This window comes from Mus caroli, unplaced genomic scaffold (genome assembly GCF_978045245.1).
Source record: "Mus caroli unplaced genomic scaffold, Mus_caroli_1 scaffold_7, whole genome shotgun sequence".
Taxonomy (NCBI): domain Eukaryota; kingdom Metazoa; phylum Chordata; class Mammalia; order Rodentia; family Muridae; genus Mus; species Mus caroli.
In genome coordinates, this window is record NW_028227262.1 from 20,527,966 (window position 1) to 20,588,913 (window position 60,948).

At 42.1% G+C, this 60,948-nt stretch overlaps 1 protein-coding gene and 1 long non-coding RNA gene across 2 annotated transcripts; both read left to right on the forward strand.

Moving 5' to 3' along the window:
• Window positions 1–4,661: 4,661 nt before the first annotated feature.
• On the forward strand, window positions 4,662–13,198 carry LOC147003793 (uncharacterized). Its single transcript, XR_015047491.1, has 4 exons — window positions 4,662–4,712; window positions 5,905–6,133; window positions 8,400–8,493; window positions 12,359–13,198. It is a non-coding gene; the product is annotated as an uncharacterized LOC147003793 (long non-coding RNA).
• A 5,228-nt stretch (window positions 13,199–18,426) lies between these two features.
• On the forward strand, window positions 18,427–60,035 carry LOC110295811 (alpha-2-macroglobulin-like protein 1). The gene is made up of 36 exons (XM_085839860.1): window positions 18,427–18,597; window positions 18,933–19,116; window positions 19,581–19,737; window positions 21,250–21,302; window positions 21,881–21,901; window positions 23,930–24,098; window positions 24,729–24,813; window positions 27,783–27,900; window positions 28,933–29,044; window positions 29,313–29,422; window positions 29,760–29,918; window positions 30,946–31,173; window positions 32,008–32,062; window positions 32,826–32,971; window positions 33,502–33,651; window positions 37,920–38,090; window positions 38,795–38,942; window positions 40,400–40,502; window positions 41,182–41,410; window positions 42,069–42,198; window positions 44,610–44,728; window positions 45,421–45,472; window positions 46,620–46,703; window positions 47,611–47,787; window positions 49,143–49,224; window positions 50,010–50,166; window positions 51,281–51,361; window positions 52,634–52,799; window positions 53,496–53,707; window positions 54,831–55,040; window positions 55,923–56,047; window positions 56,639–56,729; window positions 57,067–57,135; window positions 58,738–58,837; window positions 59,494–59,582; window positions 59,914–60,035. Exons 1-35 carry the CDS (start codon window positions 18,533–18,535, stop codon window positions 59,544–59,546), a joined length of 4,371 nt encoding a protein of 1,456 aa, XP_085695986.1. The 5' UTR covers window positions 18,427–18,532; the 3' UTR covers window positions 59,547–59,582; window positions 59,914–60,035.
• Window positions 60,036–60,948: the final 913 nt, after the last annotated feature.

Below are 60,948 nucleotides of genomic sequence, written 5' to 3' on the forward strand. Positions count from 1 at the left end.
AGAGAGAAGAAAGAAGGTCTTTGCCTGTTGGCCCTCACCTTGCTAGCATGTCCATTCCTTCACTGGCATGAGAGCCAGCATCTACTTGAGATTCCAGCATCTACTGAAGACCAGCTGAGACACCCAGCTTTGAGGACTGAACAACTACTGGATTCTTGGACTTTTCATTCACGGCCAGCCATTGTTTGATTAGCTGGATTGCAGCCTGTAAGTCATACCAATAAATCCCCTTATCATATTAGAAAAAGATTCAGTATAAATGCTGTTACTTTAGAGAATCCTAATGTGTAAATCCAATCCCAGGGGATCTGACGCCCTCTTCTGACCTACAAGGGAACTGCATGCATGTGGTTCACAGGCAAAGCATTGGCACACATAAAAAATAAAATTAAAATTAATCTAAAGGCTATTTTTACAGAAGAACTAAAGTGGTTATTTGAGAAATAAACTTAGCTAATAGCTAGTAGTTGAATAATTCATATTGGATCAGTTCCTTCATAATATTAATATAAGTAGCCATCCGTGTAAAAATACATACTGCGCAATTGCCCCGTGCTTTGAAACAGAAAGCCGAAGAAAGACAGGTTTTGTTTTCTGCTATTTAAGTAGAAGAGACAGAATATCAGAAGCAATGTAGATGAAAAATTGTAAGTGCTGCCAGGGAGAATAAAAGCAGTCACGGTGAGGGAAGGAATTCTCCCGTTTGGGCATCTTGTTCAACGATGTTGTCTTACACATCGGCTCCAAATGTACAGGCTTCCTGAGAACGGAGAAATTAAAGCATTTTATGCACATATCTTAGTGTGGGCAAAATCTCTTGATAACGAAGACCTTTGTATTTGAAGAAGTGTCTGAGGAAGTCCCTGGGTCTGAAGTAGGAAACACATTTTTAAATATTTGCTTTGTTTTAGGAAGCTGTTGAGTTTTGTGACTGTGAAACAGGATGAAAGAAAGAAAGAAAGAAAGAAAGAAAGAAAGAAAGAAAGAAAGAAAGAAAGAAAGAAAGAGAGAGAGAGAGAGAGAGAGAGAGGGAGGGAGGGAGGGAGGGAGGGAGGGAGGGAGGGAGGGAGGGAGGGAGGAAGGAAGGAAGGAAGGAAGGAAGGAAGGAAGGAAGGAAGGAAGGAAGGAAGGAAGAGAGAGAGAGAGAGAGAGAAAGGAAAGTTGGGTATTACTCTAAAGCCGTGTGAACAGAGTCTGTGTAAGGCAGAACACCAGCTCTTCATGGCCTCCAGGAGGCCACCTTCTGCTTGTTTTCCAGCAGAATTTCCATAAACTCCACAGGCCTCACAAGGACGCACCTTCTGCCCTGTGTGCCCTGCTCAATTCAGAACTGACACTGGTGGTATCACTTTAAGTACTAAATCAAATAGCCCAGCATACTGTAAGTCAGAGGAGTGTATATGGGATTCCAACTTAACTTAATGAAAATAAAGATTTGTTGTTTATTATTGTTGTTGGTGGTGGTGGTTTTCTTGAGACACGTTCTCTCTATGTAACTGGCTGTCCTGGAACTCACTATGTAGACCAGCCTAGTTTCAACTCACAGAGATCCTCCTGCCTCTGCCTTTCAAGTACTAAGACTAAAGGAGTACATCACCATGCTTGGATTGCTTATTCTTATTTTTATGTTGGAGCTGGCGCTACAGACAGTTGTGAGCTGTCGCGTGGGTGCAGGGAATTGAACTCTGGTCCTCTGGAAAAGCAATCAATGCTCTTAACCACTGAGCCGTCTATCCAGCCCAAGATTCTACTTAATCCTAAGGCCAAGTGTCAGCTGAGCCCCCTTATAAGAAGCATGCAAACTCGTGAATCTCATAGAAAAGAAAGTAAAACGGAACTAAGGGGGAGTATAGAGTTTCCACCATACAGGATAGTAATTTCTGGAAATCTGCTATGTGACACTGTGCTTTTTAAACGGTATTAAATTCTGCTCTTAAAACTTGCTAAGATGGCAGGTTTCATGTCAAATGTTTACACCATAAGAAATAGTTCAAGAAAAATTAGTTTCAAATAGAAAATGGTTAGATGAATTTATCGGATGTACAGAAAACTTGTTCCTGATCTGACTGGTGGAGTGGGGGGACTTTGGGGCAGTAAACAGAATCACACATATCTGAATACCCAAAGGTCTTGTTCTATGAGGTATGAGTTTGTGTGGCTGCATAATTTCTTCAAAACTAAAATTGCATGTTTCAATATACATTTTTTTTGGTCAGGGCTACAGGGCTATCTTTTGTGATAATCATTTTACCTAAAAATTAAAAGCTCCATGTTTTATTTTGTTTTTACTGTTTCCCTTTGATATGGGACAATGGCATCCACAGAGCCCCCCTGTTCCTCTTTCTAATACTTAAAGGTATCACAGGTCAGTGAACAAAGAGAAACTGGACACAGTTCAGATCATAAAAGGCTTAACAGAGACATTAGTGTTCTGTGGACTCTCAAATATTTTCTAATCTCAAATAAGAACTTCCTTATTTATACTAAAAGAAAATGCCCGGCCTTTGAAAGATCTGAGTAACACTTAGATTTTTGTTTGGGGTTGTTATAGTTAGGTGTTTTTTTTGTTTTGTTTTTGTTTTGTTTTGTTTTCATTGCCCCACCTTTCCCCTCCCGAGCTTTGGGTCCTGAAAGAAGGCGGAAGCACAGACTCAAAGTCTCTGTGCCTGGGCTAAACTGAATTAACCAAACATTGTTGTAATTATTTGCGCAGTGACAGATCAATTAGGCAGAGTTCAAGGCACAGCAAAATATTTATGGTCCTCCTCCTTCCTGGAACAAAGCAAATGGCCTGGCAGCTGGGCTGCAAGTGAGCGCTTGCTGTCCTATGTAAACTGAGCTTTTCTTTGGCTTGGGGTATCAGTTAAGCTAGGCATAGATGAGGCTGTATAAACAGGCACGGAACCATAGAGACGGAACTCTGTACAGTGGCCACATTCCACAACAGCACAGAGACCATCACCAAGGTTGGCTTAGGCCCAGATTCTCTACTGATTGAGTGGCCTCGATAGTTATTGAGTTTGTTCTAAATATTCTGTCATTAATGATTCATCTGATCTTTATTTAAAACCTGTGTCGTGGATGCTGCAGCTTTCCTCATGTGACAGACAAGGACACTGATTTTTCAAGAGATTTCAGCTTTCCTAACGACACTCAGTTTTGCCCCAAAATGAACAACAAATATTTCTTTACAAATTTCATACTGTAACATTATATCGTCTTTTCTGGTGAATAAATAGAAAACAAAAAAAAAATCTTAATTTGTAATCATTAATGCCCCCTCCCCCTTTGAGACAGTTATAGCACTCCAGCTTCTGTCTTAGTTGAATTTTTGTTTGTTTGTTTGTTTCTTTGGTTTTGGTTTTGTTTTCATTTTTCAAGTCATGGTTTCTCTGTGTAGCCCTGGCTGTCCTGGAATTAACTCTGTAGACCAGGCTGGCTTTGAACTCAGAGGTCCGCCTCCTGAGGGCTGAGATTAAAGACTGTGTGTCACTGGCCCCTGGCCTTATTTGAATCTTGCAGATGACCTCCCCCATTGCTGGCACAGGAGGCACTCAGTCGGTATGGATGACTAACGGATCCGTGGGAAAGGAAGATGCACGCAGTTATCTGAGTCAGAGTTGCCTCTTGTGAGGTTATAATCTGGAAATATAATTCCTCACAGAGAAACGGAAATGACAGATCAGAAACGGTTGCTGTTTAAGACACGGGTACAACATTATATCCCTGGAAAACTCAAAATGCTTTCTTTTTTTCTTACATAATTTTTATTAAATTATTTGATTTATTTACATTCCAAATGTTGTCCCCCTTGCCGGTCGCTCCTACCAGAGTTCTTCACCCATATTAAATTAGCACTGCTAATTCAATAATGACTCAGTGTCTTCTTTTACTTTTTCTTATTTTTTATTTATTCTTTAATCTTTTTTACAGTCCGGTCATTATCCCCCTCCCGGTCCACCCTCTGACTGTTCCTCATCCCATCATACCTCCTCCCCCTATCTCTTAAGAGGATGTCCCTACCCCCACAACTACCATCCCACCAGACCTCTCCACTCCCTGGGGCCTCAAGTCTCTCAAGGGTTAAGTGTATCTTCTCTCACTGAGGCCAGACTAGGCAGACCTCTGCTGTGTATGCATGGGGGGTGGGGGAGATTTGCTCATATCAGCTAGTGTATGCTGCCTGGTTGGTGCCTCAGTGTCTGAGAGATCTCAGGGGTTCAAGTTAGTTGAGACTGCTGGTCTTCCTATGGGGTCACCCTCCTCCTCAGCTTCTTTCCCTAATTCAACCACAGGGGTCCCATCTTCTTTCCATTGGTTGGGTATAAGCATCTGCATCTGACTCTTTCAGTTGCTTGTTGGTCAAAATACTTTCAAATGCTTCTACACAGCATAGCAGTAAATCGTTCAGAAATTGGGTGGACGAGTAGAACCAAAGCAAAGTGCAATCCCTCCGTCCTTTGTCTCTATCCCCTGGAGTCCATGTCTTCTGTGCTAGAACTCATAGACCAGGCAGATGAATTCATGCTTGCATGAAGGATAAAAATCCAATCACTCATAGTTCTAAGGTCTATGGACCTTTGTTTTCTTCCCTTCTCATGTTTCCTTTTTATCTCTTCCTGTTTCCCTGTCTTTCTTTCTTTCCCTTCCAGTATGAGAGGCATCAGAGTCCATCTGTACAGAGGGGACCCAGCGAGTTGTGCTGGGAGCAGGTAAGGGGCTGAGGCAGGGAAGGACAGCCAGGCAGGAAGAAGCACAGTCAAGGGAGGAGGGGGATTTGCAGATGGAGAGATGTGTTGAGGAAGTTTGAAGATATAATAGACCGCAAATAATTAAATTGGTTGAGTAAATAAATAAAGGCATTGTTGATAATGAGTGCCAAGTTTCACTGTAATGGACAATGAATGTACTTGTAAACATGTCAAGTCAGAAGTCCAGACTAATCCTAAAGCCTTAGATTAGAATCTAATGAATCATTGTGGATTGGAGATCCAGCTAGGTATGTTTTCCTTACTTTGTCTTGTTAGCCTCTGTTTTTAGAGACAGGCTGGCCTAGAACTCACCAGGGATTCCAGGCTGACTTCAAACTCATGGCAATCCTCCTACCCAAACCTTTCGAGTGCTAAGATGTCTGGGGTGAGCCCCCACTCGCATCAGTGTCTCCTTTCCCCACCTCCCATTCTTTCTTTGTTTCTTCCCCTCTTCCTTTTGTCTTTTCCTTTCCTCCTTGCTCTCACTAATGAGTCATCTAGTGGCCCAAACCAAACGGCATTGCATTAGTCATAATAACATAATTCACCCAAAACCTGTTGCCCAATTACTGTCATCTAATGGCACTGTACGCTGAGCTGGAGGGCTGCCTCGGTGGTTAAGAACACATCACTGGCTGCTCTTCCAGAGGATCCACCCGACAGCTCACAAGGGTCTGTACTTCCATCCTCTTCTAGTCTCTGAGACACACAGACAGACCAACAAAACACCCATACACATAATCTTTTTTAAGTTCACAAGGAGGAAAGCATGAACATCAGGGCATGAATGAAAAATGTCCCCGACCGAGGGGCCTTCATCCTTTGAGAAACACTCTCAAGCCATAAAACTTACATTTACTTATTACTTCAACTAACATACAATAATCCCAGTCTTACTGTGGTTGAAGTTCTGTGTCCTTGCCTAGCACAAAGACCTGGCGATGAATTGTTAAAACACGACACAGTGAGTAGGTACTAAATGAATGAATTCCAGTGTAGAAATCTAGTGTTTTCTAGAACAAATTATGCTCCTTGTAATATATACATTGATGATAAGATACTGATAGGAGTTTGAAATGTCTCAGCTATACAAGATGGGTCCAAGCTCAGAGTCCCTGCCATACTATGGGCCAAGTGTTCTTCTTACTTGCAGATCCAAATGTACTGCATGGAGAGCTGATGAAACCCTCCGGGAATGTGTATGGTTGACATGGACACAGCCATGACAAGGACCACAATGCCTCAGACACGTGGGAACGGCAAGGACTTCCCCTGGCCCATATGCCAGTGTTGACAGTGTATACAGAAACTGTGGCTGACTGTTCTCTTTTCCAGAACTTTTACAGTCTGAGTCTGCTCCCCTACAGAGACCTCCTACAAAGGTTAGTTAAACCCACTCCTCCTTCAGCTGTAGACAGTAAGTCCACTTCCTCCTCCACTCTGTGTGTGTCTGCATATGTCTCTGTATGTGTGTCTGTGTGTTTGTGCGTGTGTATCTGTGTGTCTGTGTCTATGTGTGTATTGTGTGTATGTCTGTGTGTGTCTGCATGTGTCTCTGTATGTGTGTATGTGTGTTTGTGTCTGTGTATATATCTGTGTGTCTGTGTCTATGTGTGTATGTGTGTATGTCTGTGTATCTGTGTGTTTGTGTGTGTGTATCTGTGTGTGTGTCTATCCTGTCCCGCAGGACTCAGTTATTCATGGGTGGGAGGGGGACCGCAAACCTGGAAGGAAATGAGAGGAAGAGAAAAAGGAGCTGGAGACCAAGTAGAGGGTCCTATCAAGGTCTCCGTTTATTAGGCTGAGGAGCCTGGTTTTAAAGCATACATCACGGGGAATAGGGAGGGATTGAGGGGGAATTTAACAAAGAACAAAAAAGTGGGCATCTCCAAAGTCAGGCTCCAGGCGGCGGGCACTCTGTATCTTATCTCCGGAACATAGATCCTCCTTGACAGCCTTGGGGTGTCAGGCCGGGCTCAGGAGTAACTCATGTCCTTGGAAGTCATGGGAGTTCAGGAAGAGATAGGGAAGAGGGGACTATATATATTTTGCAGCCTCAGGTGCCAGGAAGGGAACAGGGAGGAGGGAGTGACAACCGGTTCCTAGCACGAGGCCATTTGGCCTGTCAGGGTGGGAGATTGTGAAAAGCTCCCTTTCTCACGGTATGGTCTCTGACAGAGAAGCATGCGGTGATGTGTAGTAACATAAAGAAAAGCTTCTTCTGGTGTGTCTGAAGAGAGACAGTACACTCACATACATAAAATAAATAAATCTTTTTTAAAAATCTAAAAGGAAAACAAAAGCCAACTGAAGTAGAAAACTGCACCTGGGTTAAGTAGTTAGTAAATCATTTCATACGGAAATCATTTTGAACTTTTCCACACTTGTGTTCCTTCTTCCAAATAGTCAAATTCTTAAATTGCTGCTTGAATTTTTTTGAAATTCTTATTTAATTTTAACATGTATGGGTGTTTCACCTGCATGTGGGTGCCTGGTACCCTGAGAGGCCAGAAAAGGCCATTGAATCCCCTGGGACTGTACCAACAGACAATTGTATGCCACCATGTAGGTGCTGGGACTTGGAAGTGGACAATCAGGACTCCTAACCCATCTCTCAAAGAACAGAACACCTAAGGTGACTTGAAATTTATGCTGTAGAAGCTAATTTACTGTGGCAATGATTTTTTTTTTTTTTTAGGACTCAAATTAGAAATCACCTTGTCTAACACAGAATCAAAGGCTAGAAGCTTTAGTAGTTTGGTTACTCAGTGATGAGCACAGTGAATAGAATTTAAATGGCCTTAGTTGCCTATCCAGTCCTTTCTTCTGGGCACACACATGCCCTGAGGCTCTTGGCAAACACTGACTTCAAAGCTTTGAAGAGGCCTGAGGCCTGAGGCAGCCAGCTTCTCACACAGTCCAAACTGCAGGACTGGGAACTACAATTTTAATAGAGAGTCTACAGCCCATTCAACTAGTATAAACTAAATAATACAGGGGCAAATGGCTCTGACTTTTAGTCTTCAATACTGATCTGTGGAATTAAGTCAAATAACTGATTTCACTGTTGTTGGCTTTGAAATGTGGACAATTCCGTGAACAGGAGACAGTTACAATCTCAGAGGCTGCCTGATTGATGCTCTGTGGTGCTTGAGGAGGGACTCAGGCCTTTTACATGCTAGGCAAGCACTGTGACTCTGACCTGCAACCTCAGCCTCTGGATTTCTTGTGACAGAGTCTTGCTGTGTAGCTCAGGCTACGCTGGAACTAATAGTGACCCTCACTCAGCCTTGCATATACTGCTGTCTTGGAGTGAGCCACCGTGGCCAGCTAGAAATGTTTACAAATCATCTGTTATAGCACAAATAAATGAAATAAATAAATTAGAGCATAAAAGACCTGAAAAGGAAACTATCTTCTTGCATTGAGAAACTTGGGTAGTAAATAATAAATAGCAATACTAAATGCTACATTAAGAAACACTGAATTTGTGTGCAGGCATTTGTGTGTGTGTGTGTGTGTGTGTGTGTGTGTGTGTGTGTGTGTGTGTGTGTGTGTGTAGGTGGTACGCTGGGACTCTAATGGGCCTTGGGTGTGCAAGACAAACCTTCCACTGAGTTATACCTCCATTCTGGCTTGTTAAAACAGTGTCTAACTATGAAACAGAGGCTGGTCTCAAATGCCTGTGGCTTCTGGCTTTGCCTTCCACTGGGGATGGAACTTGAGGCTTCTCACATGCAAGGTAAGCATCCACCACTTGGCTTCATCCCCAGCCCTTGGCGGGATTGTAGGTGCATATACCTATGCCTGGTCTTAAGCAATGTTTCAGTTACAGAAAATGTGGACATTAAAATCAGTGCTGGGGCATAAAACCAGAGACACTGAAATTTATAGAGGAGATAGTGGGGAAAAGCCTCGAAGATATGAGCACAGAGGGGAAATTCCTAAACAGAACAGCAATGGCTTGTGCTGTAAGATCAAGAATTGACAAATGGGACCTCATAAATTGCAAAGCTTCTGTATGGCAAAAGACACTGTCAATAAGACAAAAAGGCCACCAACAGATTGAAAAAGGATTTTTACCAATCCTAAATATGATAGGGGACTAATATCCAATATATACAAAGAGCTCAAGAAGCTGGACTCCAGAAATTCAAATAACCTCATTAAAAAATGGGGTACGGAGCTAAATAAAGAATTATCAACTGAGGAATAACGAATGGCTGAGAAGCACCTGAAAAAATGTTCAACATCCTTAATCATCAGGGAAATGCAAATCAAAACAATCTTGAGATTCCACCTCACACCAGTCAAAATGACTAAGATCAAAAATTCAGGTGACAGCAGATGCTGGCAAGAATGTGGAGAAAGAGGAACACTCCTCCATTGCTGGTAGGATTGCAAGCTTGTACAACCATTCTGGAAGTCAGTCTGGCTTCAGAAAATTGGACATAGTACTACCGGAGGATCCAGCAATACCTCTCCTGGGCATATACCCAGAAGATGTTCCAACTGGTAATAAGGACACATGCTCCACTATGTTCATAGCGACCTTATTTATAATAACCAGAAGCTGGAAAGAACCCAGATGTCCCTCAACAGAGGAATAAATACAGAAAATGTGGTACAATTACACAATGGAGTACTACTCAGCTATTAAAAACAATGAATTTATGAAATTCTTGGGCAAATGGATGTATCTGGAGGATATCATTCTTAGTGAGGCAACCCAATCACAAAAGAAGTCACTAGATATGCACTCACTGATAAGTGGATATTAGCCCAGAAACTTCGAATACCCAAGATACAGTTTGCAAAACACAAGAAAATCAAGAAGAAGGAAGACAAACATGTGGATACTTCATTCCTCCTTAGAATAGAGAACAAAATACCCATGGAAGGAGTTACAGAGACAAAGTTTGGAGCTAAGACAAAAGGATGGACCATCCAGAGACTACCCCACCCGGGAATCCATTCCATAATCAGCCACCAAACCCAGACACTATTGCATATGCCAGCAAGATTTTGCTGAAGGGACCCTGATATAGCTGTGTCATATGAGGCTATGCCAGTGCCTGGAAAATACAGAAGTGAATGCTCACAGTCATCTATAGAATGGAACACAGGGCCCCAATGGAGGAGCTAGAGAAATTACCCAAGGAGCTGAAGGGGTCTGCAACCCCATAGGTGGAACAACAATATGAACTAACCAGTACCCTCAGAGCTCATGACTCTAGCTGCATATGTAGCAGAAAATGCCCTAGTCGGACATCATTGGGAGGAGAGGCCCCTAGGTCTTGCAAACTTTATATGCCCCAGTACAGGGAAATGCCAGGGCCAAGAAGTGGGAGTGGGTGGGTAGGGGAGCAGGGCGGGGGGAGGGTATAGGGAACTTTCGGGATAGCATTTGAAATGTAAATAAAGAAAATATCTAATAAATTTTTAAAAAAATTCAGTGCTGGGGGGGCATTTAAAACATCAAGAAGAGAAAAGTAAATGTGCACTTATTAGTAAATAAAATAAATTGGCCCAAAGGCCCAGAAACTAACACACACACACACACACACACACACACACACACACACACACATGTCCCTGCTTCCCTGAACAGGCATTAAAGTCCCTGGAAAAAAAAGACTCTTTTCTTCACAAGAAGATCAGCAGCAGCCTTGGCTTCAGGAACCTCCCAAAGGGAGCTCCCTGGGCATGTGATAGTCACATTTACAACTTGGCTATGTTATTAGAACAAAGAGCCCTTCTTCCCAGCCAAAGTCCCCATTCTTGCCTGCGTGTTGAGTAGTCACTGTGCTTTGGAAGCCTCTTTTGAGCTGTCTAATGAAACCACTCTTGACTCTGAGGGATCGTCAAGAGGCCTCAGAACAAGTGTCTCCTCCCTGAGCAAACAACTGCTTTCCCAAGGTGTCAATCGGAGGAATAAGCCGAGCTTTGTACGGTGAAGAGACTGGAACGAGAAAGTAAGCACGTGAGTGAGCAGAAGACTTGGGACAATGAAGATATGGCTCTGACAGCCAGGCCAAGAACAGTGCTCCCATGCTTTCTCCGGGTTCCACAATAGCATATGTGTGGCAGGTTGACACTGGCCAGACTCCATCCAACATGTCTGAGCCCTGTTGTCCCCATTCTATAGTGCGTTGGAACACTCTGGCTGATTAAAGAAGTGGTATGTTCTGTGAACTTTGTTTCACATTATATTGGAAGCTATTAGAGGCTGCTACTCTAATAGAAACAAAAACAAAAACAAAAAACAAAAACAAAAAAAAAATTTTGAAGAGTATGAGCCCAGCCATGGTGGTGCACACCTTCAATCTCAGCAATCAGGAGTCAGAGCAGACAGATTTCTATGAGTCTGAGGCCAGCCTGGTCTGTAGAGTGAATCCTGAACAGCCAGGGCTACATGGGGAGAGAGAGAGAGAGAGAGAGAGAGAGAGAGAGAGAGAGAGAGAGAGAGAGAGAGAATGAATGAGAACCAGAACCACAAGGTTTTCATTTACTGATCAGGTGTACTAAATTTTCTTTTTTAAGTTTTAACAGAAATTATATCACTCTGTAGCTCTCTCTTTAAAAGAAAGTTAGCGTAATTCAGTGTTGTTCTCCCGACATGAAATAACCCCACAATTTACTGTACCTAAAACCCTACTGCTAGAAATTTTTACTTCCAAGTCTGTTCAATATTTACTTATTTTATGTTAAAATGCATTTAACTATCAAATAGCTGACACCTTGGCTATTACAATTATGTTCATTAATTTACAAATGACAGAATAAGGTTCTTTCTGTGAGAATGGAATCCATGAGATCCCAGGTCCAACACTGCTATGTCTCACTTCGCCAGAATTAGCCAGGTATTTCTTTGAACATGTAAGGGTATTTCTCTTTTGGAGAGAGAGCTGTGAAATTATCTCCAAAATGATTACACAATACAATAATATGACATGAAAACTGGGAAATCGACAAAAGATGTCTAACTTGTAATTTTTCTAAGTTAAGAAAAACATCTTTTAAAGAAAAGGCAGGGAGAGGACTGAGTGGATAAAGGGCTTGCCGGTGGGACACAGGGAGAGAAGATGGCGCTTCCCCGTAGGAAATGTGAGTTCTGCCCCATTCTAAATGGGCCAATTCCAGTCAGCTGGAGACCACAGAGAGCAAAAGGGCCAAGTTCTGCCTGGCTTTGGAGCTAAGCCTCAGGTTTTGTCAGCCTTGCACTTGAATTGCTAGCTTTGGATCTGAGCTGTCGGAACGGGACCGGAAATTACATCATCAGTCATCACGCTTCCTCCTCAGGCCACTGAGCCCGGACTGGGATGGAGTACCAACCCCGCTGAGACTCCAGCTCTCCACTGAAGATCTTGAGGTTATCCCTTCTCTTCTTTCAAATAAGTCACCAACCAAGCAAACAAATATAATCACACCAACAGTGCGGATGTGGCTGTTACTCATACCTCAAATGACTTCAGTGGAGTCAAGTTGCTACTGATAAAAAGAGAAAACAAAGTAGAGCCATCGAGACTGACTGTAAGTGATGTTATATCTTGTACCACAACTGTCATGACGGTATGACTAAGCATGCTTTATCTTTACTTTCACAGAAAGAATGTCAGAATCAGGTGGAAATTAGAATGGGCCTGAGGCAAACCGGATGTAAGAAAACACCTTGGAAATCCATCTCGGGCTGAACAGTAAAGCTTGCCTCCCTTAAACACATCATCGCTGTGGCACTGGGATAGAACAGAGTGGTGGAAAGATTGCCGTGTACAGCACAAGTCACAGTTAAATGTAACCTTTCAGATAGATCACACTGAACTCAGCACCCGGGCCAAAGGAGTTGCTTAGCTAATTTGACATTGCCCAGAGGAGAGTAGGCCAGACCTACCCAGCTAAAGATATTCCAATTTATTTTAGGGTTTTTTTTTTCATGTTGCAAGAAAGAGAAAAGATATACAGAAAATAGGACACTTCTCAGTACCTCTCTTGTTCTTCAAAGAATTAAAAGTTAGTTTTATAATCTGGGAGTTGATCGTAGACATAGGAAGAGTCTAATTCAGGGGAACCCCTTTCATCTTCTATCACAGAGACCAAGAGGAAAGTCAACACCTTCTCCTTCGAATTTAACACAGAGGCTCTGAGTTCAACTTGTTTGTGACCTATCAGCTTCGTTACATTATTTTCCTTATTTCCACCCAACCTCAATTCCTGGAATTCATATCTCTAAATAGTTTTGAGCCGACAAATAAGTCCACACTCTGTGGGTGGCTGAGGCTCAGTCTGTGTTTCTTCCAGTGTGTAGCTTCTTGCAGAGGTGGTTTTGGAGATAAACTGCACGTTATGTTTTTATGACTCACCCACTCACCCACATCATTTCTCCAGCTTGTGTATCCATCACTCCAAGCACTTGGTATTTTCTCTAGCATAAAAGCCAAAAGTTAAAATGTCTCCACTGGCAGTGGGGTGTGTGTGGGGGGGGTCCCCCTTCTCAGAGGAGAAGGGGAAGGGGGTAGAGAGGAGCTGTGTGTGAGGGGGGAACTGGGATGTAAAGTGAATAAATAAATAATAGAAAAAAATGTCTCCACTGATGGATTGTTGGTCATCTTCAATAAGAGTCCATTCCACACTTATTTGTCTGCCTGGGTGGAGTGACATTTAAGATTAGTGGACCCTTGGCAAATAGAAGGATTATAGACGAGCTTTTGTGTATGGAAGCTGGCACGTACGTGGCTCTGCAGAGTAGCCAGGTGGATGTATTGACTTGACCTTCTTAGGAACACCTGTTTCTCCCCCCAGTTACCTCTTTTCAATCACTCCTCCACAGTTGCACATCGTACCTGGAAAATTCTTGGCCAACAAAGATGAAGTGACGCAAGGATTAAGTGTCTGAGAATGGAGGGGCACCTCGACTTGTAAAACAACCTATTGTTCAAGGAGGAAACGACAAGCTCCCTTTCAAAGGGTTGCCACATTGGGAGCTGAGTCTAGTTTGAGGCATAATTAGCTGAATATAGGTTACTGATCTTCAGTAATCCTTGAGTTATATTGACTTTACCATTTCCTAAAGGTGAACTTGAAGTTCAAGATGTGCTCAGAAATGCCAGAATAAACTTCACATCTATTCTCCCTCTTAAAATGGACCGTGATTAATTATGGCCTTAAAGCAGGTCATGCCAGGACCACCTGTGGTGCCCTGCTCAGTTCACAGTGGCCAGGGAAACGAGCACAGGCTGCCCCAGGCCTGTGCTCTCACCAGCCAGCTGGCAGCACAGACTTCCCCGTTCAGTTTCTGAATGGCTGCACCGTGCAATTATATCGATGCCCACAATGCTAATATCGCCCACATGTTATAACAAGTTCTGAACCTTTGTCTAACTGTTCTCACAGCATGTCTTGTTGTTCAAGAGGCCTACTGGCAATAATGCCACCTCCTACTTCCTCTACACCGACCCTCAATCCTGCCTGTCTGTTTCGGTGACTGTCTTGCTTCGCTGACTGCAGCAGTATCCACCACAGTACCAGCCAGACTTTCTTCCCTCTTCAAATCCACATCAGAGCAGCTTCAAGTCGAAGATCCAGGATAAGAACCAGCATCACGGCCTAGGCCCTTCTCCTTGTAACTGTTGTTGGGCAGTTTCTGTGGGTTTGGGGTTCCCCCTCCCCCACCATGCTAAGTCCACCTTCCTGGTCTGTGTGGAATGTAAGAGTTGTTATACTCATGGCTTTCTTTCCTTTCCTTTCCTTTCCTTTCCTTCTCTTTGTAACAAGGCCTCACAGTGTGCCCTGAATTGGCTTTGATTTTCTTTCCTACCTTCAGAATCCCCAATCCTGTTATCATTTCCAACCCCCTCAGCACCTCCTCATTGGGCTCCTTTGTATTCTCGTTCACAGTGCTAACGTGATTCCACAGAACGCTGATCGTGGCTCCAAAATAAACTGCTCATTATGTCCACTGCCGTTGGCATCTGTATTTGCGCCTTCCTCTGAGTAACTGTGAGCTGTTCTGATACTGTTCATTGGGTTGTCACCATACCACGGCACAGCCCCGAGACCCTTACAACCTGCGTTCTCCTCACCCTGTACTCATTTCTCTGCTGCATCGCTTATGCCGGTCGCAATAGTAATCCGTCTGATTGGCCACTAAATCTTGGTCTTTCTGGTAAGATGATTGCTTCAGCCACTTAGATTTACCCCTCCCTGTCCTCCACATACCATAACACTAGTAGATTAGTATGCATTCAATTAAAAGTACCCCGAGTAAGTATACTGGTGACCACCAATGGTCTGCATGGTATTGAATCTGTCAGGGGACAGAAATTTGTGTTACTGATTATAGACTCACAGTCAATACTTCTAAAACAAACAAACAAACAAAGACAGGCTGGGAAGAGGCACACATAACAGACTTACTGAATAGAAGTTTTAGGTCGCATGAAAGATCTCAGAAATGGGGACACAAAGGTCCTGAACTATCCATTTTAGTGCTTAGGAAAGATGAACACTAAACTCAGAAATGTGATTGGTCCAAATGTATGTGACCTTGTGATAACAGAGAAGAGGATGCCAGCAAAGCCTGTCTGCTGTGGTCCTTCTTTGTCTCTTTGTGTGGTGTTCCTGGCTCCTGTGGATGAACCAGGACTCTTAGAATGAAATCAGTAGATTTACTATCAGCTGAGGATCAGGGAACTTTTTAAAAAAAAAAAATAACCAATGATTAGTCCGATTTTCATTGCTAACAAAATATCTGGAGCAGCTAATTTTCTAAAGAGAAAGGGTTTATTTAGTTCTGAACTTAAGAGTCTCAAAGTCCATTGGTTTGACCTTTGGTGATGGCACTAGATATTCAGCACACAAAGGCTCAAGTGCTTGTGTGTGGAAAATCTTAGATCTCCAAACAGGAAATCGAAGAGAGAAATTGGTATTTCACAATCCCTTCCGAGGGGCAGCTTCAAAAAAAAACGCAAAGGGTCCTCCATCTCCCAATAGCACCCTCTTGTGGATCAAGCACTCATTACAACGGACCCTTGTGGGGGGAGTCTGCTCTCTTTCAAGCCAGCTCTGAGGGAATGTCTCAGGCTGTAGGGTGGCCTTTGGGGAAGTTGGGCTCTTATTTCTATGACTCCCCTCGAGAGACAGGAATCCTTAGTTTTTATGGCCCTCCTTGGTGAGAAAATGGAAGGCAGGAGACAGTTCTTCAAGAAGACGTCTTAGGGCATGCGATGTCCAGAGGGCAATCCTTCCGGACATGGATTGCTGAGACTCAACATGACCACTCATATCTGATTTTGTTCCTTTTCTTGCTCATTTTTCTGCTCAATAGAACCCACTGAGAATGCAAGCACGTGTCGTGTTGGCCTTGCCTAGGTTTATTTTAGGGAGTATAAAGGCCAGATGGAAATACCTCTCTCCCTCTCCTTTCTCTCCTTACTTCCTTATGCCCTGTCTTGTTCCTTTCCAGCTTCTCTTCCTTTCTCTACTCTTTCCTTCTTTCTATCTTTATTTCTTTCTTAGCATTTTATTTATTATGCCCTTAAGTAAAAAAAATTGAACCCTATTTATAAGTGACTTTCTTCTATAATGGCTGCTTCCACAATGTGTGCCTGTTATGGCTTTAGAACTTATTTCCATTTAAGTATTATATTTAATTAACATAGTTCTGATACTTATTTAATATTATACTTTGATACATATGTATATTATATATTATTCAATCAAGATGATTAATATTATCATCTCTGTTACTGAATAATATCACATTATATGTCAATATATAGACATATAATCAGTCTATAATCAGTAACACAAATTTCTGTCCCCTGACAGATTCAATGTAGACAGACCAATGTTACATTTTTCAATCTACTCAAACATCAATGGATTCTTTGGCTGATGACGTGTCTTGACCTCTGAGTAAAGGGTTGCAATAAATGCAAGGTATAAGTGTCTCTTTGACATAGCCTCTTCATTCCCTTTAGATAGATGCCCAGTATTAGAGTTGTTAGATTATGTGATAATTCTATTTTCATATTCCCAAGGAAATGTAAGGATATTTTCCATAATGACGATGTCATTTTGCATATACCTCTAATAATGGAAGGCTTTCTCCCTTTCTCCTCATCTTTGGCCAGTATTTATTATTATTCTCTCTTTCTCTCTCTCTCTCTCTCTCTCTCTCTCTCTCTCTCTCTCTCTCTGTGTGTGTGTGTGTGTGTGTGTGTGTGCGTGTGTGTGTGTGTGTGTGTGTGTGTGTGTGTGTGTTGATAGTAGCTGCTGTGGCTGGAGCAGATATCTCATCGTATGTGTATAGGTGTTTTTTTCTGCATACATATTTGTGCACTACATGAGTCCCTGATGCCTTCAGAGATAGGAAGAAGGCATTGTACCTTCTGATGGTTGTCAGCCTCCATGTGGGTGCTGGAATCAAACCTGGTTCTCTGGAAGAGCTCCTGTTTTCATACTATTAGTGGTTTTGAGCATTTCCATAGACTTATTCACAATTTTCACATGTACCCTTGGGGAATGCTGTTCAGAGAACTTGCCCATTTTAAAATCCAATTGTCATTTTTACTACTCAATAAAGTTCCTGTATGTTTTCAATATTAACTCCCCATCAGGTAAGTATTTTCTACAGATTAAAGCCAGTTTCTGTCTTTCCTACCCATTCTAGCATTCCTCAGTGCCCACGAACTCACTTTTTCACCACTTGAAGTAAAAGGAATGTTTAAAAAACAAGACAAAACAAAAAAACAAAGGAAAGTTATTGAAAATGGGAGACTTAGCATATTGGAGACTCCAGAGACGTTTCCCAGATTCAACTGGGTGTGGTGGCTCGTGTCAGCAACTCAGCACTGAGAGGATCACTATGAGTTCAAGGCTAGCCTGTGCTTCACAGGGAGTTCCAGGCTATCAGCATGTGCTACAGAGTGAGACCCTGTCAATAATAATGATGATGATGATGGTGGTGGTGGTGGTGGTGGTGGTGATGGTGATGATGATAATAATAATAACAGCAACAATAATAGGAAGAAAACTGATTTCAGCATTTCCTAGCATGAACTTACAATTAGACTGTAATACTTTCGGTTGATATTTAGTTTTTGTCAGTGGTGCTTGTGTTTTTACATTTTCTCTAAATTTTTCATGATATTGGAAGATGCAGTAAATGTGGTATATAAACCTTACTAAGAAAGTCATGCTAAATATTGACTACAAACCAACATTTGAACCCTGAATTCTATATTATAAAATTGTAAAAGAATAACAACACGTTCAACTATACAATGAGTCTGTACTGCAAGGTGTGATTCCCTGAACACAGTTTATTTTTGAGACTCGGTATCAAGAGAAGGTTTGACAGAGATAGTCTCTTCCAAGTGTTACTCCCTCCGTAGGCTGCACTGCTGCTGCCGTCAGCCCTGTGTGGAGAATCAAAATCATAGGAACTCCTACGTGTCACCCAACTACTTTCTTTGTTTTTCTCTTCTTCCTGTCCGACTTGCACTGCCGACTCCAGCCAGGCCAGCATCCAGCGAACTTTAGCAGGAAGTTACACATAAACCGATACCCCCTGGCGAGGTAACCTGAGCGGTGATCTGAAGTGATCGCTCTCAGGATCCTTGCTCCAAAAGGTAATTGATCTTCCACTCTGTGAGACTATAAAAGCAACGACAGACTTAGAGCGGAAGGAGGGAAAGAAAGTGGGACGCCTAGGAAACTGGCCAGTGAGAGGAGGGAAAAGACAACTTCTTCTAAAGTCACCCTCCAGGCGCTGGGACAACATGGTGCCTACCATCTTGCTCAGTGCCCTCCTGCTCCATTTCTCTGATGTTGTGGCTTCAGAACCGTAAGGGAATTCTAATCTCTCCGTATCCAAGTACTGACAATATCATTTTGCTAAATGGATTCCATGTTAAAATCTAGCTGGTTCATTATTCTATTTCAACTACAGCAAGTGAGTGCTGGTCTGCCCTCTAAGGGTTGAGCAAATGCCAAATGGATACTATATTTTTAAGACACCACTGTGTGCATCCGGTTTATCATTATGCTGCCTCTTTAAAAAAAAAAAAAAAAAAAAAAAAAGCACAGTTTGGGGAAACCTTGAATACTCAAGTTGCTGTGTGTGGATGCAAACAAGTCTCTAGACTTGTTTGCCAAGTGTTGGCTGTTCTCTTTGTGCAGGCGATACATCCTGTGGGTTTCTTCCGTGGTACAGCGATTTTCCTCAGAAAAAGCCTGTCTTCATCTTTTAAACCTCAACGAATCTGTGTCCTTGAGCGTCACCCTAGAATATGATGGATCCAGAACTACTATTTTTGACCAGCGCGTGGACGAAGGGAACTTCTATGCTTGTGCAGATTTCAAAGTGAGGCATGCTTTCTTAAAGTTTCTTTTCAATAATAAATCTTAATTTTTGAGTGATTTGCAAAAGTCACTAGGGGGCGTATATGAAAATTTCAAGAGAAGCAAGAAACAAAGACAAAATTTTTAATGTGCAGCATATCTTGCCACTGTTGTTGGCAATTTTCTATGATAGGAAATGAGGCGATTGCTGTTTTACAGGGTGAACAAGTTTCACAGAGCCTAAAAGGGAAAGGAGGGCTAAAGGGTGGAGGGCTTTGGCTCAGGAAGACATGAAAAAAATAGACATCAGGAAGATATGAACCTGAGTCTATTAGAAAAGACTCTTCTACTGAGCTAAGCAATTGCAACAGGCGATCAGGGAGTCAGGGAGTCTTTGCTGGGAAGTGATGGGTTTGCAAGGCTTTGTCTGTCCCCCATCTAAGGAAGACACACAGCCTTCCCGTCTCTGCTCTTCTTCACAAACAGGTGTCTCAGATGTCCTCAGAGCAGTTGGCCTTTGTGGCATTACTTGTTCAGGGAAACACTCTTAAAATCTCTGAGACAAGATCTGTGGCCATCGCTACTGAGGAGAACGCCACTTTTGTGCAGACAGACATACCAGTCCATAAACCTGGAGACACAGGTAAGTTACTTTAAAAAAAAAAAAAAAAACACTTTCTCCAAGTTAATGTGTAAAATTGAGTAAAACTTGTCTTTAACATCACTGAGTGCTACATTCCCATAGTTCCTATAGCTATGAGACGGTGCTGTTAGAGCCGGGAGCTTGGGCATGGCTTCATAAGATTTTGTGTGTTCTTTGGTTGCACACAAATCCTACTGACAAGGCTGCATAGTACAGTGGTTACCAGAATGCAAAGTTATAATTGTTTGATCTAAACCAATGATCCATTACATACCCATTGGACAAGCTCATTAATTCTCCTTTTCAAGCCAATTATTCCATTCTTAAGGTAGAGATAATGAAAGTTTCTTTGAACTTTCAGAGAAGAAATGAGAGCCATTGTAAAAAAAGAAAAGAAAAGAAAATAGTGCCAATAACAGCAAAGACCTCACCAGCAACATTTATGAATTCTACTGTTCCATTTTTATGTCAATTGGTATAGCATGAGAAAGTCAGCCAAAGCCTTCTGCTTTCTTAACTATTGTTCTAAGCAGAATGTGTCATAAAGAATACCAAGCCATAATTCAAAGCCTCTTGCTTCAAAGCTTAGCTATGTTGACCAGTGATTGACTTTGGCAAGTAAATTCTGGTCCTTGAGATATAATTTCTTCATCTGTAAAATGAAAGGGCTAGAGATGAAAACACCTGTGCATTGTATCCTGATTCATATTGCATATGTATATCACTTTAAAAAAAAAGAAACAAAAGACTGAAATTAGAATTTATTTTGGCTTAAACAATAGACACATACTTCTGGCAGCTGAAGAAACTGCCGATATGAAAGTGCCGGGGATTGTTTCCTCCAAGGATTCTCTGCTGTACTCTGACTGATATGACTGTGTCTGGGGCAGGGGAATTCCTCCAAGGAGTCTGTACTGTACTCTAAACGGCCAGCTTATGTAGGCTTCTTTCCTTTTTCTTTTATAATTAACTTTAAGTCCGCTCACAAAGCAGTGCATTTCATTATTATGGTTTCACATTTAACATTGCAAAGATAATTTTTAAAGGGAGATTTTTACTTCCTGATATTCCCTTTTCTGCTCTTATTAAAATATTAGAATAAATTGTATATTTGAAAGAACCGATATCTTTTGTAGTTCTGCTAAAATAGCTTAATTTTGCTAGCATTGTTCTCAAGGAAAATTATACTTGTTCATTTCCATAAATGTCTGACATTTATGCTTCTATGGATAAGTCTGTCACTAATTCTGTTCCAAGCTATCTCAGTCTATGTCTGATAGGGTAAAAGCTTCTAAGGGCAGCATTGGGGACAACAAGAATCATTAAGAGAGGAATAATAAATACAAATTGAGATCCCCCAATGGACTCCTAACCTGAAAAGCTGAAATCAGAGCTAGAGGAAAAGGAGTGTGATGGGCGAGCAATTACTTATGTCTATATCTTAAAGCAATCATCGCCATAAGGTGGGGATCACAAGAAACCCACTTTACAGCAGTGTCCCCTTTTCCTTAGTTCACTTTCGCGTTGTGACACTGAACATCTGGCTGAAGCCTGTCGATGACTTGGTGAGTTCATAACTGCTAAAGGTACAGTGAGATCAAACATGTTCATCAAGTCCATTGCTGTACAGAGCACCTTCCAGGAACGCAAGTCAGCAAACCTCAGACACTGGCATACCCAGGCTTATTCCTGTACCATTCACGATAGCCAAGGCGTGAAACCAGCCTAGGTGTCCATCGGCAGATAGATGGATAAGGCAGCTGTGGTGTATAGGCGTGTGGGGTTCTATTTGACTATAAAGAATGAAATCATGGCAGTTGCAGAAAAATGAATGGAACTAGAGGTCGTAGTAATTAGATCAATTTAGCCAAAATCAAAAGATAAATGTCATGTATTCTTTCATATTCAGGATTACAACACACACACACACAAGGACAGGTGGGGTGGACAGCAGAGGGTAATGTGAAGTGAACCCGATCGTGATACAATGATATATATGTATGAAAATATGATAACAAAGACTATTGTTTTATACACTAGCTAAAAGAATTGATTAAAAAATAAATCTTGGAACTGATACTATTTGGCAAAAAAAAAAGTTTCACTAAAGTATTTATCTGCTTTTTTTCTTTCTTTCTTTCAGTATCCCTTGATCACCGTTCAGGTAAGACATCTACTTCCATATCCAGTTAAAAAACATTCAGATTGGGGTGTTTCCAATTTTCAGTTTTATATAGCTGAAAATTAAGATGATTAAAACAAACAGAAAAGAAATCTGCATCTGAAGATGGTTAGAAGTATGATTAAAATGTAATTTTGAAAACTCCGAAGATACCTAGGAATGCTGATTTCTAAGAAGAATGTGCTGAGATTCGCAAAGTACAGGCTTGTCTGGTTTTCCCACTGTGTGTTATAATTGTAAATCATACCATTCTGCATCAAATCAAATGCTTTTGTTAGTTTCTCAATTAGATATCTTACACTTACCATTTAATTGGTTGTAATTACAGCTTCTTTGTAAATAACAACAGATCTCAGCACCCGTAGTTTTGTCTCTGTATACAGTGTAGGCTACCATTATTTGCTAATCCTAGGGGTATGGGATCTAGACTCGTAATTCACAGTAAATGGGCAAACACAAGATACTCACTCATAAACTTCCCATTGTCCTGCCTACTATGTGGGTGCTTTAAGCTTTTCATTTGAGTAATGAACTTAAAGTGCCATGAAATTCAGGTTAGCAGTCTCACATTCTCTGCGTTACCCAATCGTTTGTTTTCACACCTGACCCAGGTAACGCTGTGTTCTACAGAAAGAAACACAGTAAAAGTTCACCCTTCACAAGTCACAGAGTGTCCGTGTGGGCGCACTGAACAGCACCAGTGCTACAGAGTGGGGCGTTTTAGCTTCAGTGTGTGTAAAATCTGGCTCTTTCGGGAAGAATGTATTCTGCCCTGTGACATCCACTCGCACCTAAGCCAGCGTGGGGTTGGTCTCATGGGCGGCCTAACAGAATGGAGGTCCAGGATTTTCAGTTTTCTAAACATTATAGGAGAGGAAAACAAACCACTAAACGTTTTGAAATGTTAGTAACAATTTTGTTCCCTTACATAATCTGTTAAACAAGATCTTTTGAATCAAATCTTTTAAACATCTCTTTACCCAGAGTTTGGAAAGTGTAAAATATTTATTAAAGTGAACTGTGGGTGTGGGGTTTGTGTGGCTGAGAACAAATAAAGGTTGTGTTCTGACAACTATGCCTGCTTTTTTAAAAATCCCAGAAATTAGGGCTGGTGAGATGGCTCAGTTGGTAAGAGCACCCGACTGCTCTTCCGAAGGTCCGGAGTTCAAATCCCAGTAACCACATGGCTCATAACCATCCATAATGAGATCTGACTCCCTCTTCTGGAGTTTCTGAAGACAGCTGCTGCAGTGTACTTACATATAATAAATAAATCTTTAAAAAAAAAAAAAAAGAAAAATCCCAGAAATTTCACTTAGGTACTACTGCATAAGCCGTGACCAACATAGAAAAGGACCACGTGGAAATCTGTGGCAATTTTTAACTAATTAAATAATGTATTGATTTAATTGCATCACGCACGGGTGCATGAGTGTTTTCCCTCCCGTGTATATTTGTACCATATGCATGCAGTGCCTGCAGAGACCAGAAGAGAGCGTCAGATCCCTGAGAACTGGAGTTGCATATGGTTGTGAGCCACAACAAGGTGCAGAGAATAGAACCTACGTCTTCTAGAAGAGCAACAGGTGCTCTTAACCACCGAGCCATCTCTCCAGCCCCACTGTGACAATCATTTTAAATGTTTGTTAGAATGAGTGTTCTCTTATATACTCACTGGTATGAGTCCACTCTGCTTTGGGGAGCACTATTCTGGACTAATTATGTTGAATTTTTAGTTCTTTGATTATACTACAGTAGCTCTGGAAAGATAAAAAACCAAAGGTATCAGTTATAAATTATTTTTCATATGAAGATTAGTTTTAAGAAAAATATCGATTGAATTTGATTATGTTGCAGTAGTTATATTGTTTCAATGACTGAGGTCATTAGTTAAGCATTAGAGTGGTTCGCTCTTTACTTCCAGTAACTATGGAGAGCACCCAGGATAAAAAGGAAAGGGAAATTTTCACCCACAACCTCTGACTGTCCTTCTTCATTCACTGTTTCAAGGATCCTCAAAGCAATGTGATTTTTCAGTGGATCAACGTGACCACTTTCAGAAACATTACCCAGCTCTCCTTCCAACTGACGCCGGAACCAATATTGGGGGATTACACAATCATCATAAAAACACAATCGGGAATGACGGTGATGGATCATTTCACCGTTAACCGAGATGGTAACCAAGTACTGTTCTTGATTCTCCTACACACAAGTTCAAAGCAACAGAACACAACGGTTTAGACACAGGCATAGGAACTGAGCTCAGGCTGGGTCTCTGCTGTTTGCCCTTCTGCTCCATCCTGGGTCCTCTCTATGCCTCATTCTGGGGCCCAGGTCTTACTCTGATCCTTGCTCACCCCTCCCCTCACCTAAGAAATAGTTCTCATTCTCTGAAATTCAGGTACTCTCCTAGAAAGGACCTAAGAGATTAAAACATAACAATGGGTGATATTTTTTTTGGTTAAATAAATAAGTATGCCAACTACCACCACCATCAACAACACCACCATCAACACCACCACCATCAATACCACCACCATCAACACCACCACCATCAACACCACCACCATCAATACCACCACCATCAACACCACCACCATCAACACCACCACCCTCAACACCAAAAGAAACAGAACAAACTGACCTTTAATGAGGCACGCCTTCACAAACCCCAGGGTGCTCACTGGCTGGGGACATGGGAGGCAAGCAGCTTGCATGGAAACAGTTTGCTATAGTTCCTATAGCATTGCTCTCCAGCTTTGTTAGCTGAAGTGTGGTTTGTTTTGTTTGTTTGTTTTTTTTTCAGTATTGCCCAAATTTGAAGTCGAGCTCACTGCACCAGAGACAATAACCATTGCGGACAATCAATTTCAAATGGTTACATGTGCAAAGTAAGTGTTGATTCATTTATCCTTAAACTTAACTATAAAACTTCATTGATTTATCTTAGAAATTTTAAATGTTTGAAAACTATAAAGGAAAACATAGAAACGAAACTCCAGTGCATTCTACCAATCGCTAACACATTATAGCTGACTACCCCCTCCTACTTTGTGAAAAAATTTTCTCTGGTTTTATTTATTCTTTTCTACCCATTCTCCAATATTTAAAAACATTTGTCTTCATTTTTTTAGCCTTTCTATCTATTCTAATTCCTTACCTTGAAAGTATATCTTATAGGAAAATAACAATTTTACTTATTGTTCTACTATATAGCATGTAATCTATTACATTGTGTTTCTAGTAATTAGTACATTTGTAGCAGCTATCTTCTGTAAAACTGTATAGTAGCCTGATTTAGAACTGGACTGCTTACTTAAGAAACATTTCCCTTAAGGGAATTACCAAGTCGAAACATAGAATATTCTTTTAGTCTTTTAAATGCCACATTGCTCTCCTAACGCCAGAAACTGTTTTGAAAGGACTGGCTTCATTGACTCTTTACCATCCTTGAGTGTTCTCACTTAAAAAAAAAGAAAAAAAGAAAAAGAGCTATCAAAATTTCATGGAAATAAAGAAGTTTATAATTTACTTTGAATTTATTTGAGTCCCTTAGTATAAAAACATCCAATCTGATCTTAGGAACACTTAGCTTCTATTTGGGAGATTATTTCTGATGCCCTTTATCCTTCTGTGATATCTCTCCTAGAATGTGTGACAATTTTTAAAAGATGATATTTATTAGGTGACAGCTACAAAAATTATTCCCATGATGTCATGAGATATTAGCTATTATCATCTCAGTTTTACAGAGAAAGAGTAAGTACAGGGATGACATCAGGCTTGCGGGTCTTCTGATGAGTGGACATACTTGGGCAGTTTGGTGCTGTTCTTTGAACAAACACCTAGTGAGAATTGTTGGATGCTTTAACAGATAACATAAAAACATTAACCTTTGAATATTTTCTAATATATTGAAGCTTTAGTCTGTAAAGGGCTACCTAGTAAAAATGTGACCGGGAGTGGGGACTCTTCATGATCTCCCCAGAGAATCTTGGGATCAGTCTGTCTCTCTCAGGGAAAGATCAGACATTACTCTGAGTTTCAGTGCAAAGCAGCTGAATGTGATTAATATATGTGAGATCATAGAAAATCTGTGCTAAAAATGCTGGGATAAATAATATAAAGTTGAAGAAATCCAAGATCCTAAACTGGTTTCATTAGAAAACCCTTCTAACAAACCAAGCACTTACATTATCATTAATATCCACAATTTATTCACCTGCCCAGTTAAATGCAAAAAAAAGCAAAACAACAACAACAACAAAACAACCTGCAACTGAACAGTGGAGAGCCCACTCTCTTTTCTTAGGATATCCTGAAAACACATGCAGACCAAATGCTAGCACAGGGTTGGCAGCTTCTTAATATTATTTGGGATTATAATCTTCTATTCTGACTTCTTGAAAGAAGTCAGAGTCCTGGCTGGAGAGATGGCTCAGTGCGTACGAGCACTGGCTGCTTCTTCCAGAGGATCCCTAGTTTAATTCCCAGCACCTACATGATAGCCCTTGACCATCCACAAGGGGATCCGATGCCCACTTCTGGTATTCAGGTGTACATGCAGACAGAGCAGTTATACATAAATATGTAATGTCAGTAGTTCTGATGAAGTCTGTGTGTCTGTCAGTTCCAACCACCGAGGTGAAAAATGCTAGGTCAGCTGCCCACAATTTATTTTGGGACCTGGCAAGCCAGATTATGTCAGCAGTCTCAGGAATGAATAGGCTTTTAAGAATGAAGAAAGAATATTAGCTCACACGTAAGTAATAATAACAATAAAAACAACAATAATAATTATCATCTACTAAAAGTCACTCAAATCACAACAATGAGAATGACATTCTGTCCCAAACAAAGACAGTAACCTACACGCTCCAAAGACGTATGTTAACCTTTAAAGAATACTAGTTAATAAACGAAGGGCAGAAGAATAGCCATTGGGAATAACACTGTTACCCAGCATTGATCCAGCCTCTATTTCATCAAAGCCCATAGATGGTTTCAGTGATGTAGGCTTGGTTGAAATCTCACAAGCACAGAGCACATTAGCAGGATGGATGGAACAAACATGGCAGAAGTGGATCTGACTTTGACCTTCACTTCCCTAAAACACAATGTGGAGAAGTGAGTTGCTTCTTCTCAGTATTGTAATCAAAAATTACTAGGGGAAAAAATGAGTTAAATCTTGCATTAAACGTATGACCAGCAGAAGCGCTGCACAGTTATTGAAAAGGCATTGTAATCCGCAAACTTAAAACACTCAGCTTCATTATACACAAAGTCAAAATAATCCTCAAATTATAAAAACAAGCAAACAAAAAAACATAATGCCTGGTTTTGCCTTTGAACTTTAAGAAAAAAATTGTGTTGTGCTTTAGCGGGAAATAAGCTGTTAATGCGATGTTGACTCGTACACTCTTGGTGCCAACGGATCTAATATGTTTATATGTTAGATGGTGGTAAAATAAGAATAGTGTTTAAAATACTGACTTCAATATCCAGAATCATCAAGTTTTGCCTATGTTTATATGCATTTACTAATGAAACCAGCCCATTTCCTAATACTTGTAACAAATTGGATATATTTTAATTTTTTGCTCATTTATTATATAATGATATATTAGATCATCTAAAATTGAATGAAACTGTCAACGTATTTGTTTGTTTTTTAAACTAGCCAGATCCTCTTCATAAATTACATGTCTAATTTCACCCGAATTCTATGAGAGAAAATAGCCCTATAGCTAGTTAGGTAGAAACACCTGGTTTCAAGGCTTCATATATGATTTCTGGGGAGGTCAGTAAGGGTCACTATGATGCTGCCCACTTGTAACCACAATGCTCCTTTTCCCACCAGGTACACACATGGCCAGCCTGTACAGGGAAAAGCCCAGATAAAAGTGTGCAGAGAGCTCTTCTCCCCGGGGCATTGTGAGAGCAACGACAATGAAATCTGTGAGCAGTTCACTGTGCAGGTGTGGACTATGGGCTTACCGGGGGGGGGGGGGGGGGGACACGACCTCCTCCTAGGGATTTAATGCCACTTATAAATAGGACGGACAGCACTTTCACTGTGTGGCTAGTGGGGTGTGAGAGCTAAGTCAGGTGAGGAACATGAAGATAATACAAAGTTTAACATAGTTCCTTGGCTTCTGGGTGCTTTTGCCTGCAGGATTTTAGACCTGCAAAGTTGCTCATCGGCTGCCCTATGCTCTGTACTATCTGGGTGGTCTCCACAGTCTTTCCTCAGGCAGTTCATTCGGAAACACCGCAACCCAGAATGTTCTGTGTTCGTTGTTCCAGACTTCCGGTCTCCTTCATTCTAAATCCCAGTTATGAAAAGCTGGCCTATTCTGCTGGGCTTTGTCTTTATGAATAGTTTTTCTGCATGTCTGTAAGTCATTGGTTCTAATTTTATCTCTTTAATTCTTTTTTAAGAGTTTTTAAAAATTAATTTGCATATATATGCCTACATGATGGGTGTAATTGTACTGCCTAGAGCAAGTGATAGCTTCAAAGGTCAAATGAACGAATGTATCTTTCCAAAGTTTAACATTTGAAGTTAGTACCTATTTCTTATTTTAAAAATATAACTAAATTTACAGTTTTCTAGTTACTACTGTAAGCAGTGAAAATGTACATTTTCCCCTATTTCAAATAGCAGACATTAGCAGCTGCTGACGTGGACATGCGTCATCTGAAGAGTGTCAGTCTGTCTGTTGTTAGTGTTTCTCCAGAGGGTTAATTTCTTATTCTCAGGATATCATTAACTTTATTCTCGTCTTCTAACTATTTCACACCTACGTTACTCCAGGAGACTGTCCTTGAACCCTTAAAGCACAGATATCCCCTTCTCTTGATGTACTCGCAGCTGGTCTCCCTGATTTAACTCTTTGTCCATTTCGGTGAGACAGACCTCAGTACACGGGGTGGAAGGCACCCATACTAAAGTTCCATGAGACTCTTGGGTCCTTAACATTTTCATTCCACCTCTGCTTATTTTTCAGCTGAAAGATGGCTGTGCTTCTCACATTATCAACACAAAAGTCTTCCAGTTGTACCGCTCTGGATTGTTCATGACCTTGAATGTTAACGCAGTAGTTACGGAGTCTGGAACAGGTACGGTTGTATCTTACGGACAACTTCCTACCACTGAGAGGGGGAAAATCTGAAGTTAGTGGCACCAATTGTTAATTATGAATTAGCTGTCCCTCACAATGGTAAAAGAAACATCTTTAAAGGTGGCTTTTTGTGGGGGAGTGGAGGGATTGAATCCGAGTCCTCACATATCCTTAGGATGCCACTAGGATGCATGCCCCGCCCTGGGGGTGTCTGTTCAAATGATTCATTTCTTCCTGATGCTGCTCTGTTTCACCATTTCTTACAGGTGTGCAGATGAGTAAAACACACTCCGTTTTTATCACTTCCGTGCTTGGCACTGTCAGCTTCGAGAACATGGACTCTTTCTACAGGAGAGGGATCACTTATTTTGGAACTGTAGGTTTGCCTGGTACTTTTCAAGGAACTTCTTTGGGTTTTTTCTCTGTTCACAATATTATCCCTTGAAAATTTCCAGGCACTTTGATTGTAGGCTTACAATCCATCTCTAATATCACTATGTCTGCTATGCTTGGAAAGTTCCAGGGCTAAAAGAAACCAATGTATTAAAACAGCAGCTTCTGCTCCAAGTATAAGCACATCTGCCCGAGCAGCAGAATGGATATTTCTATTCACCGAGATTTCTGTTAAGTGACTGCTATCATGGATGAAAATTACCTTGTAGAAATGTGTAGTTTCGTGTCCTAAGAATATTAACGCTTCTGCTTTTGCACAGCTTAAATTTTCTGGACCCAATAACACACCACTTGTGGACAAGCTTTTGCAACTGGAACTCGACGGCAAACCTGTAGGAAATTACACCACAGATGAGAACGGGGAAGCTCAATTTTCCATTAACACTTCAGAGATATTCGGTGCACAGATCAGCTTGAAGGTAAGGCATCCAAGGGCTGGCAGAGAATGTCAAGAATCCCACAGAGGCCCCAATGCTAGGGACTCGGAGCATAGAAGGCTCTTAGACAGTAGCATTTTTTTTTTTTCTGAGACTCGCTTGCCTATTCAGTACTCACTGAGAGCAGAGTTCAGAAGGCGAGATGCATGCCGGGAGATGGTGGCGCACGCCTTTAATCCCAGCAGTTGGGAGGCAGAGGCAGGCAGATTTCTGAGTTCCAGGTCAGCCTGGTCTACAGAGTGAGTTCCAGGACAGCTAGGGCTACACAGAGAAACCCTGTCTCAAAAAAACAAAACAAAACAAAACCAAAACAGAAGGCAAGATGCTACCACTCTCTCTCACAGAGACTGTGGTGACCAGTATGTCTTCTGTGGAAGTAGAAGTAGCATGTAAGAAAATCTGGCCTCCTCCCTTACATCATCACCCTGTGCAGAGAGAGGGAGATGCGATTCATTTTCTGAACCTTCCGCAGAAGTTTGCAGTTAAACAGTTTGTCATGGCTTGTGTGCAAATACAGAACTTACATCTAATTCTCTGACTGTAATTAAAAGTGAAGATCCAAAGCACGCCTGTAATTCTAACACTCAAGATGCTGAGACAGGAGGACCTTGAGCTACAGGTCACACTGGGATGCATAACCAATCATCCCCCTCACACACACCCCAGCACACACACACAAAGTAAAAACAAACATAGCAAGTCACTGTCAGTCCAGTGGGACAGTCACATAACCGCGGTCATTAGTTATATATAAGAAAGAGAGAATGGTATTATTATCTCATTTTGTACAAATCAGTTCTCTCCTTCCCACCCCCATGGTCCCAAGAATAAAACTTGGGTGGCGAGGCTTGGTGGCAAGTGCCCTCACCTGTCACCAGCCTCCACAATAACAGCTGTGAGCGAGGTTCCTTCCTGGTTGGGTGAGATGACAACCCTTGTGTCCAGTAGCATTTCCTGTCTTGGAGACGCCCATTGTTCTAAAGCCTTTCCTTTTCTTCTGTCCTGCCAGGCCGTCTACGTCCGACCTAGAAGCTGCCATCGCTCCAGCTGGCTGTCCCCTGAGTATTTGGATGCTTACTTCTCGGCCTCGCGCTTTTACTCCCAGACCAGCAGCTTCGTGAAGATCATTCTCGAGCCCAAGCAGCTCCCGTGCGATCAAGAGAAGATGCTCTCAGTGCTTTACTCCCTAAACCCCGAGGCCTACAAGGAGGCCTCAGATGTGACCTTCTTCTATTTGGTAAGTTTCAGTAGGTGGCTCTGCCTAATCAGCACAGCACAGCTTAGGAGGTGTCATCTGTCAGACCTGGTCAATCTGAGTGAGCTCCACCTACTCACTTCACTGGCGAATACTCCTGGCACCGTGAAGAACATAAGAACAAGCTTGCAAAGTGATCCCAGGCAATCTGAGTTCCCCTCAGACGGAGACACTCGCTTCTTCAATCATTCCGTTGTACTTCACATCGAATGTTTATGACCAGGTGTGAAGGGTTAACTAACATGGAAAGCTCAAAAGGATGAGCAGAAAAGGTATCTGTTCTCATCCCCTCTCATCAAGGCTTCTGGGAGAGTGAAAACAGGCTTGGAAATTAAGCCGTTCCTACTTCCATCCCTCCACTCTCTTCTAGTACGCACGCACCACATATGTCCACTTTGAACATGTTGTTCAGACGCTCTAAGCTCTGGTCTTCTCAGCTGTATATTCCTAACTGGAAACATTAGTGGAATCAATTAGACTCACCACACTGGAAAGGGAAGTAGGCCCGGGGCACTGTTAGAGTTCCGTGCCTATTGAGTCCTGTAGTCAGCTTTATGGACATTCCATTTCACAGCATGGACCGGAGGCAAATGGGTAGATAACGGGCACGCGAAGCCACTGCCTCTCACATGTATTAGATAGCTTCACAGAACTTTGTTTCTTCCTTGTTCTGGCCCAACATGTATGAAGTTCCCTCTTAATATTTGTTTGAGGAAGCTACCTTGTTACAGGACAGAATGAGCACTAGGTTAGCCCGTGAGGACGTGATATGATGCAAGTTCAGTACTCAGACTGAATCTTCTCTGTCTGGCACAGGTGATGGTGAGAGGAGGTATCTCCCGCAGCGGACAGAAGCAAGTCAGAGTTCAAGGTGGACACTATGCCCTTGCTTTGGAATACATACCCTATCTCCATACTTCCTACAAGTTCAGATGAGCCCTTATTTCCACGGGCAGTTGGAGGGCAGTAGGTAGCATGACCTGAGGTAGCACTGAATAGTTAGAAAAAGGCGATTGTTACCTTTCTATCATTACTCTAGTTTGTTTTCTATTGCTGTGATAAACCCTAGCCAAAAGCACCTTCAGGGGAAAAAAAAGGTTTATTTCATCTTAGACTTCAGGTAACAGTCCATCATGGAGGGAAGTTAGAGAGCAGGAATTCAAGACAGGAACCTAGAGGCAGAAACTGGAGCGGAAACCATGAAGGAGCACTGTTGACTGGCTTGTTCTTGATGGCTTGCCCAGCCTGCTTTCTTACATGCCCTAAGTCTGCCTGTCCAACCCACAGGCTAGGCCCTCCATATCTATCATTAGTCAAGAAAAGGTCCACAGGCCAATCAGACAGAGGCAGTTCCCTAATTGAAGTTTCCTCTTCCCAGCTGACTCTAGTTTATATCAAGTTGACAAAACTTGGCTGCACCCATTAGTCAGTTAATCGTGTACACTGTAGAATAGTGATGTCTAAGGCAGTCCTACCATAGTATCTTCATCTGTGAATATGTCCCCTCTTTACTTGCATCTGAGCAAGGCCCAGGTCATTTCTCTATCCACACACAATTCCCCTTCATCTAAGCAAACCCAGAGAGACAAACGAGCGCCAGCACACTGTCATCTGGGAACTGCCTGTTTCCACAGCCTGGAATGGGAACTTCTCTTTCCCAATCAGCATCAATGCTGATCTGGCGCCATCGGCTGACCTGTTCGTCTACACCCTCCACCCTAGCGGGGAAATTGTTGCGGATAATGTCAGGCTCCAGATCGAGAAGTGCTTTAAAAACAAGGTGATGTTTCCCTTATCAGCAGAGTGGGTGTTTTGCTTCCTGCTTCCTCCTTTTAAAGTTTCGTTCTTACTTGAATTTATTTGGTGCATATGTGTGTGCGCATGCGCACATGCATCCATGCCTGCGAAGTGAGTGCGTGAAGATCAGAGGACAGTTTGCAGGATTCCATTCTCTCCTGCCACGGTTCTGGCTGGATAGACCTCAAGCTGTCAACCTTGATAACAAGCATTCTCACCCACTGTCCCATCACTCCAGCCCTGTCTCTGTCTGGGCCCCTCATGATCCTTACATAGTAATCTTACAGTTAAATTACCAACAAATGAGTCACGAAGAGTTATCTTGCTGATGCCTGGTCATAACAAGCTGGGGGAGTTTGGGAGACTGAAAGATATCCCCACAGGGAACTGGGAATGGGCAGGAAAATGTATGTACAGAAATCGGTCAGGATTTGTTTGGGAAGACAGGATTTATTCAAGCTTTCTTCGCATGTAATTGTCTCTACCCTCATTACGACCCTTCTTCCACCTCAGGTTAGCTTAAACTTCTCCCGGGAGAAGGACCTACCCGGCTCTAACACCAGTGTTCATCTTCAAGCAGCCCCTGACTCCTTCTGTGCCCTGCGAGCAGTGGACAAAAGCGCCCTTCTTCTGAACCCCGGACAAGAAATGACACCTGAGAGCGTAAGCAGCATTGTTCCCCAGTGTCCCCAAGCTGTGTGGCTGCAAGCCCTGCCCTTCCTAGGATGCTTTTACTTGGGACAGGACATGTTGGAAGAATCAAGTCTTTACTTCTGTGCGCTTTTCTCAGTTATTAGCATGGGTTAATAACTATGTGAGTTTTCCATCTGGCATTCACAGCGATACAGAACTCTATACATAATTATAGCAAGTTAAAAACTCTAAAACAAAGCCGGGCGTGGTGGCGCACGCCTTTAATCCCAGCACTCGGGAGGCAGAGGCAGGCGGATTTCTGAGTTCGAGGCCAAGCCTGGTCTACAAAGTGTGCCAGGACAGCCAGGGCTATCTAAGTTGGTCTCTATGTTCTTTGACAATGTCCAATTATGTCCTAAATATTAACTAATCTCCTGGCCCAGGAGGACCCAAGCCTGACTTTACTTTCTTTGTACCAGCCTTGAAAACTGATTTTGTTTTTCAGGAAGCCTTGTTCCTTGAGTATGAGATATTTATCTAGTTCATCTTTTTTTTTTTTTAAATACATATTCTCCAGTTGACATGTTACCTCTGCTCAGGTGACATGAGTCACTGCCCTTATCCCGGACTGCATTTCTATTTATTCTGTTTATTTCTCTGTCTTACATTCCATTGGTTTGTCTTTTCCAATGTCAGTCCCACAGTTTTAATGATAGAGATTAATTTTGGGTGAGAATGGACTCCTTTGGTCGGATAACCCCACCCATCTCAACTCCAGGTCACCCCTTGCTCTTCTAGTTGATTCTCAATATCCAACTTACTTCTAACTTCTCTAGCTCCAGGGCAGAAAGCTAACTGGTATTTTTACTGTGATTACATGGGATTTACAAATTAACTTCAGTGTTGCCCCCTAATGGGGGAATATTCCAACTCAGAATTGTAAAGTGGCTTTTTTTTTTTCTGAGTATAATTTTTCTGTTACTCATGAATTACATTTTAAACAGTTTTCTTATGAAAACTTTTTATTTGTTCACAAGTGTGTCTGAATAACTCTGTTGCTGTTGTAAACAAGGTTTTTTTCCACTGTTTATTCTATTGTTATTTATGAGCCTGTCAGCTGTTTTGCACAATAATTTACATTTTGCTAACTTGCTACGTTCCTTGGTTAATTGACTTATATTTTTCATTGGTTCTCTATTTCCCTGTATTACAATGTTGCCATCAAATAGGAAGTTTTCTTTTTCTCACCCTCCCTCCCTATCCCTCCTCCCTCCTTCCTCCCTCCCTTTTTCTCTCTTTCCCTTCCTTCCTCCTTTTCTTCATTCCTTCCTCCATCCCTTCTTTCCTTCCTTCCTTCATCCCTTCCTCCCTTCCTTCCTTTCCCCTTTCATTCCTTCCTCCCTTCTTTCCTTCCTCCCTTTCTCCCTTCTTCCTTTCCTCCCTCTCTTTCTCTGCTTTCTTCCTCCCTTCCTCCCTCCCTCCTTCCCTCCCTTCCTCCCTTCCTCCCTTCCTTCCTTCCTTCCTCCCTTCCCTCTTTCCTTCTTTCCCCCACTTGCTTCCTTCCTTTTCATTGCACGCCTCTGTTCTCTCTTTGCCTGATTCCAGCACAGAATTACACTATGGGGACAGTAGCATCCTCACCTTGGCCTATCTTTACAAAGAGAGAAACATGAGCTCCTAGTGACTTGTGAATAACCAGCTCTGCTACATTTCTTAAGAGAATAAGATAAAATACTTTATTATTTTATGTGTATGAATATACATATATGCACACTGGAAATCGAATCCAGGTTCTCTGGAAGGGCAGCCAATGCTCCTAACCTGCTGCTGCCTCTGGGTGCTGACATTAAAAGTCTAGGTCATCACACACAGCTTTGAAATTTTATTGTAGTGATTTTCTCGAGAATAGTATAGCTTCATTTTTTTATTGTTTAACCATGAATCCCAGCCAGTCATTCTAAGTAATAGCCAGTGACCCTAGCCAGTGACAAGCTCTTTCTCACCTTAAAGTTGATCTTTCCTTCCTTCCTTCCTTCCTTCCTTGGGAGAACACATCCTGCTTACAGCCGTGTTTCTCTATTGCTCCCTGAGCTATCCCAGTTTCCAGGTCACCTTTCAGGTACATGAAGCATATTCTCAGCTAACTTCCTCAAAAGGGCATAAGAATCCCATCACATCTTCATACTCAGAATCGTTTTTCTAAAGTCTCCACAAAGAAGCTGGGCGAACACCTGTGACATCAGCACTTGAGAGGCACAGGCAGGAGGATCAGGGGTTGAAGACCAACCTCAGCTGCATGAGACATGTTTAAAAAAAAAAAAAAAAAACCCAAACAAACAAAAAAAACAGGGCTGGAGAGATGGCTCAGCAATTAAGAGCACTGACTGCTCTTCCAAAGTCCTGGGTTCAATTCTCAGCAATTACATGGTGGCTCACAAACATCTGTAATGGAATCCGATGACTTCTGGTATGTCTAAAGATAGCTACAGTGTACTCATATACATTAAATAAATAAATATTTTTTAAAAACAAACAAAGCTAACAACCAACAAAACCTTTTAAAAATAAAGAACATTGCCTTGATATGTGGGAGATGGGGTATATGACTATTAAATTTGGGGCCTGTATTTTTCTTTAGGTTTCTTGAAAACCCTGCTCTCTTGTACCTCACTGTGCTGTCAGACTAACTTATTCTCTCTGGTAGGTTATTTGGCCTTCTTGTCTGGAGGCCTAGAGGGTTTGGTTTTTATTTCCCGGAATATATTTAAACTAAAATTTTAGTAAGGTATCTCTTAGGATTTATTGGGGGAGGGGGTAGAATCCAAAGCTTAGTCTGCATTGTTACTTTAAAATTAAGTTTGTTGATTTCTTCCCTTTCTTGAAAATTTTCACACATGTGTTAGCTCACTTCACAGGTGCTCAAACTCTCCAGTTTGCCTGTGGCCTGCTTCCATTCTTTCTTACTTTCTCTTTTGTTTTCTATTTCTCTTCTAGAAGCTGGGTGTGCTGGGTGTGGTGATGCACATCTGTAATCTTTTTGCTTGGGAGGCAGACACAGGGGAATCAGGAGTTCAAAGCCACGACGAGCCCTTGCCTCAACAAACAAACAATGGCTGATTTCTGTCTGTCATTTTTCTCTTAGGCTTTTTAGCCTTTAGAATTCATTTCTGATGTGTCCATCTTCTGAGTTCATTCTCAATTATTTCTTCCTTGGTTTTGCCTATTTTTATACTTCCTTTGTTAAATGTCTGATTCATGATCTTTTAAAATACCTTTGCATATCCATTTGCGAATATCCCCTTTATTCCAAAATATCTGAGAATTCTTTCATTAGTTGATTATTTGGACTGAGCTGTTTCAGTAATTAAACCATGTCCTCTGTTTTATCCTGTTCCATCCTTCCCTCCCTTAAGTGCCGTGTCTCTAAGGGTTGTTGATCTTCTCTATTGACACCACTATTTCCCCCACCTGATACCCACCTGATAACCCCCACCCATGCCAGTCATGTTTTTGTGCAAATGGAAGCAGCCCCTTCATTTCAAGCCCTTCCCTCTTACTGGGAGCTAATGTGTCCAGGGAAGATGGTTCCTAGTTTAACATGAGTTGTTGGAGTGTTTTTACATGGAATGAATTTGGTTTGATTTTTTTTTCCTGATCCCTTCATGTCATTCTCCTTCCATGAATGTAGTTTCCTAAGCTTTCCTTCAGTTTTACATATTCTCAACTTTTCTCACAGTCATTCAGAGCTTGGTGCCCATAATTCTACCAACAACTGAAAGATTACAGGAGTAATCACTGTCCCTTCTAACCGTAAAAGTATAAGTGGTTGATCTCACTCCTTGTTCACTTTTTGATTGGAGCACATCCATTGCACGTAGTACTGGGCGTCATAAGAATGGTTTCCTATGAATATATGAAGTCCTTTGGCTGCTTGTCCGTTGCTTGATGCGATATTTTATCTGGAAGGTTTTAGTTCATTAATACTTAGTTTCAGGCAGCTGACTTCATTCTCCAGGCACTCCAGAAACTCTATTACTTTACTTCAGGCAGTTATCTGTGGGCTAGGCTTTGGAACAACCAAGAGTTCTCCATGACCTTTCTTATTTGCTATCCCCAAACCTGCACTATCGGCCAGAAAAGTTTGCAAATAACATTAACTACACAAAACAATATTGGTCTCCTCGTTTGAATTTTTGGAAAGTTGACTCCGTAGTAAATGGTCATGACACGAATTTTCCAATCTTATAGTTATGCAAGGAGTGCTTCACGTCACCAAGGATCGTACCTTCTCCTCCTAGGTGTACTTCACGCTCCCGTATATCTATCAATATGGCTATTTCTACAATGGTCTCAACTTGGATGATCAGCAAGCAGAGCCATGCATTCCTCAGAAGAACTTGTTCCACAATGGACTGTATTATACACCTACAAGCAATATTTGGGATGGAGACCTCTCTAATCTTCTCAGTGTAAGATCACAGATGAGTCTGTAAAACATTTCCTCTTGTAGCTTTAGAGGTCCTGGCCCCGTCTCTCTCACACTATAGAGTCTCTCAATACTGTGCTGACAAAGTATCTTTTAAAAAGAGATGTTCATCCTGTTGACTTTTTTTTCTTTTTGCTGAAAAGAAGTTGTATGGCTAGAATCATGGGACTCTGATGAGATGGGATCCAATTTCTTGCAATATATCTTATGTATCAATAATTAAACCAAGAAAATAACTTACAGTCTAAAGTCCACATAAAAGGAGGCTGCCAGCTACATGTGCTCAGGGGCCATGCAAGGGTCTTTATGATCAGAATCATTGTGGATGAAGAAGAGGACACTGAAATAAACAGGTTTAGTTCAAGTCCGAGTTCTGCTGATTAATGCATGTGCGCTGTGTAGACATGCATGTGCATGTGAGCATGCATGTTTGCTGTTAACTAAGACAGCGATGGTGCTGATTTCTTATATTCCCTTAAGCATAAATAGAAAAAATGGAGATATTAGCACATTAATATTATTATTAATAATAATAGAAAGAGCAATTATTGGAGACTTGATTTCTGTGATCCTGAATCCTAGCTGCACAGAAAATATGCGCAGTTATTGTCTGGATGTTAGGACAGTAGACTTCTCATAATTCTCTCAAGAAAGCAATGTATAATTTTTTATGTCTTTCTCTGAAAGAACATGGGTCTGAAAATCTTTACAAATCTCCGTTACCGGAAACCGGAAGTGTGTTCATCCCAGGAAAACCAGCCCTCGCTGAGGACATTCGATCACCCAAATGAACGGATAATGATGTACGGTGGTGGCGCCCCACCTTCTTCTGCCTGTGGGTAATCTAGAACTTCCCAATGGAGTGGTATTCAATAGGATCCTTTGGACTTCGTGTTTGTAAGATTAAAAAAAATCCATGCAAAGCAAAGGCTTAGAGACGATTGAGGATGATTTGAGGCAAGAACTAGACTTTCTGCAGTTCAGCAAGGCAGGCTGGGAATGTTTTTGGTGATAAAGAATGCTTAGCTTCTAATAGAAAAGGAAGTCTAGGTTTTGCTTCTTTTTTACATTTTTGTTTGTTTGTTTGTTTTTGTTTTTCGAAACAGGGTTTCTCTGTGTAGCCCTGGCTGTCCTGGAACTCACTCTGTAGACCAGGCTGGCCTCGAACTCAGAAATCTGCCTGCCTCTGTCCCCCAAGTGCTGGGATTAAAGGTGTGCGCCACCACCGCCTAGCCTTTTGTTTGTTTCTTAAGACAGCAATCTTACCCCATACCTCAGGCTGGCCTCAAATTTTTTATATAGTCAAGGATGACCTTGAACGTCTGATTGTCCTGACTCCACCTCTCAGATACTGGGGTCTGAAAGCATATGTCGCCATGCACAGCTCAATGGTTACCATTTTGGTGTAGAAACACTAAGCCCATCATATGTAGCCTATAGGCCACTCCTATAAAGGAATATGTTCTGGAGAATTACAAGTATTAATGGCACTAAAAAACATAAGCAAAACTAGTGCCAGTCAGCAGAGTTAGCAGGTACCAGCATGTCAGACAAGAGTCTGTGAGGACATTTGATTCATCCCGACTTGTCTGTAGGTGATGTGTTGTTTCTAGTCGCTTTTAAACAAATATTGAAATTTGAGCACCGAAAGAGTGATACCTCGGTTGAGATTTGAATTTATGAGAAGGTAAGAGCTCATCTAAAAGCCGGGCGTGGTGGTGCACGCCTTTAATCCCAGCACTCGGGAGGCAGAGGCAGGCAGATTTCTGAGTTCGAGGCCAGCCTGGTCTACAGAGTGAGTTCCAGGACAGCCAAGGCTACACAGAGAAACCCTGTCTCAAGAAAAAAACAAAACAAAACAAAAAAACAAAAAACCTCATCTAAAGGGACTGGGAGATGATTGGGTGGGTACACTGCCTGCTGTGCAGCTGTGAGGACCTGAGTTTGGTCCCTAGCACCCGCGTAAGTGCCAGGTATGCCAGTGCACACCTGTCACCCTAGTGCTCAGGAGCATCAACAGGTGATCTCCAGGGATTCTTGGCTGGCCATTCTAGCTGACACAGCGAGGTGCAGGTTCAGTGAGGCCCTGCCTCAAAACTTAAGATGGAAAAGCAAGGAAGGAAGACATCTGAAATCGACCTGTGTCGTCCACTGGTACCTCACTGGTGGTCACATGCCACTCATGTGAACATGTGCACACATGTACACGTACATGCTCACACACGCAAGCATTTATTTGCCTCTCTCTCTCTCTCTCTCTCTCTCTCTCTCTCTCTCTCTCTCTCGTTTTAGTTCATGACTCTGTGGACAGCATCAGCCATGCAAAAGTGGCCATCAAAGAGACAGTGAGGACAAACTTCCCCAGGACATGGATATGGAACCTCGTCAGTGTAGAGTGAGTTTTATTTTTCCATGCTTCTTAGTGCTTTTTCCTTAAACAGACTTCTCCCTTTTGTAGCTCTATCTCTATTTTTTTTTGGTTTTTTTGTTTTTGTTTTTGTTTGTTTGTTTGTTTGTTTGTTTTTCGAGACAGGGTTTCTCTGTATAGCCCTGGCTGTCCTGGAACTCACTTTGTAGACCAGGCTGGCCTCAAACTCAGAAATCCGCCTGCCTCTGCCTCCCGAGTGCTGGGATTAAAGACGTGCTCCACCACGCCTGGCCTCTATTTTTTTTTTCTTTTGATTTGTTAACTTTTATTCCTGGGCAATAAATTAGTGGAGTTTTTGGTTTTTCTTTTGTTTTAAAACAAAACATAACAGAACATTGTTCACTTGTCCATCCTGACACCTGCTTGATGGTTAGTTTGCTAATTTGTTTCGGCAAAGTGTCACTTTTCCACCAAGACCTTCACTTCCATGCATTTCGTGCAGGAACTATCTATATGCTACCTCATTTATTTTTTTTTAAAGGGTATTCATAGAAACATGGTGTTACTAAGTTTCTCCTCCACAGACATCACATGAAGGACATGTACCTAACGCCTTACCTAAACATTTTCCAAACCTCCGATCCCTTTCGTTGTGTGTGTTCTGCATAGTCTCGGGTTCCCATTCACCGACAGCCTGTCTTCTCAGTTCCTCAGGCTCAGCAAATGTCTCGTTCCTGGTCCCCGATACCATCACCCAGTGGGAGGCCAGCGCCTTCTGTGTCAATGGCAATGCTGGGTTTGGCATTTCACCCAAAGTCTCCCTACAGATCTCCCAGCCCTTCTTTGTGGAAGTTACCTCACCCTTTTCCGTTATTCGAAGTGAAGAGAGTGACATGGTTGTCACTGTCTTCAACTACCTGACTACATGTGTAGAGGTAAGGCACCTCCTTTGATCTGGAAACAAAAAATCCAGCAAAGCTAAATCATTCATTACCTTTTTACCAAATAGCACCATAGCTTCTCTATTAACAAATGAAAACACATACTGTAAAGAAGTCATTTCTTTCTATAATCTTTAGAAATAACTATTTAAAATTTTAATTTTATTTTCTGTGTAGGATTGTTTTACCTACATGTGTGCCCAAGCACCATGTACATTTCTGGTACCCACAGAGGTCAGAAAAGGACATCAAATCCCTTGAACTGCAGTTATGGATGGTTGTGAGCCGCCACATGGGTGCTGGGAACTGAACCCCAGCCCCCTGCAACAGCAGCCAGTGCTCTTAACTGCTAAGTGAACTCTGTGAGCCCAGAAACAACCGTTTTTAAATCACAACAATGACTTGAAATTCTAGTGAGAATAAGATTTTGTGATGATGCCCATTCTGCTGTTCTGTGAGCTTGTGCATAAGCCCTTGGGCATCGTTTCATTTTACTAAGTTAAAATAGAATCTTCTTAAGATGACAAATATGAGCTTCTTCTTTGAAGACATCAAAGAAACCACTGTTCAATACGTTGTAGGATTTAAATCAAAGCGTGGGGAAGAGAGAGAATTTAAAATGCTACCCCTGTGGCCATTACTTTGTTTTTAGATTTCTGTTCAGTTAGAAGCATCTGAGAATTATGAAGCAAGCATCAACACCCAGAGTAACACTGACAGTGAAGTCCTCCAGGCTGGAGAACAGAAAACATATGTCTGGACCATTATTCCAAAGACACTGGGTAAGCAGCTGTGTCGGTCTTTCATGGATTGACCACGTTTTATCAACCTTTGTTTTCCTTAGACTTTCCAAAAAAACATAATTTTCTTTGGCATCCTATTTTTAACTTCCTTTATTCATTTCTCTATATTCCAAATTCTTATAATGCAATTTATTTATTTAAAAAGACTTTGTTTTATTTCTATGTATATGCATGTGCCTGGATGGATGGATGGATGGATGGATGGATGGATGGATGGATGGATGGATGGATGGATGTCTCCATGTTCATGCAGGCACACAGGGAACCCAGAAGAGTGTGTTCCACTGGAACCTGAATTATAGATGGTTTTGAGCTACATGACATTAGGACTGGGAACCAAATCCAGGTCTTCTGCAAGAGCAGCAAGTGCTCTTAACCCCCGAGCCCTCTCTCCGGCCCCATAGCTCCTTACTATCAACACTCTGTGAAACAGATCTCCATTCATTCACATAGAAATTATAATAAGATTAAGTGGTGGCATGAACACTAATTTGTGTGATTTGTCAACTCCACACATCATATCTCAAATGAAGACCATGTTTTGTTTTGTTTTGTTTTTATTAATCATTCCATCAGTTTACATCTCAAATGATGTCCCCCTTCCCAGTTACCCCTCCACAAACCTCCCATCCCACCTTCGTCCTCCCATCCTCCCTCCCCTTTGCCTCTATGAGGGGTGCTCCCTCCTCCCACCCTCTCCTGCCTCACCGCTCCAGAACCCCCCCCCCCCAATGCTGGGGCATCAAACCTCCACAAGACCAAGGGCCTCCCCTCCTATTGCTGTCAGACATGACCATCCTCTGCTGCATATGTATCTGAAGCCATGGGTCCCTCCCTGAACACTCCTTGGTTCGTGAAGACCATGTTTCCTTAATGCTACCCTGATTTTTACAATTGCTGCTTCACCTGACATTCACACAAAATGCCAGTTTTACAAACATTTCTCCTCAGCCACAATCATTAATTATGAGAGTCACTAGAATTTTTTTTTTTTTAACTAAATGTACTAAACAGGCCACCAGATACCAAAAATACCAATCGTTGAGTGAGGAGCAAGTACTGAGAACTTAGCTTTAGTGCCTAGCCATTTAGAAAAGTAACTTTAGAAGTCTCTGGCTGCTGATATAAAAGAAGGAGAAAGTTTAAAAGTTTAATGAACCAGAAACTTTTAAAACCTATGTCGTGAAAAGTATTTTATTTCATATTCTATATTCATTGTATTATTACATCAGTGAGAACTAAAAGATTTTTTTAAGTTCAGCTGTCATAGTGATTCACCTCAGAGCATTTTTCTACCACACTCAAACTTTCTTCATTTTTATGCACTATAAGATCTTCAAGTATCTCACTCTGGAAAGTGAGGCAGAATCCTGCACTCGCTGCTGCATTTTTGTGGCACTCAAAGGCTTTGCAAAGCAAAGAAAGAAATAAGCAAAACCCACAACAAAGAAACAGGAACAATATGTTGGTTGTGTGTACAGCACACAGATGATGTTAAGCCTTGCAAATAAGCTTTACCAATCCTCCAATTTCTATAAACAAGGACACAGGAGATCAGTTTTGATTACATACTGTGATACCACAGAGATCGAAATCAACAAATTCCTTGCCAGCGCTCAGTTTGTATCTGGTGGCCCTTGTGCTGTATTATATTTTACTATTTCTCTTTGATCGTAGGAAACATTAGAAACCCCAGTTATTACCAGGTGTGGCGGTGGTTTTCTTTGATCCTGGGAAACATTAGGAACCAGGAATGTTGTTGCACACCTTTAGTTCCAGTCCTCAGGAGGAAGAGGCTGGCAGAGCTCTGTGAACTCTAGACTTGGTCTATATAGTGAGCTCTAGGCCAGCCAGGGCTACATGGTGAGACCCTATCTCAGGGAAAAAAAAAAAGGAAGGAAAGAAGGAAGGAAGGAAGGAAGGAAGGAAAGAAGGAAAGAAGGAAGGAAAGAAGGAAGGGAGGGAGGGAGGGAGGGAGGGGGGAGGGAGGGAGGGAGGGAGGGAGGGAGGGAGGGAGGGAGGGAGGGAGGGAGGGAGGGAGGGAGGGAGGAGGGGAGGAAGGGAGAGGAACGGAACTGGCAGCTTTCTGATGTTGTGCTATTCAATGTCATTCTGTAAACAATGTCAAGGTGGTGGTACAGGTTCATAAGACATTATCTTTCTTAAAATTTATAAGTTCTCAGGGAATAACTGACTAACTTATTGCATGGAATCCTGAAACAAGTAGAACAAGACATATTGCCTTATCTCCAGGCAGGAGAATAGGCAGGTAGTTTGATCTAAACTTTCATGTGATGGTAAAAGCTGGCTCATCCCATTCAAGATATGATTGATCCACCTGATGTATCTCCCACTGGAGAGGTGATATTATGCTTGGCAATATTTTCCAGGTAAAGTAAATGTCACTGTAGTGGCTACATCCAAACAGAGCAGTGCTTGCCCAGATGACGCCAGTAAGGAGCAAGATGTCCACTGGAAAGACACTGTAGTCAAAACCATGCTGGTAGAGGTATGTAAGTGTGAAGTACAAAGTTCTTTCTGGCAGGAAACAGTGTCTAAGAAATAAACTAACACATTGTTCTTAAAATGCTTAGTTGACTTAGGGCACAAGTCTTCCATCTTGAACATATTGCATTATTATGCATACATCCTTTCTTTAACCAGTGCCTCAGCCCTGACTGGGCACGTAGCTCAGTGAGTAAGTACTTGCCTAGCTTGTGCAAACACCTGGGTTCTGTTCTCAGCACCTCCAAACCCAAGCAACAAACAGAGCCTCATCAAGGACGATGAACCCCCTTAAAACATACTTTCTTATTTCTTGACTATCTTCTTAGTACGCAGCAGCCTGTGGCTGTCCCCACCCCCACCCCCTTTTAACTGACCCTCAAGTCCAAGAGACAAAATCTTATCGTGCTCTATGCTTTAAACAGTTCCTGACATCCTCAATACAAAAACCAATGGAGCAGTTTAAAGTGTCACTCAGTGACAAGGGTTATCCTTGCACAACCTACAGGAGCAGAAGGCCTGAGGGTTATGTAGTGTACAGAGACTTCTACCTAGGAAGGACAGGGACAGTGAATGGCTCTCAGGAACAACTGAGTCAGGCGTACCTATGAGAACTGATGTTTGGTCTCTTTTCCTTTATGGAAAAAAAATGATCCAACTTATTATTTTGTTCTTGTTTTGTTTACTTCCTAACAGGCTGAAGGTATTGAAAAAGAAGCAACCCAAAGTTTCCTCATCTGCCCAAAAGGTAAGAGGGCTCTCCCCGTGATCACTTGTCCTAGAGAAAGTTGTAAGCGTGGCAGATATGCTTTCTCAGCCTATGCACAAGCCACGAGCCACAAGCCACGAGCCACAAGCCACGAGCCACAAGCCACGAGCCACAAGCCACGAGCCACAAGCCACGAGCCACAAGCCACGAGCCACAAGCCACGAGCCACAAGCCACGAGCCACGAGCCACGAGCCACAAGCCACGAGCCCACTTGCCATGCAGATGCATTTTAATTTCCTCTTACGAGTTTTACTTCCCGTTTTGTCTTTGTTGTATAATTTTTAGCGAGCAAGACATATATTTATGAATTTTGTTTGTCTAATGAGATTAGTTTTCCACGACCTATCTTCCCCATCTTCTACATTTTGGTCTCTTTGTTCATATAATTGTCTCACAATCTTGGCCAATGGAAAACCCAGGCTTTTGTTAGATAACACTAACACAATGGTTGCTCTTATACTCTTGGTATGAAACAGTCTGTAGACTCACTACTGGCCCTCAGTTACCAGATTTGTGGCCATCGTGAGTACTGTTTGAGCCAGTTGCAGGTGTTTGTAACCTGACCTTAATGTTTACTCACCCTTTGAGCATCCCTTCTATAGGCTGTGAGTCTTATAGCTTCTATTTTTCCATGCACAATTTAAGCACTGAACTGAGGAAAAAAATAAAGACCACTGTCTAAAACAAAGAATACATCATTTTCTGAGTATGTTGATATTTTAAATTAGCTCAAATTCTCAGTTTAGTTTTAAAATTTTCATTACATTCGTGTGTGTGTGTGTGTGTGTGTGTGTGTGTTCACATGCATGTGTATCTGTTGTGTGTGCTCATGTATAGAGTGTACATGTATATACCATTGGGGAGGTAGAAGTCAAAGGACAATTTGCAGGAGTTGTTCCTTCCGTCTACCATTGGATCCCTGGGATTGAACTCAGATCATCAGGCTTGGTGGCACATGCCATTACCCTCTGAGCCATCTCACTGGCCCAGAGTCGCAATTTCATTTTGCCTAATAAGTAAAACTAACTGACAGGCTGTTCCTTCTAATATTGCTGCTCCAAAAATCTGCTGCTGTGACTTGAGGAAGGGAGTCTTTGCAATGTGTGTATGGATGTGTTCTTTCAGGTACCAAAGCCTCAAAGCAAACACTTCTGGAATTGCCAAGCAATGTAGTAGAAGGCTCGGTCAGATCCTTTGTCACCATTGTGGGTGAGTTTATTGACTTCTGTGTCATAGTGATTTGAAAATCTTACTTGAGGTGATCTATAAAAAGTCCTAACATAACAGAATGGAGGTATTTTCATAAGCTATCATGGGAGGCATTGTGTTTAGACCGTCCTTTCTGCCTGTTTCCATGTGGGATCTGAAGGCATGCAGCTTTCAGACCTGCATCTCTATGAAGCACTTGCACTGGAGGGTAATGGCAGATGCTCAGGAAACAGGAGACCCTGTTGTAACCTGCACATATGAATGCCTCTTGGAGATTATGATATGTTGTGATACTGGGAATTTTCTCATTAAAGAGAGAGAGATGTTCCCTAAGAGTAATTTGTCTATCATCAACACTCAAACCTGTAGAAGAGGAATGGGTTATAGTTTACATTTCATCAGGCCAGTATCTCAAAACACAAATTAGAAGCAAGCCAGCAAACGAGCACACTTCCAACACTTCCTCTTTGCTCTGGAAATGAAAATTTTCAAAACGTTTTCATCCCCAAAGCCCCTCTAATTCAACACTTCAGAACCACCTCCTTCTAGAGTTCCTCTAGGAAACTTGGTTTGTTTATGTGTTTTATTTATTTTAAGTTATGTATATAGGGGGCAGTATATGCACATAAGTGTAGTGTCCACAAAGGCCTGAGACACTGATTTCCCCCTAGATGTGGAGTTAGAGGCAGAAGGGAGCCACCCAATATGGATGCTAGAATCTGAATTTGGGTCTGCTTCAGGAGCATCAAGGGCTCTTAACCATGGAGCCACCTCTCTAGCCTCCTATTAACACGTTTTAGAGTGAACTTTAAATGATTTCCTATTCCCACCATGCCCTGCGGTTATTAGTGCTGAGGCAGTGACCTGGCATTAGTATAAGTGTCTGACTCTCCCTTTCTGCCTTTAGGGGACATTCTGGGAGTCGCAATGCAGAATCTGGAGAGCCATCTCTACACGCCCTATGGGTGTGGTGAACAGAATATTGCCCAGCTAGCATCTAATGTTTACATACTTGACTACCTGAAAGCTACCAACCAGCTGACAGAAGAAGTCAAATCTAAGGCTCAGCATCTCTTATCCAATGGTGAGAGGGTTAAGTCGTGTCCACCCACAAAGGTGAAATCAATTGCAACCAATATCAAAACACGATCAGTCTTACTCTGGGGACCCCTGGTGAGACAAGAGTGGACATTTAGGACCTCTGAATCCTAGCTGTGTGTTCTTTCTTTCTTTAAAACCTCTGCTCATTATTTAGCCTCCTGACGTCGAACTGTAGTTTCAAATTTTGAACTCATCTTTATCTTTAAATTTTCTTTATTCATACATGCATACAACACAGTGTGGTCATACCCATCCCTACGTCTCCTTCAGCTTCCACCTTACCCTCCCCAACATGGCCCCTCCAAGTTTTGTAGTTTTTACTTTTATAACCCACCCATTCCAGATAGCACAGTCCATATGCGCATGGTATAGGGCCCTCTCCTGGAATAGAAGGAGATGGCCACACCCTCAGTAAACAATGTGTCCCCCACCTGCGGCAAACACTCACTACCAATAGCTCCTTAACACAGAGCTGAGCCTGGAAATCCTCTACCCCCATCTATGCCAGGGTTTTGACAGGCTTGGTCTTCTGTAGGCCTTGTACAGGCAACCATAACTCATATGAGATCACAGTTGTAATGGTCATGTCACACTCTGGAGACAGCATTCCACAGCACACGCCCATCTCCCATCATCGGGCTCTTGCAATCTTTCTGTCTCCTCCTCTGAGATGTCCCCTGGACCTTGACAGTCACAGAGTTAATATCAATGAATTTGTAAATGTGTCATAGTTACCATACTATCTTGTTTGTTGTTGCTGGGAACAGTGTCTGAAAATGAGTCATTCATCAGCCCGTAGACCTACCTGCTTGGCTGAGTTCCAAACAGTGATGGGATTGAATCTGAATGTTGAGAGAGGCATACAAGCGACATTAAAATGGGATATTGAGGACAAGTCCAGGAGGAAATGCACTTTGGGTTTTCCTCATAGGAAGGTAAAACTGAGTGAAGTAAAATAAACTTAGGGGAAGGTACTGATTGCTAAGTACAGTTTAGAGCCAGCTTTAGGTACTGATTGCTAAGTACAGTGCAGAGCCATAACCTTAAGGGAAGGTACTGATTGCTAAATATAGTTCAGAGCCAGCTTAAGGTACTGATTGCTAAGTACAGGACAGAGACATAACCTTAAGGGAAGGTATTGATTGCTAAGTGCAGGGTGTAGCCAGCTTTTAAGTAAGGCATTCTCTCTCTACACAGAGCTGAACAACCTGGAGTTTCAGGGACCAACACTGAAGTGGTCACAGTAGCCCCGCCCAGGTCTTGTATTTACCCAGTGTGTTTCAGGCTTCTCCTTCTCTCCCAGGCTAAGACACAGCTTCCTGCTCTGTTGTGGTTTAGGTTACCAGAATCACTTGTCTTTCAAAAACTATGATGGGTCCTACGACGTGTTCTGCCAGAGCAACCAGGAAGGGAGCACATGGTGAGCAATTAAAACTTTATGTTCCCCAAGGGGAGGGGGCTCTCCAAGGAGAAGGAGAGGGAGCAATGGGGGTGGGGGAGGGGTTGTAAGGATGAGACTGGGAGGAGAGAAGCCAGGGGAGCTGTGATCGGGATGAACATGAATTCAAAAATAGAAATAAGGAAGAAAAAGAAAGAAAGAAATTGGGGAGAAAGCCCTTTGTTTTCAATAATATAAGTTATTTTCTAAACAGGACTAGCAAGAAGCTGAGAGAAGCCAGGGCTCAGGGAGGGATTTCCCAGCCAAGCAGGTTTTGAAAATAAAACCCACTGCAAACACTCATTACCAATAGCCTGATGCAGCAGTATCCCCATAGTCTCACGAACTTGCTTGGCTGTCTGATCATTTAGTGACAGCTTTCTGTGATGACACAGCGTATGAGCTCCATGGCAAGTGTCACATCTTACTCTGTACCTCTCAGTCTCATTTAGATACTGGAAAGGGGAACTAGAAGGCCCCATAGTGTCCTAGTTCTAGACCATACCAGTCCTGTTTCTGGGCATGTGTAATCAAATGGACTATACTGCCAGAACCTTTGAGTGGCCAAAATCCACCTGCTCTATTTTCTACAGATTTGCTGTTCATCATATTTTACTGACCCCAATGAAAGGGCCACTGTCAATCAAGACTAGTTAACTGTCAACATTAGACAAGTATGAATGCTTTACCAAAGGGAACAGCGCTGGTAAACCTGTGGCGTGGTGACATCTTCACTCTAACGTTTACTTTGATGGTCCCCATTACAGGCTCAGTGCCCTTTCTTTCAAGACAATTGAGAAAATGAAGGAATATATTTTCATCGAAGAGACAGTCCCCAAACAGACGTTAATCTGGCTTGTAAAGAAACAGAAATCAAATGGATGCTTTAGAAGGGACGAGAAGCATGTCAACACAGCTCAGGAGGTACGGGGACTCACGAGGAGGCTTTATTCCCCAGTTTCTCTGATCAGCCTCTGCTGCCTTCCCTCCTCTGGAATGCATCATCCTTGGGGATGCCACACCTTCTGAGTCAGCTGTAGTCACAGGTCTCTCTTGTGTGTGTCACGTGTGTCCTCTCCGCGAACATTTGTCCTGCTTCGTGAATGTTTAACCAGAGCCTGGACAGAAGCCTGCATACGTCTTTTGTTCAGTCTGGCTTCTGCAATTATTAAACTGGGAGGAGGAAGGGAAAGGGACTCAGTAGAGAGAGAAAGCACCGGGGAATTCAGAGTTAGACAATGCATGGAAGGGAGACAGAGTTGAGTATCTGAGGAATTTCTTTCCACGTCTTAGTCCTGAGGTTCAAATCAAGGTCTCAGATAGAAAATAAGAGATAATTTATTCTGAAGCCAAGCATGAGAGACCATGGTCCAGGAACACAGATTTAGGTCACTCCAAATTCCATGTTGCAAATTTTTGGGGGGTAAGATTTCTTTTTAAGTACAAGAACCAATAAAGTCGTAACTCTGAGAACTTTTCAAATACATTGATTACCACTAAGTAATCACAGCAAAGCATGAGACTCAGGAGCTATTTGATGACACGCTTAGCCTTTTATCTGAGGAAACTAGGGATTTGTTAAATTAATACATTCCCAAAGGTTTTGTCTGCTAGTTACAGAGGGGAACAAGGAACTTAGGAGGTTAAAGACAGTTGAACTAGCTCTGGACCTGCAACATTCCAACCCCTGGACAACCACCTAGGTCTTTCATCTCCCTTCTGTCTCACCCTTCAGCAAAGTGTTTCTCTGCTTTGTTCAGATTAATGCCAAAGCAGCTACGTGGACTGCTTAGGATGCAAGCCAAACACCAGGCCACAGAATACTATGCTCAACATACATATACTTAAAATTGAATGTTAATGAGTCCCACCAGATAGCATGACTACTATTTACCTACTTTGAACAGTATACGCTAAAGTGTTTTTGTGACTAAGGTTGTTTGCTCAAGCACTTTTCCCTAGTTAGTCTCAATCCAGAGACATGGCTGTTGTACCGTGGTCTGCTCTCCTGACCGGCTTCCCGTCCCTTTGTTTTCAGGGCAGTGAGGGTGACCAGGAAGATATTGCGCTCACTGCATATGTCGTCGGGGTGTTCCTTGAAGTTGGACTCAATGCCAGCGTATGGATTCTCATCATCTCTGGCCTCCCTCTGCTGGATGCACCTTAGAGAGATTCTAGAATCAGGATGAAATCCTTAGACAGGATAAGATACCAGGACAGCATTTAGTTCATTACCATCCTTTAAACTGATGATGTCCAAAATTCTTTTGATTCACTGATACTTTTGATGGATAGAATTGAGATCCCCACCAGGTTGGATACACTCTTGAAAAAAACTAAGTTTTTCATACAATCTAGGCTATTTATATGTTCCTGGAAGTGCAGCCAGGAACTTCAGATTATGAACATCTGCTCTAGCAGGCATGATGGCACATTAGTGGTGTTCAGGACACCATGGCAAAAGGGTCATGACATTCGAGGCCACTCTTGCCTATTATAGCCTGACCCAGACTCAAAAGCAAATGTCACTGGAGAAGAATGTCTGTTCTCATTAAAGTCATAGTCTAGAAGTTTTTTTTCAAGTCACTAAAGCATTTTCAATATGGTTTCAACCCATGGCCCATCCATTTATCAAATCTGTTCCTAAAAGAGAAACTATGTATCTCCAGGGTCGTTAGTACACCTTCAAATGCAAACCTCTATTTAAAGCATGAAAGTGAAACATTTTACGTCTAAAAAACAATAATAACTATATGTGACCTGGGGAGTTAGGTCACTTACTAAAGTACTTACCTCACATGCACGAGGACCCGAGTTTGGTTCCTAGAACTCATGAACAAATGCAGGGAACGTGGAGGCACGTGCCTATCATCCTATTACTGAGAAAACAGAGAAAAGAGGATCTTGGGACTTGCTGGCCAGCAAGGCTAATAAAATTGGTGAGGTCCAGCTAAAGAGAGACATCTCAAATAAGGTAATCAGTGGTCTTCAGGTTGCCACCCAAATCTGTCCTCTGGCCACCATGACACATGCACACACACATGACTATGCACACACATACACATATATGTTTTGTGACATGAACGAAGTTTATATTATATCTAAAAGATTGCTGATTTGATGGCAAAGCACTTTACTCCTTAAATTTTGTTTCCCCTTTCTAAAATAGTAGTCCAAATTTATGTTGTTTTAAGATTATAGTGTGTGAATCTATATGATAGGTTTATTCATAAAAATAAAATATGTGAGTATATATGATAGATTTGGATGTGAAATGTGATTCAGGGATATAATATATACATTATAAGCAGAAGTTAGCTTAAGTATTCAGCAAACTCCTGAAATGTTGGGGTGTTACTTACAAGCATATCTTTCCCCCAACCCCAACTAGTTTCCTGCCCTCCGCAATGGTCTCTATTGCCTGGAAGAGGCATTTTCGAATGGTGTCACCGATGGCTACACGAAAGCTATTCTGGCTTATGTATTTGCATTAGCTGGGAAAGAACAGCAAGCGAAATCCTTACTCTCAACCCTGGACAAATCTGCTACAAAAACAAGTAAGTCTTATTACCAATTTGTCTCAGAGCCTACTGAGAGATCTGATTGAACCCTCCCTCCACCAAGCGCTTTGGCGTCTCCGGAACATGTCAGCATCTATGTCGTCAAAGATTACCAGATGACTTAATTTCCCTCTTTCTGTTTTCTACCGATTTTTCTCAGTGCATGAAGGAAAGGAAATTAAGCATGCTGCAGACAATAATTGCTTCTGAGACTACTTAACACTCTAAGGAGATGTCTGTCATATTTACTGCCCAGGGTCAGCCATAAGAAAATACCACAGACTGGTTGACTTAGAGAATGCTTTTCTCTCTAGAGGGTAGAAGTGTAAGATCCTGATAGCAGGAAGTATGGGCTCTTTGCCTGAAGTGGATGGCTTCTTCCTCTGCCTTTATGTCTGCCCTCTGTGTGTGAACACTCTTGGCTCCCTTTTATTTGTCCATATTCCATCTTCTCATAATCACCATCAAATTGGATCATGTACCATCTTAGGAAACTCATGTTAACCTTATCCCCTCTTTAAAGGTCCTGAAAGCTGGGGTCAAGGCTTCAGTGCATGCATTTAAGATTCAGGCCACAGCAGGAATCCAAAGAATAGAACCTGTCCCCTCTGAGTGGGTAACTTATAGGAGCTTGTTTTAAGGACTTGTGGAAACTCTTCGTATAGAGGCTGATTTTCACCCCCACTTCCTCAGATAATATGATATACTGGGAGAGAGATGAGAAACCCGAGACAGACAACTCTCCGTCATTCATTCCTTCGGCACTTTCTGGTGAGACAGAGAAGACGTGCTACGTGCTGCTGGCTGTCCTTTCCCAGGACACTCAGGACCTTGATTATGCCAGCAAGATTGTGCAGTGTCTTGCCCAGCGGATGAACTCCCATGGAGGCTTCTCTGCCATGCAGGTGATTGGCTGAGACAGGGTGCATGTTTTTAATGCAGAGGATGACACTCCAGACGATAATCATAATCGTCACAATAACAGCTTCTGAGGTGAAAAGCATTAGATATCCTCTTTAAAGATTTATGCATTTTGCTTTGTGTATGCGAATGCTTTGCATGTGTGTGCACCACATACATTGAATCACCTTGATCTGGAGTTAGAGATGCTTGTTAGCCACCCTGGGGGTGCTGGGAATCGCACTGAGGTCCTCTGCAAGAGCAACAGTGCTATTAACCATTGAGCCATGTCTCCAGCCCTCACATTTCATATTCTGAATCATATTCAGAATGTTTTAGCTGATGAATACTCATGGGCTCGTCCTTGTGTCTCAGACACTCTTGCGAGGGCACTCTCTTTTAGGTGATAAGTGGGAGTTTCCTTTTAAGGAATGCAGGCCGACTGCGTCTCCATTGCAGAGTAGAAAGCAGAATGGATGTCCAGGAGAGATTTTCTTCGTAAGAACAGAGTACTTAGATATCTGAATATCTATGATCTATGTACTGTAGATATCTGACGGTACAATAGTCAAAGCACTTGTCAATTTGGAATAGAGCTTCCTCTATGCTTCTGTAGTCTCTACATCAGAGAAAGCAAAAGTGGGAACAGAAAACAAGAAAATGAATGGCCATGAAGCCATGGGTGATCCCTTCCCTAACAGGGAGAACTGAAAGTCAGGGGAAATAGAGTTTCATGAGGACAACCCCCTTTTCTCTCCTCCTTTAAGGCTGAGTCCCCATGAGAGGACAGGGTGATGAATTTCCAAAGACTCCGTTTTTGATTGTTGTCCCTCTTTGAGAATAAGGAGACAGAAGTGTAGCCATCACACTGTGTGGTACCTTCACTTTCTGACTAGATTTGACATGATATCAGCAGTGGAGATGGTGATTTATTTAAAAAAAAAATCAGAAAACTAAAATCCAATTAATTTGCTAAAGACAATGAACTGACATCAGCTCACACAACAAAGCCACAACTGGTGTTTGTGGCATCGATTTGTGTCCTATTGGAAGTTTCGGGAATGTTTGTGGAGACTGATGGAAAGTTCGTGATCAACAATGGCTGACCTATACCACTGTTCTGTTCAGGACACCACAGTGTGCCTTCTCGCTCTAACCCAATACATGAAGTTAACCGGCTCTAACCCTCAAAATACCGTCACCCTGAGCTCAGAGGAGTCTGAGGAGGTTTTCTATGTTAACAGAAATAATCGTCTTCTGGTCCAGCACTCAAAAGTATCCAAAGGCCACCAACAATACACAGTGGATGTAGAAGGAGATGGATGCTCATTTATCCAGGTACTGGAAGCCTTCCTCACAGGAGAACTGAGCCTGTCTGTAAGAATCCAGACTAGTGTTCAGCTATGTGTGATGTGTTTTGTCATTTTGACTCTTCCTGTTCCCTGCTTCTCTCATATTTTTCTAATCAACAGCAGAAAATTCAACATACATGATAGAGAAGTTACTCACATTTTGATTATTTTTAAAGTTAACATTTAGGGACTGGAGAGATGATTCTGAAGTTAAGAACATTGGCTGTTCTTCTAGGGGATCAGGGTTCAATTCTGAGCAGCCACATGGTGGCCACAACTCCAATTCCAGGAGCTCTGATGCCTTCCTCTGGCCTCCGTCAGCACTGAACATCACTATGTGGCGCATAGCTGTGGGCAAAACACCCACACACATAAAATAAAATAAACAAATCTTTAAAAAAAATAGTAAAGTTGGCATACGGAGTAATAAATTTCCTGATAGCATTTTCATGCCCGCTTTGTTATTTGTCTTCCTTCCCTACTCCCATCACCACCTTTACCCCCTTTTGTTGAAGGACCACCCCATCAATATCCCCCTTCTGCTTTCATGTCATATGCACCCCACTATCTCCCCAAATAAGAGTTCTACTTTCCATTTCATAATGTTCTTTCTAGCCCCCCCAACTGTCTCCCCCAACACACACACACATATATAAATTAAACATTTTTAGTAATTAAATTGGTTCTTCTGATAGAAAGCATTCTGTCCTCATCCAGTCACATCATCACGATGTCCCCATAAACATTTCGTTGATCCTGGTTCCCTGATGATAACGCTATAAAGCACAGTAATAATGGAGTCATAGAGATAACAGGTTCTTCAGTGTTTACTGCAGGATGATTTTCAAGATGTCGTCCTTCTTCCCAGGCCACCCTCAGGTACAACGTGCCACTTCCTAAGGAGGCTTCAGGATTTTCCCTTTCCGTGAAAACTGGAAAGAGCAACTCTTCAGATGAATTCCAGAGCAAGTTTGACCTCACGGTGACCTTCACGTAAGTGTAACGTTTTTGACATCCGCTCCCAGGTTAGAGAACTCTATCAAAGAGTTGTTTCAAATAGGACTGAAGTAAACCAAATCTGAATGGCAGTGACCTCGGTGAGTCCCACGGGCGACCTGCCTCACAGCACTTCACCGCCCTTTTTAGATACTGGCTTGTTAGAAAGACCTTCTGCAATATCTACGCACATATGTACAACCTGAGAGCTGTTACCTTGCTGGCCGATTAAGAGGGTGGAAGCTCTCCTCGGGTGTTGAGCAGATCTAAAGCTGACAGGAACGCACATCATGTAAACAAGGCAGTTCTGTCTGTAGACTTTGTGAGATTTGGGGAGGCTTTGCGTTCACACAGAGGTCATGATCGGAACCACTGAGGTCACCTCACCCACCCGGCATCTTGACCACTGTCACTCGGCTGTGACTGCGTTCAAACGGTTGAGGCTGAGGTTTCTCAGCTCCTCCCTTTCTAGCTTATGGCAACGCTCCAGACTTCAAGCTTGCTAGTGCGCATGCCCACCTGCCACCCTCCCCGAGAGAGCTCACGTTTCTAAGCCCAGGTAGAGGGATGTTTGCTTTCTCACTTCAGGTACACTGGAGCTCGTGAAAGCTCGGGTACAGTCCTTGTGGATGTGAAGATGCTCTCTGGCTTTACTCCTGTTGTCTCATCCACCGAGGAGGTAAATAAGGGTAGCCCTGCTCCCCAGCACAGAGAGAGTGAGAGTGCATAAAAGTTAAACCGAGTAATGGGATCCTTCATCTCTAGGCACATTTCTTCAGAGTTCGCGTTTGTATTTAGTCTGTACTGGAATAGGAGAGATGATATTTTTATTCTGCAGGAATGCAGAGTCATTATGCCCACTGTTCATCATGTGTTTCTTTGCCCGATCCCCTTGTAAACTCACCGAAACACTGAGGTACAAAGGGAACATTCCCTGAACAGACAGCACAGAGCTCATTTCTAGAGGGGGACTCAGGTATTCTGACCCTCAACCCTTCTTGTCAATCTCTTCAAAGCTTAAATTCAATAGTCAAGTAACGAAGACGGACATAAAGAATGGCCACGTTCTATTCTACTTGAAAAATGTAAGTTCAACAACAATAGTTTTGTTTTGTTTTTTTCTTTCATGACTTTGTTTCTGAGTTTTGTTTCATGGCTTTGTCTTCTGAAGGGTGTTTGAAAGCTTCTATTTAGTATGGACATGTGTGAAAGACCTTATTGTTTAAATGAGATATGGAATATAGGCTGTGTTCTGTCTCACTAATTATATCCTTTGTATTGACAAGTTATTTTATGTAAGCCATGGTTTCCTGACACGTGTTTAGAAACATCTTTAATCCTTATAGAAGGTAATATAGTCAGTTACAGAGATGAAAATTCTTCTACAGCTTGAACTCCAATGAAGAAGACATGATTTTTTTATCGCTTAAACTATATATAGTTAATATATATACTGTGACATTTTGACATGCAAATGTGAGTTGATTATTGTGAGTTGATTACTATAAACAAGCCAGTTAACAATCCTCTCTTCATAAAATAACCTTTTTAGCATAATGTTTTTAAATTTATTCTTACTTAATTTCAAACACATGTATTTTGGTTATATCCACTCTTCATCCCCTGCACCTCCTCCCAGGACCACACACACACACATATACACACACACACATATATACACACACACACATATACACACACACACATATACACACACACACATATACATACACACACATATACACACACATACACACACACATATACACACACATACACACACATACACACACACATACACACACATATACACACACACATATACACATACACACACATATACACACACACATATACACACATATACACACACACATATACACACACATACACACACACATATATACACACACACATACACACACACATATACACACACACACATACACACACATACACACACACAGACACTCCCTACATCATGTCCTCTTTTAAGTAACCCACCAAGTCTAATTAGTAATGCCCATATGCAAATGAATATGGAACCATCCATTATGATGTGTTCAACCTACCACAAACCACACCTCTGAAGAAAACTGGCTCTCACTGCCTAGCAGACATCCATTGTCAATAGTGAAATGTGTCCGTCTTCAAAAATGCCAAATAATTTCCTATCTTGCACATGCCACGGTTTCAGTATCCACCAATCTGTTAGTAAACGGACATGGATTATTTCGGTACCTTGACAATTGTGACCAATGTTGAAGTGAGCATGGCAGTGCCTTTTCAAGACAATAATCTAATTCCTCTTGGATGCATCCTCTCAAGTAGGCTTTCTGAATTGTATCGTAATTCTATTTTTATTTTGGGCATGAGAAACTCCAAACTGTGGTGTGACCTTCAAAGCACTCTCTCCACACATACATTATTCCCACTCACACCAACCTACACGCTCTAACATGTTTGAGTACATTCCTCAATATAAGCACCTACACACCTTAATATGAGCAGTGCAGCTTAAATGTTTACAAGATTTAATGTCAGCTAACTCGTTGTTTTGCTATCATATAAGCTAGTGGTGGGCTTGGTGTCTAAGTTGCATAGGTCACGAGTTCATGGAGTGAGTGTCTCCATGACTTTCTCTTTTCTGACCTGTTAGGACTTGCTTATCATTCATGTCTTCCTAGGTTCCCAAGGAAGCAACCAGCCTCACCTTCTCTATTGAACAAACTAACCGTGTGGCCAATATCCAGCCAGCCCCAGTCACAGTCCACAGCTATGAAAAAGGTAAACAACCACATGACAGCCACTGAACAAGTCTGTAGCTCACACTCTCTGGCCCATGGTATACCCCCAAACCATCACAATCCATCTTCAAAAAGTGAACAAGTGATGGTTTCATGTTTGGGGATAATTTTTTTTATTATTATTATTCCATGATGTGGATTCTGTGTCAGTTCCCAAGGTATCCAAACACTTAGAATCTCTTTGCTGTATTGTGAAAAGATTCATCCTTAATTTGAATATAAATGATGCTAACCTTCCAAGCCATTTTCATTCTCATTGTTACTGAGTCAAAGACTTACGATTGCATGGTGCTTCTATGATTTCAACTTAAGAATGGAAGAGAAAGCATTATAGGAAGAAAATGATATAGATTGTGCTTTGAGGCAGTGACTTGTGGAGACCATGATACATCCTCTGGGAAGCGAGCTTGGTTAGTTTCTTGTTGGATGCATACAAAGTCTGTCTAGGAGATGAGCATGGTCTGTCCTTTACTAACATAATGCACTCCATCAGATGACTTCCTTTAGTAGAATATTTGAGGCTTGATAAAATGGATGAGTGACTACTTCTCTTGAGAAATTATTGGAAAGATGAGATTTAGTGTCTCACACACAGTTGGAGACCTGGTAAAGACAAATGCTCTTTTTATTTTCCAGATGAATATGCTTTTGATTCTTACAACATCAATAGCATTTCGGATTCCCAATAAGACAAAGAAGCGCACAGAAAAAAAAGAGAAAAAAAAGTAAGGACATTGTACAGAAGCCATGCATACGCCTCTTAAAGCCTCTCATGTTTTTCTTAATACCTTGGCAGGTTAAAAATATATCAGCCTGGTCTACAGAGTGAGTTCCAGGACAGCCAGGGCTACACAGAGAAACCCTGTCTTGAAAAACCAAAAAAAAAATATATATATATATATATGTACATGCACTTATATATCAGCATGCATGCTATGTTTATAGAGCTCTGTGTGTGTGTGTGTGTGTGTGTGAGAGAGAGAGAGAGAGAGAGAGAGAGAGAGAGAGAGAGAGATACATGTGTATTTACTGTTTAAATTATGCTTTAAATTGCAGGTATGAGACTATTTCTTTGAATAAACTGTTCTCCTGGTCACCATCCTACCAAGAGCCTGACCAAGCACCTCCCATCCTGAAGACTCTCCCGTCACAATGACTTCTTGTCAGCTTCACTTCCCTCCTTCCTTCCTTCCTTCCTTCCTTCCTTCCTTCCTTCCATTAAATGGCATCATTTTAAGTCTGAGGCCACTGTTTTCTAGTCTTTGTTGTTTCCATTATAGAAGTCTCAGGGGTTTGAGAGCAACTGAATGATTTGCTTCATTTCTGTCAAGTTTAACCTCAAGTTTGGGCACCTGAACTGTACAGAACTGGAATCCCAAACACAGAGCGAAATAGAAGTGGAAGTGGAGGAGATTCGATTAGTGCTGTGTTTCAGCTCAACAGAAGTACACACACAGGAAACCACAGCCTCTCTCAGGGAACAATCAGAAATCACAGCAGGTGGGAAGCACAGAAGAGCTCTGAGTTAAGGGATAGATGTGCTGAGCACTGGGTTGAGAGGGTGACTTCAGAGCGTTTGGTCATTTTAAAAATCAGTGGGCCAGGCATGGTGGCACGTGCCTTTAATCCCAGCACTCAGGAGGCAGAGGCAGGCGGATTTCTGAGTTCGAGACCAACCTGGTCTACAAAGTGAGTTCCAGGACAGCCAGGGCTATACAGAGAAACCCTGTCTCGGAAAACCAAAAAAAAAAAATCAGTTGGGGGAGCTGGAAAGATGACTCAGGGATTAAGAGCACTGACTGCCCTTCCAGGGGATCCTGAGTTCAATTCCCAGCAACCACGTGGTGGCTCACAACCATCTGTAATGGATTCCAATGCCCTCTTCTGGTGTGTCTGAGGACAGCTACAGTGTACTCATATGCATATAATAAATAAATATATCTTTTTAAAAAATCAGTGGGAAAGGATGTGCCTAATCCTGTAGAGACTTGATGCCCCAGGGGGGGAAGAGGCTTGGGGAGGGGTGGCAAGGTGATGGTGGGGGTGGGGAGTGGAGGAGTGGGGAACACACTTTCAGGGGCAAAGGAAAGG

Coding starts and splice junctions, on each gene's coding strand:
- LOC110295811 (XM_085839860.1), top strand. CDS start 18,533: ATGGTGCCTACCATCTTGCTCAGTGCCCTCCTGCTCCATTTCTCTGAT. Junction 44,729..45,420: donor TCAAAACCATGCTGGTAGAG/GTATGTAAGTGT, acceptor ACTTCCTAACAG/GCTGAAGGTATTGAAAAAGA. Junction 58,838..59,493: donor AGTCCACAGCTATGAAAAAG/GTAAACAACCAC, acceptor TTTATTTTCCAG/ATGAATATGCTTTTGATTCT.